The sequence below is a fragment of the Coffea arabica genome, chromosome 6c, assembly GCF_036785885.1.
Source record: "Coffea arabica cultivar ET-39 chromosome 6c, Coffea Arabica ET-39 HiFi, whole genome shotgun sequence".
NCBI classification, from domain to species: Eukaryota; Viridiplantae; Streptophyta; class Magnoliopsida; order Gentianales; family Rubiaceae; genus Coffea; species Coffea arabica.
The window spans coordinates 38,530,986-38,603,074 of NC_092320.1; positions in this window are offsets into that span (position 1 = coordinate 38,530,986).

A 72,089-nucleotide genomic window follows, 5' to 3' on the forward strand; every position below is an offset into this window, starting at 1 on the left:
TGGAGTCTACGGACCATGAGTACTTTGGTTGACGGAGTGTCAACAGGCGTTCAAGTTCGGGGAATTGAACTGGCTTTGGAGCCACCCGTATCCTACCATTGTGATGTTGCTTTTCGGTTATTGATATGAATTATCCTGATTTACTTGTTTAATTATGTGAGTTTACATTTTCCCCCTGATTACTCACTAAGCATATAGTTTACCCCATTCTATTTGTTTTCCTTAGCAGGGGGCCGACGCGGGGATCGCTCGGGAAGGTGTTTAGTGTTTTGATTATAGATGAGTTGAACTTGTACTTGTATAAGTTGACGAGTAAGATGTATATAGTTATCTTGATGGTTGTTGTTAACACCTTTTCTAGGGTTTACTTTCTGGTACTCGTGGTATGTATGACTTGATGAACTAGTTTATGCAACTTTTGAAACTGTAATAGAGTTAATAGAGCTTTCTTTTGGCGTGGAATCTATTTTCCCATTTTAAGTATTGAGTCCCGGCGAGAGTTGGGCAGGCGACCCGCCGAACCCTGGGGAACGCCCTAGGGGGAGGTGGGGCCGTCACAGCCATGGAAGGGCTTATGCACATGAGTCTAGCGACACCAACTCAGACAACAACTATGAGCATAAGCAAAGTAGGTCCAGGCGTGATGTTAGGCCTTCAAATGACCACATTCCGGGCAAAAAAAAAAAGAAAATTCCGCCCTTCCAAGGACGATCAGACCCCGATGCCTACTTAGAGTGGGAGAAATGGATTGAACTTGTCTTCGACTGCAATACTTACTCGGAGGAGCAAAAGGTCAAGTTGGCCGTGGTCGAATTCACCGACTACGCCGTTGTGTGGTGGGATCAACTCTCCACTAGTCGAAGGAGGAGTCGTGAACCTACCATACAAACTTGGACGGAGCTAAGATGACTAATGAGGAAGCGTTTCGTACCAAGTCACTACTACCGTGACTTGTAACAAAAGCTTCAAACCCTCAACCAAGGAGCACGAAGTGTCGAGGACTATCACAAGGAAATGGAAATACTTATGCTACGGGCAGCCATCATGGAGGATCGAGAAGCAACAATGGCACGCTTCTTGAACGGACTAAGGCCCGAAATCGCTGACCAAGTGGAGTTACACCACTATGTGGAACTTGGGGACTTGGTGGAAAAGGCCATCAAGATTGAAAGGAGGATTAAGATGAGGGGTTCGACTCGGAGTTACTCCAACTTTTCACCCTCTTATCCCCGAACTACATCACCAAAGAAAGAGGATAAAGGGCCGAGTAATTCCACCTCTTCAAGATCGAGGCCCGATATGACTAAGTGAGAGTCTAAGGCAACACCAAAGACTACTTCAAATGCCAAGGTCGAGGGCATATTGCTAACCAATGTCCGAACCAACGCACTATGATCATCTTACCCAATGGTGAGTTTTTCACCGATGATGAAGATGAGAAGGAGGAGTTGCCATCCCTTGAGGAAGAAGAGGAAGAAAACGAAGCATTGCCCGTCGATGAACGAGTTGGACTCGTTGTCAGACGAGCCTTAGCAACCCAAGTGAAAGCCGCCGACCATGCACAAAGGGAGAACATTTTCTACACCCATTGCTATATCAAAGGCAAGGTATGTAGTTTGATCATAGATGGAGGTAGTTGTGCTAACGTTGCTAGTGCCTTGATGGTGGAGAAACTAGCACTACCCACTCTACGACATCCAACACCTTATCATTTGCAATGGTTGAACGATAGTGGGGATGTTCGTGTGACCAAGCAAGTCCAAGTACCTTTTCGAATTGGAAAGTATGAGGACGTGGTGTTATGCGACGTGGTCCCTATGCAAGCATGTCACATACTATTAGGGAGACCATGGCAGTTCGACAAGGGAGTTACATTCGATGGCATTACCAATAAATACTCCTTCAAGTAAGGCGAGAAGAGGATTGTGCTTGTGCCACTCACTCCTATCCAAGTTCGTGAAGATCAAGAAAGCTTGATCAAGGAGAGTGAGCTTGAGAATGAGAAGCAAAAAATAGAAAAAATCGAGAGCTCAACAGAAAATAATAAGGCCGAGAAAATTGAGAGGAAAAAGACATATGGTGAGCCGGCCAAAATTGAAAAGAGAGAGAAGAGGCAAAATCTATTGATAAAAGCCAATGTAGTAAGAAAAGCTTTAAGTGTTAATACACCCATCTTTGTACTTTTGTGCAAAAAGGTGTTGGTTATTACAAGTGATCTTACTAATACTCTACCATCTATAGTATTGTCTCTCTTTTACAAGATTATGAGGATGTCTTCCCCGATGAGATTCCAAATGGACTACCACCAATAAGGGGAATTGAGCATCAAATTGACTTGGTTCCAGGTGCCCCACTTCCTAACAAACCGGCCTACAAAATGGGACCAGATGAGACAAATGAGCTCCAACACCAAATCGAAGAGCTTCTAACAAAGGGATGGGCACGAGAAAGCTTGAGCCCATGTGCGGTTCCCGTCATCTTGGTGCCTAAAAAGGATGGAAGTTGGCGAATGTGCACTGACTGTATGGCCGTTAATGCAATAATGGTAAAATATCGTCACCCTATTCCTAGACTTGATGATATGTTAGATGAGCTATATGGTGCTGTGATTTTCACTAAAATTGATCTAAAAAGTGGTTATCATCAAATTAGGATGAAAGAGGGGGATGAATGGAAAACGGCCTTTAAAACCAAACATGGCTTGTACGAGTGGTTAGTTATGCCATTTGGACTAACTAATGCATCTAGTACGTTCATGAGGTTGATGAACCATGTACTTCGTCCATTCCTTGGAAAATTTGTGGTTGTGTATTTTGACGACATTTTGATTTATAGTAGGAGCTTAGATGAACATGTTGAACATGTGAAGCTTGTTCTTGATGTACTTCGAAGGGAAAAGCTCTATGCTAACCTTAAGAAGTGCTCCTTTTGTACTGATCAACTTGTCTTCCTAGGCTTTGTTGTGAGTAAACAGAGAAGCAAAGTGGATGAGGAGAAGGTTAAAGCAATTCGAGAATGGCCTACTGTGACAGCCCCACCTTCCCCTAAGGTGAACCAAAGAGGTTAGCGGACTGCCTGCCCAGCTCTCGCCAGGACTAACGGTGCAGTATAAAGCGATCTATCACGTTCTGAAACTTATAATGCGCGCAACAAGGCAAAAGGGCAAAATAACCCAACATAAAAGAAATGAAATCCAGAGTCGGCCATGAATAGTAACCGACCCGTCCGAAACCCAACCAAACATCGAAATACATATACAACATAACATTAACCATTTACAAGCCACAATGGCCTTTAAAAGTGATACAAAAGTCACTACATATATGGGTTGCCAAAACAAAAGTGAAAACGGCCCTAATGATACATTTAGGGCCCCATTTTATATACAATACAAAAGAGGCATTCATCTAGTTCATTCGGCAACCATTTAACAAAATTCATTCCAAAAGAGTCATATTCCTGTAAGGAAAACAAAAGAAACGGGGTGAGCTAAGTGCCCAGTGAGAATACAACCACCATAGCAACTAAGATCACCTAAGCATAACCGTTCAGTTCAAGTATGCAAATAAGAAGTAAATCAAATCAGTGAAAGGATACAGACGGCTCTCAAGAGCCCATTTCCTCGCTTATATTCTTGATCCAACCTCATTGACCCTCCGTCAATGTTAAAAGTACCAAACCGTAGACCTCACTTTACTTCCATTCCTTCCACCCAACATACCCCAACCGGGCCCGCACTCCAATCAGTAACTTTTGGTAATACTCGAGTATACCGGAACCAAAGGTCTCATTACCACAAGATTCCACAGTACAGTCCCCGAGGCATGTCAATTTTCACGACCAAGCCCTCGCCGGCTCGATTCAATTGACTACCTACGGGGTTGAGCTCGGTAATGCAGTAAGGCCGTTGGATATTCGTCCAAACGACACCAAATCAATTGTCCATGAGTGGAATTCAATATTTCATATAGCAAGTGCAGTATTTCAGTATAACGGTAAACAGTCAAGAATGGAATCACAAGGGGTGAGGGCGGTCAAGTACACCCTCACCTTGATCAATTTCAATAACCAAATAAGCCTTCAAGGCATCACATTCACACATAACAAAGCCACATTGTAACAATTTAAGTTAGTATACTCACCAATCACGTAGGTGATATTTCATGCACCAACGTTAAAAAGGTCGCCGTGAACCCTCGTCACGTCCTAGAATACGTAAACAAAGACCATGAGACTCGATAACGAGTCATAAAGCAATACCAATCACAACGCCAATAGGGTTTCATATGCATTTTAAGCATAAAAGCAAACCAGAAAATCAGGAAATGTAACTCATTTGTTCCAACAACAAAAAATAGTTTTGACCTCCTAATGCGGTAATGGCACAAAATGCGCTACGCTTATCGGATTAGGGTGTAAGATCCACCATTTCGAAGCTAAGAACCAGGGCTACAACAATGTAGAAGGCCACTCAGTCCAAATCCTAGCACAACTAGGTCAAAAATGCAGAATACCAAACCAGAACCATAATTGCAGGTTCACAAATCACACAATGCTGTAATTGGTCTAACTCAGTCTATACAGGTCCAAATGCCGAAATTCCAAAGGCATATGATAGCTAAGACATCCAGCTACATTTTATCAGAAGACACTAACATCAAAATCCACACCAATTCCAGTCAAAACAGTCAATTACAAGTGCAGTTTTCACATTCTGAGCAACCCAGATCAGCAATAGTAAAATTGACATATCTCACTCTACACTAGTCCAAATGACCTGAAATTTTACAGGCACCTCAAACACATCAATACCTACAACTTTCATGTTTTAAGTAAAGTCCAATTCAGCCTCTAACCCTATGATCCAAAACCGGACAGAAAAGGGGGTTGAAAAACCCTAACTTTTCTCATTTCACTCCAAACCCAAAATTGGTTGCATTTATCACTAATTCACACCTACTAGAGTCTTTATAGACTATTGCCAATCATCAAAGATAGCCACAACATCACATTCATATTAAACCAGAAAATTCCTAAAAAAAAAATAAAAACTTCACCAAATCAACTCAAACCAAGAAATAAATCACATAATCCACCACTTTGGCTCCCATTAGGCACAATTTAAACATCATTAAGTATAGGAGGAAGTTCATATTCCACTTACCAAGTAAACAAGAGAGACGGAGTTGTAGGACACCTTAGATCTCCAAGAAAACTTCACTAATCAACTTACTAGCACCTAATGGAAGGATAATATGGAGTAGAAACTAATTTAGGTAAGTGGTTTGGATGATTTGTGCTAGTTGGGAGCTTGAAAATTGAAGAAATCCTCTTCCTTCTTGAGCTTAAGAGAGCCGGCCATTGAGGAGTAAAAATGAGTGAATTTTGAGCAATTTTTAAGATATTTAACCTTTTGGTCAAAAAAATCAAAAATTGGAATAGTAACTCTTAAATCCTATCCAATGATACCATGACACTTGGCACCTCATTAATGCATTCCTATCCTTTCTTTTCTCTCTCACATCAATCATTTCACACGCTCTACTTATCTCTTAACACCCGATAAATTTTACACAGTATCCGGAATTTAACCTAATTGGCCGAATTTTGCCGAACTTTTCGCACTAGTGGGTCCCACGTCCATAATATATTCTTAATTTTCTAAAAACTCTCCAATACTAGAAAAATTATTTAAAAACTATAATTATTCATAAAATCCACCAAAAAATATTCCTAAACCAGAAAATGCAGAAAACATGCAATTAAGGGGAAATAAACCCTAGGAAAAATATTAGGGAAATACGGGTTCTCACACTCTCTCCCCCTTAAAAGAATTTCGTCCTCGAAATTTCTCACCTTAATTCCCAAAAAGGTTTGGATACTTCTTTCGCATTTCCTCTTCCACTTCCCAGGTAGCTTCCTCTACCCCATGGTTTCTCCATAGCACTTTCACTAGCGGAATCCGCTTGTTTCTGAGCTCTTTGACTTTCCGATCGAGCACTTGGACCGGTTTCTCTTCATAGGCAAGCGATTCGTCCACTTCAATTTCCTCCGGTTGTAAGACATGGGATGGTTCAGGATGATACTTCTTTAGCATTGAGACGTGAAACACATCGTGGATTCGAGAGAGACTGGATGGCAGTTCCAATCGATACGCGACCGCTCCAACCCTCTGAAGAATCTTGTAGGGTCCGACGTACTGCGGTTGAAGCTTCTTTCCTTTACCCGCTGTAAGACTTTGTAAGGGTGTGATCTTGAGAAATACGTAGTCTCCAACTTCAAACTCCAAGTCTTTTCTTCGATTATCAGCGTAGCTCTTTTGTCGGCTTTGAGCTGTTTGGATTCGTTGCCGTATCAACTTGACCTTCTCGTGAGCCTCTTCCATCCATGGAATAGTTGCCGGGTCCAGTGCTTTCTTTTCGCCAACTTCGTCCCAGTAAATCGGTGACCGGCACTTGCGTCCGTAGAGAGCTTCGTACGGAGCCATTTGAATCGACGAATGGAAGCTGTTGTTGTACGCAAACTCTACCAAGGTCATGTGCTGACCCCAGTTGCCTCCAAAGTCCAGAATGCACGTTCGTAGCATGTCCTCGAGAGTTTGAATCGTCCGTTCTGACTGGCCATCCGTCTGAGGATGATAGGTCGTGCTCAAATTGAGTTTAGTCCCCAGGGTTTCTTGAAACTTCTGCCAAAATCGAGATACAAACCGTGGATCTCGGTCAGAGACAATGCTCACAGGCACGCCGTGTAGTCTTACTATCTCATCCATGTACAGTCGGGCCAACTTGTCCATTGAATACTTCATGTTCACCGGCAAGAAATGGGCCGACTTGGTTAATCGATCCACGATCACCCAAACGGCATCGTGTCCTCTTTGCGTCCTCGGTAAACCGGAAACGAAGTCCATTGTGATGTTTTCCCACTTCCACTCTGGTATCTCCAAGGGTTGTAACAAACCTGATGGTTTTTGATGCTCTGCTTTCACCTGTTGGCAAATGAGACATTTCTGCACGTACTGAGCGATTTCCTTCTTCATATTGTCCCACCAATAAGTTCCTTTCAGGTCTTGATACATCTTGCTGCTACCCGGATGGATTGTATACTTGGACCGATGGGCTTCCTCAAAAATCTCTGCTTTCAACGGCTCATCCTTTGGTACCACTATTCGGTTTCGATACTTCAAAATACCCTCAGGACTCAAATTGAAGTCCGTAGTTTCTCTCTTTTCCACTTTCTCTCTCCACTTCCGTACCATCAAATCTTCGCCTTGTACCTCTTTAATACGTTCCAGTAGAGTAGAGGTTAGCCTAACATTGCCAAATATCACCTTATGACTCCCAAGACAGGGTCTCCACTCGCACACGGATTCTAATAAATCCCACTCCTTAATCACTAGCCCTGCTACTTGCACCTTACGACTCAAGGCATCTGCTACCACATTTGCCTTTCCCGGATGGTAATTGATTGTGCAGTCGTAATCTTCCAGGAATTCCATCCATCGCCGTTGTCTCATGTTCAGTTCCTTCTGGGAGAAAAGGTACCTAAGACTTTTATGGTCCGAGTACACTTCGAAAGTCACCCCATATAGGTATTGCCTCCACTTTTTCAGTGCAAAGACAACTGCGGCTAATTCCAGATCGTGAGTCGGGTAGTTCTGCTCGTGAAGCTTCAATTTCCTAGAGGCGAAAGAAATCACATTCCGGTTCTACATCAATACGCACCCCAGGCCTTCTCGCGACGCGTCGGCATACACCGCAAACCCGTCCACCCCATTTGGCAAAACTAGCACTGGAGCCATGGTCAATCTTCTCTTTAATTCCTGAAAACTTGTTTCGCATCGGCCGTTCTAGATAAATTGGCCATGCTTCTTCGTCAGGTCAGTTAGAGGTCCAGCTAATTTGGAGAAATCTTTAATGAACCTTCGGTAGTACCCAGCTAGCCCTAGAAAACTGCGAATTTCCGTGGGGTTTTCTGGCCTCTTCCAATTGGTCACGGCCTCTACCTTCGCCGGATCCACTGAAATGCCTTCGTGGGAGATCACGTGGCCTAGGAACGCTACTTTCTCCAACCAGAATTCGCACTTACTAAACTTGGCGTACAACTTATGTTCCCTTAATGTCTGCAACACCACTCTCAAATGCTCCTCATGCTCCTCGCGTGTCTTAGAGTAGACCAAAATGTCGTCAATGAACACAACGACAAATCGGTCTAGATAGGGTTTGAAAACCCTATGCATTAGGTCCATGAAGGCGGCGGGAGCATTGGTCAGTCCAAAGGGCATAACGGCGAACTCGTAATGCCCGTATCTTGAGTTAAAAGCAGTTTTCGGAATGTCCTCCTTCCTAATTAACAACTGGTAGTATCCTTGTCGAAGGTTCAACTTCGAAAAGACCACTGCTCCTTGCAGCTGGTCGAATAACTCGTCGATGTGGGGCAGTGGATACTTATTCTTGATCGTAACATTGTTCAGCCCCCGGTAGTCAATACACATCCTCAAAGTTCCGTCCTTTTTCTTCACAAATAGGACAGGAGCCCCCCAAGGAGACCCACTCTCGTGAATGAATCCCCGCTCCAAAAGATCTTGCAATTGCAACTTAAGCTCCTTAAGTTCTGCAGGCGCCATTCGGTAAGGGGTCTTTGAGATAGGTGAGGTTCCAGGTAATAGATCTATTCGGAATTCTATCTCCCTTTCCGGAGGTAAGGCTACTAACTCATCAGGAAAACATCCGGAAATTCCCTCACTATGGCCACGTCTTCCACTTTTAACTTATCCGTAGGGGTGTTAATTAAAAAGGCCAAAAAACCTTGCGCCCCTCTACTTATCAGTTTCCTAGCTCGGATGCTCGAAATTAGAGCGGATGAGGCTAACCTACCCCTTATATCCAACCTTAAGGTTGCCTCGCCAGGAATGCGAAATTCTACTATTTTTGTTTTACAATCCAGTTGAGCGTTATATTTGGCTAGCCAGTCCATACCCAGAATCACGTGAACCCCTTAATGGACAAGCTAATCAGGTCTCCTAAAAATCTCTTTTCACCTACCCATACATCGCAATCCCTATATACCATACTAGTTACCAAACGTTGATTTCCCGTAGGTGTACTAACTTCTAGGTCATATGGTAAACTAGCAGGTTTTATATCGATGCCACACATGAAATCAGGGTTAACAAACGAATGAGTGGCACCAGGATCAATTAAAACTTTGTCAAAGTGGTGGAAAATAGGGATCGTACCTTCTACGACCTCAGAAGATTCTGGAACCTGATGGGGCTCTAAGGAATACACCCTAGCCGGCACCTTAGGTTTGGACCCATCTCCCTTCGCTGGTCCAGTATTGGCCCTCGACGATGGTTGGCTCCCCTTTCCATCTTGTTTCAGGACCGGACAAGTAGCTAATTGATGGTCCGCACTTCCACACCGTAGACATTTACCCTGTTTCCTCTAGCAATTATCCTCGGTGTGGTTTGCTTTCCCACAGTGCCCACAGCGACCGCGAGGTGCCGAAGCCGAGCCACTCTGAACATTGCCCCTTTGTCCTCGTCCAGCTTGACCACCCCTGAATGGAGTCCCTCTGCCTGAGCCAGATTGTCGACCATCACCCGTACCTCGTCCAAATTTAGAGGGAGTGCTCTTTTCACCCTGTCCAGAAGTACTCCCAGGAAAGCCACGCTTCTTAGCCTGGAAGTTTCGGACCTGCATCCGTGCACTTTCAACTCGTTGGGCCTTTTCCATTGCCTTGCTAAACGTAGTGATTTGAGCCGCCGCGAGGTCTTTCTGGATCTCAACGTTCAAACCCTGAATAAAGCGCCGAACCCGTCGTTGCTCAGTCATGATTAACTCCGGCGCAAACTTGGACAGGCGGGTGAATTGACTCTCATATTCCGCCACTGTCTGAGTTCCTTGGCGAAGCCTAATAAACTCGTCTTCCTTCCTCTCCTGGACTAGAAGAGGGAAAAACTTTGCATTAAACTCTCGGATGAAGTTCACCCAAGTCCTCGGCGTCTGCTCCCGTTCCCACTTCTACCTAATTACATTCCACCAGGAACGGGCAGCCCCCTCAAGTTGAAACACGGCAAAAGTCACCTGCCGTTCGTCTAGGTAGTGTAGAGCTGCAAATATATCAACCATCTTCTCAAGCCATTTCTTAGCAACGTCAGGGTCGGGTCCCCCAACAAACTTCGGCGGGGAAAACTTTTGAAAACGTTCGAGAGCTCTATCCTTGCTCTTGATATGGTTACCGGGGTTTCCGGGATTAGGGTTTGGGTTCTGGCCCTGTTGTTGCACTACTTGTGCGAGTAGGTTTGTCATTTGCTGCATAGCAGCGGCTATTTGCACACTCGGGTCTATCTGTGATTCAGGATTGGGTCCAGTAGAGGTTTCCCCCGTTTCCCTAACCGGTGCGGGTTGTCTAATACTGCGCCCGCATCCCCGACCACTCCGTGTACCTTCCATGAGTTTCACTCGGTCTAGGCAAAAGTACTAAACCAAAGCAGTACAAGGCATGTAAGTAACATGCAAAACTTTCACAATAACACATATTTATACATTTCAAACATGATCACAAGCACATATATACAAACAACACACATATATACAATCAGTCAAGTCAAGTACGGCCAAGGCACGTACGAACATAAACGATCCTCCCGAGGATAGGCCTATCAAAAGAGATTTACACGTAGCTAACCCTACATCCAAAACGGTTAGCTAAGGCTCTATCCCTATCCCTATGTACATACAAAACCACCAACTATCCAAAAGAGGCCTAATAGTCATGGCCTAGTCAGTCGCTGGGGTCTGGGACCCAGGCGACGGGGTAGACTCCTCCCCAGCCTCGGCCCCAGCACACGAGGCCTCATCGCTAGACTCCTCGAGCCCGTCGTCGCACAGATTAAGGATCGCCTCAGCACGACCCTTGACTTTGCGAGCTCGCTTAACCTCGCGCTCGCGTGCATCCCTCAGTTGGTCGCATAGATCATCAACTCTGTCCTCGACCTCGTGCACGTCATACTCTAGCTCCTTGATGCGTGCAGCCTGCTTCTCGTTGGTTGCCTTAACCTGAGTCACCTCAGCTTCCAGCTCAGCAACCCCAGCTTCCAACTTAGCGTTATCCTTAGCAAGCTCCTCACGCTCCTTTGCCACAGCCAAAACTAAGGCGTTCGGGTAAGCATAAGTATCACGGCACTCACACCGTCGAAGGCGGTTGGCCGGGCTCCAACGTACCACGGCCCCCTTCTGCCTGATCTGATATGGAATCACGGGGAGTGCTCTGGGAGGTCTCACTCCCGAAGGACTAGCACTAGGTTCACCACTCGCATCCATCCTATAGCAAAGGAAGAAATAACATGAATACACTTAATAGGCATAAACAATAGAATCCTCAAGTCAAGCATTCCTATAACACCCAGGCTAATTCAAACCTAGACTCTGATACCACCTGTGACAGCCCCACCTTCCCCTAAGGCGAATCAAAGAGGTTAGCGGACTGCCTGCCCAGCTCTCGCCAGGACTAACGGTGCAGTATAAAGCGATCTATCACGTTCTGAAACTTATAATGCGCGCAACAAGGCAAAAGGGCAAAATAACCCAACATAAAAGAAATGAAATCCAGAGTCGGCCATGAATAGTAACCGACCCGTCCGAAACCCAACCAAACATCGAAATACATATACAACATAACATTAACCATTTACAAGCCACAATGGCCTTTAAAAGTGATACAAAAGTCACTACATATATGGGTTGCCAAAACAAAAGTGAAAACGGCCCTAATGATACATTTAGGGCCCCATTTTATATACAATACAAAAGAGGCATTCATCTAGTTCATTCGGCAACCATTTAACAAAATTCATTCCAAAAGAGTCATATTCCTGTAAGGAAAACAAAAGAAACGGGGTGAGCTAAGTGCCCAGTGAGAATACAACCACCATAGCAACTAAGATCACCTAAGCATAACCGTTCAGTTCAAGTATGCAAATAAGAAGTAAATCAAATCAGTGAAAGGATACGGACGGCTCTCAAGAGCCCATTTCCTCGCTTATATTTTTGATCCAACCTCATTGACCCTCCGTCAATGTTAAAAGTACCAAACCGTAGACCTCACTTTACTTGCATTCCTTCCACCCAACATACCCCAACCGGGCCCGCACTCCAATCAGTAACTTTTGGTAATACTCGAGTATACCGGAACCAAAGGTCTCATTACCACAAGATTCCACAGTACAGTCCCCGAGGCATGTCAATTTTCACGACCAAGCCCTCGCCGGCTCGATTCAATTGACTACCTACGGGGTTGAGCTCGGTAATGCAGTAAGGCCGTTGGATATTCGTCCAAACGACACCAAATCAATTGTCCATGAGTGGAATTCAATATTTCATATAGCAAGTGCAGTATTTCAGTATAACGGTAAACAGTCAAGAATGGAATCACAAGGGGTGAGGGCGGTCAAGTACACCCTCACCTTGATCAATTTCAATAACCAAATAAGCCTTCAAGGCATCACATTCACACATAACAAAGCCACATTGTAACAATTTAAGTGAGTAGTATACTCACCAATCACGTAGGTGATATTTCATGCACCAACGTTAAAAAGGTCGCCGTGAACCCTCGTCACGTCCTAGAACACGTAAACAAAGACCATGAGACTCGATAACGAGTCATAAAGCAATACCAATCACAACCCCAATAGGGTTTCATATGCATTTTAAGCATAAAAGCAAACCAGAAAATCAGGAAATGTAACTCATTTGTTCCAACAACAAAAAACAGTTTTGACCTCCTAATGCGGTAATGGCACAAAATGCGCTACGCTTATCGGATTAGGGTGTAAGACCCACCGTTTCGAAGATAAGAACCAGGGGTACAACAATGTGGAAGGCCACTCAGTCCAAATCCTAGCACAACTAGGTCAAAAATGCAGAATACCAAACCAGAACCGTAATTGCAGGTTCACAAATCACACAATGCTGTAATTGGTCTAACTCAGTCTATACAGGTCCAAATGCCGAAATTCCAAAGGTATATGATAGCTAAGACATCCAGCTACATTTCATCAGAAGACACTAACATCAAAATCCACACCAATTCCAGTCAAAACAGTCAATTACAAGTGCAGTTTTCACATTCTGAGCAACCCAGATCACGCAAAACAGGGAATTTTTCTGGTTTAATATGAAATGAATGTTGTGGCCTTGTATGATGAATGGTAATGGTTGATAATGACTCTATGAGGTGTATTGGATAGGCAAATGCAATCAATTTTGGATTTGGTTGGAAATTTGAAAAGTTAGGGTTCTTAAAATCCCAATTCTGTCCGGTTTTAGATCACTGGGTTAGAGGCCGAATTAGGCTTTGCTCAAAACATGAAAGTTGTAGGTATTGATGTGTTTGAGGTGCCTGTAAAATTTCAGGGTATTTGGATGAATGTAGAATGAGTTATGACGAAATTACTGTAGCTGTTCTGCTTTGGATAGAATGCGAAAACTGCGATAGTAATTGGCTATTTTGACTGGAATTGGTTTGGATTTTGGAGTTGGTGTCTTCTGATGAAATGTATCTGGATGACTTAGCTAACTTATGCCTTTGGAATGTCGGCATTTGGACTTGTATGGACTGAGATATACCGATTACAGATTTCTGTGTTTTACAAACCTGTTTTGGTAATTCTGGTATAGTATTTGGCATTTTCGACCTAGTTAAGCTAGGAACTGGATTGAGTGACCTTCTACATTGTTGTAGCCCTGTTTCATAGCTTCGAAACGGTGGGTCTTACACCCCCAACCGATAACCGTAGAGAATTTTACACCATTACCGCATAATAAGGGCAAAACAGTTTTCTATTTGGGGCCAAGACTAAGGCCATTTTCTAATTTCTGGTTTGCTATTATGCACATTTATGCATATGAAACCCTATTGGGGTTGTGTTTAGCATTGCTATATGACTCGTTTTCGAGTCTCATTGCATTTTTTGCATGATTCTAGGGCGTGACGGTAGCTCACGACGTCTTGGTGACCACGGTGTATGAAACACCACTTTCTCACTTGGTGAGTATACCACTCACTAAATTGTTACTATGTGGCTTTGTTAAATGTTATGTGATGCCTTGATGGCTTACTTGCATATTGGAATTGATTAAGGTGAGGGTGTACTTGACCGCCCTAACCTCTTTTGATATTGTCATTGATTGGCTACCGTTTTATTGCATTACTGAACTTGATATATTGGTTGGTGAATTCCATTTCATGGAAACTGAATTGATGTCGTTTGGACGATGTCCAACGGCCTTACTGCATTACTGAGCTCAACCCCGTTTGGTAGTCAATTGGATCGAGCCGGCGAGGGCTTGGTCGTGAAGATTGAATTGCCACGGGGACTGTACTGGGGAACCTTGTGGTAATGAGACCCTTGGTTCCGGTAAACTCGAGTATTACCAAAACTACTGAAATGAAGTGCGGGCCCGGTTGGGGTATGTTAGGTGGAAGGATTGGAAGTAAAGGGTGGTCTACGGTTTGGTACTTTTAACATTGACGGAGAGTCAATGAGGTTGGATCAAGATTGCAAGCGTGGAAATGGGCTCTTGAGAGCCGACCGTATCCTTTTACCATTTTGCTTCATTGCTTATTTGTGCACTTTAAATGAAAGTTCATTCTTATATGACTTTGATTGCTTATTGGGTGGTATACCACTGGGCTTTAGCTCATTCCGTGTTATTTGTTTTCCTTACAGGGTGATAATTACTTTTGAGAATGGATTGGATAGTCAATTGCCGAATTGAGCATGTAAATGTCTTTTGTATTGCTCTTGAAGTGAAACCCTAATGTATAACGGGTTCATTTCCTTTTGATAGGCAAATCGAATGTGTACTTCCTTAGTGAATCGTTTTGGCTTGCCGTTGTGGCTTGTAAATGGCTAATGTTATGTTGTATATGTTTTCGATGCTTGGTTGGGTTTCGGACGGGTCGGTTACTATTCATGGCCGACTCTGGAGTTCGTTTCTTTTATTTTGGGATATTTTGCCCTTTTGCCTTGTTGCGCGCGTTATAAGTTTCAAACGTGATAGATCGCTTTATACTGCACCGTTAGTCCTGGCGAGAGCTGGGCAGGCAGTCCGCTAACCTCTTTGGTTCGCCTTAGGGGAAGGTGGGGCTGTCACATCCTCACTATTGAGACAATAAGTAAATTGAGGCCAAAATTTGATTTTTAGAAGGTCATAGACTAATGCATCTCAATAATTTTGAAATAACCAATGGCCGGACAATTCAATCGATCCATTTTGTCGATTCATTCACTTGAGGACAATATAATCGATTTTGAATAAATCATCAATTTCATTAAATTCATTTGACCAGTTTACCCTTTTTTAGGGCGATCCGGTCAATTTTGAATAAATTCTCGATTTCATTCAACTCATTTGACCAATTTCTTTTTTAGGATGATTCAGTCAATTTTAAGTAAATTGTCAAATTTCCATTCAATTTGTTTGACCAGTTTACCTTTTTTAGGGCGATCCGGTCAATTTTGAATAAAATTCTCAATTTCATTCAGTTTCATTTGATCAAGTTCCTTTTTTAGGATGATCCGGTCAATTTTGAGTAAGTTATTAAATTTCACTCAATTCATTTGACCCGTTTCCCTTTTTAAGGTAATCCAGTCGATTTTAAATAAATGGCCAATTTCATTCAACCCATTTGACTAATTAGGGTTTCAAGGTCGAATTTCTAATTGGGAAACCTAGTCGATTTTGAGAAAACTAACCATTGTATCCAACTATTTGATCAGTTGGGGTTTTGACTCATGCTTCACTGAGATAATTTGACAACGAATTTCAATCTCTTCGATGGGAGGTTCGTCAAGGTCAAACCCGTGCATTTTGTAAATCAAAGGTGATCAATCTATTCGGACGTTGTCCTCATTTTGACAAATCTCTCGTCACTCCAATTGACCAAATTCTTTCAAAATTATTTTTCACTCAATGAGTTGATCAGATCCATCAGTATGGTATAGTGCCTACGTCAGAGGATTGCATCCTCATTCTAGGCCTACCCTTGGCACAAAAAGGGTTCCCCCATAGGACATGCATCCGAATTTTCTGGATATCTACTAACTCTTGCCTTTTCTTTATTTTCTTTGGAATAACTAAGCGAGGGTTGAATCTAAAGGCAATCTTTCAAAAAATTCTCAGGTAATATTTAAACATAGCTTCTCGTCGAAGCCCCATCATAACGCGATCCCGTAGTCAAGCCCAGAGGAGTCGTGTAAACATGAGTTCACAACCGGAACAATCAGATAGGTCTGCTACTACCGCTCAATCCGAGACAGCGAGTTTGGGGGTTCAGTTGACTGAAATGCTTACTAAGTTCGGTGAGATGGCTACCGAGATGGCAACCCAAAGGAAGTTGATTGATAAGCTAATTAGCAGCGGAGTTCAACCTGAACCTGTACCTGACAGGCAGCCTGAGCCAGAGCCATTTGTCACCCCTCCGACTCAGACCACCGTTACTCCACCTTTCCTTATTCCACCCGAAGGAACTTTCACTTATCTATACACTTACCCTCCTAATCCTTCATTTTTTCCTACTCACATACAAGGCCCACAACCCCAAGCTACTTCAAACATACCACCAGAGCTACATACTTTTTATCACACTGCTGCTGAGCCATTCCTACGCGACCATATTGTTCAAACCAAGCCAGAAATGGGGGAATCTTCCTCTCCCGTTGATATAAAGCTGCTCAAACGCCTTGACCGTTTTGATGAGTTTATGAGGAGGAGTCAGGGTTTGAACAAACAAGGAGTGCTGGACTATGATGAGCTTTGTCTCTTTCCAAATGTGCAATTGCCTGAGGGGTTCAAAACTCCGAAGTTTAATAAATACGATGGCACGGGCAATCCCAAGACACACCTCCGATTGTTCGCCAACAAGTTGGGTAGGCCAACAGATGATGAAAATCTGCCTTTGAGGCTATTCCCAGAAAGTCTGGAGGGGGATGCACTCGACTGGTATTCCAAGCTGAAACCCGAAGAAGCAAAGACCTGGTTGGACCTGTCCAATGCGTTTGTAAGGCAATACGAGTATAATTGCGAGCTGGCTCCAACACGAACCACGTTGGAAGGGATAAAGAGGAAGCCATCTGAAGATCACAAGACTTATGCCAAAAGGTGGAGGAAGATAGCTGCAAAAGTCGAGCCACCAATGACTGAGGATGAAATCATACGAACTTTCATTAAGGCACATGATCCGCCGTACTTTGAAGAAATTTTTCGCATGACTGGATGTTCGTTTGCCGCTATTGTCAATAAGCTTGAAGAATATGATGATTTCATGAAGGCTGGAAAGATTGTTAATGTGTCTACCCTCAAATCGCAGTTGGATGCTTTGCAAAGCCAAGGTAGTAATGGGAAGAAGCAACAATCCAAAAAGCAAGAGGGGGAAACTGCTTTTATCTGGGATCGAAACCCTATCTCAAAGCCCAGACCTCGACAATACTATACCTACTCAAACCCTTACCCTTACTATTCAAACCCTCATCCTGTTTATCACACCAATACCACTCATCCTCGGCCTCGCCCTAATTACACCAGTCCGCCTACAGTCCCTTTCCAAATATCTCAACTCAACTTCCAACAAGTTGGACCCCGACCTCTCTACAATCAACAATTTCCCCGACCAAACAGACCCATCTACAACTACCCCCAACATACTGAAACCCACGATCAAAATCGTTCTCGAACATTCACCAATTTCGGCCGGCCTTTGGACCGATTATATGAACAATTAAAAGCCGCCGGTAAAATCGGCGAAATTCCCCCTCCAGCTTACCCTCATGGTATCTCTGGCGGATATAACCCACAGTATACTTGTGCCTATCATTCGGGAGCACCTGGCCACCCAACTACTGATTGTAGAGCACTTAAACAGAAAGTCCAAGAAATGATCGAGGCGGGGGAAATATTGATAGAAGAAGTGCAGAACAAGGACTGAACATAAGTACAAACCCCTTTCCCGAACACAAAGACGCCTTTGAGGCATCCACCTCCAAAGACGAAATTTGAAAGTCCTGAAGGAGTTTTGCACAATTGGGATGGCCGAGTATCTTCCCTCTCGAAGGGAATTTTGTTAAATCTAGGGGTTGTTTTTTTACTAAAGTTCTCGAAAACGTTTTCTTGCATATGTGAATAGCTTAATGAAAGCGTCTTTTTGCAATTAAGTTTTGTCTAGTTTTCGCTTCGATTTGGAGTTTCATGTAATGCACAATTTGTTTTATTTGTTTATTTGATTATTGTTCTGAATTTTTTAATTCTTTAAGATGGCCAAAGATGAAATTATTTGATCCTTTGAATATCACTATTCTGGAATCTGATGTAGCCCTTCATTGAAAACCCCTTCATTAAAAATCCTTTCGTTGAAAATCCCTTCCTTGGGAAAGCCTTCATTGAGAAAGCCATTGAAAACCCCTCCATTAAAAATCCCTTCATTGAGAAATCTCTTCTTTGAGAGACCCCTTCATGGAGAAAGCCTTCATCGAAAAAGCCTTCATTGAGAAATTCCTTTTCCTGCCAGGTTGGAAGCCGATTGGTTAAAGCAGCAGCATCAACGATTGATTCTGATTGATGAAAAGCAGTTGAATGCTATGTGCCATGGCCAATGTTACCAAAACGCATGGCCTGTGTTCATAACAAAAAGGGATGGATGGACGAACATCCCCTCAACCTATCAACTCGGACATGTTCTTTATTTGATTATGCAAATTTCTTTTAGGAAATCATGCAAGGGGCGAGGCAAAAAGTCAGGCCATTTTCCTTTCCAATCAAAACATTTCATCCCTAGTCATCCCCTTTGAGCTATCAGAACAATAATTTTCGTTTGGCAGCCCCTGAGGATTGCAAACCCTACACTGGGGCAGATTCATTTTAAAAAGAGATGATCAGAAAGAAAAGGCAAACCCCAGACTGGGGCAAATTTATGTTGAAAGAGAGATGAAAAAAAAAAGAGAACCCCACATTGGGGCAAATTTAGTTTTTGAAGAAAAATGTAAAAGTAAAAAAATGCAATGAAAAGCACAAAGAGAAGAATTCAATCAAACTGGGGCAAATTCTCAGTTTTGTTCAAAATTTGGAGATGATCTCAAAATGATGCAATTTCAGGTTATTTCACACCTCTCATCAAATTTGCTTTCAAGCCTCAACTTTTCTTGAAAACACCCCACCTGACCCCATTACAAAAGCCCAAAGTCCTGGCTTTCGTCACTTGTTGTATTTCTGTTGGGAAGTTTGCTAATCAACTGCCAAGTGATGTCCATGGTGCCTTCGCTTAAGTCTATAAGGGAAGCGCATTTTACTGATCTCAGCATTTTTTCAACTTACACTCCTGATGCGATTATGGTTGAGCTCTTCCATTGCTTCCTTAGGTGAAAACCCGAAAGGGCACCTCAAAAGAAAGAAAAAAAAACAAAGCAAAAGAAAAGAGAAAAACAAAACAAAAACAAAAAGGGTGGGGGCAACCTTGGTGAAAACCCGAAAGGGCGCCAAGGTAAGGTTTTTGCAGTAAGCGAGCACGAGGAGGAAGGGCTGGCGACCTGGTTCATGTGGATTTCTCCTCATTTTTGTCATACTTCTGCCAATACTGAATCCCAGAACAAGGATACCCAGAGATTCGAATATGACATCCGTTGGCCAAAGCTGTGTCATTTTGTAAAACATTCTTTTGCAAATACATTCTTAGGAAACTCATTTTTTTCAAATTACTTGCATTCATGGCATTTTTATAGAATTTAAGCACAAATGGTTAGGTGTGCATTCTTGTGCATATTCATTTTTACATGACATGTGAATTTTCTTGCATACCTCATTCTTTATCATTGAATCGTGGTGAATGACAATCCCCGTGGTTTATTGCAAAAAGTATGCTTGGATTCAGTCATCTTTTGGGAACAGTTGAAATTCAGCCAAGCCAGCTACACAGACTTCACAATATAGCAAAGCACATACCTGGTCAGTTTGAAAATCGGAAAAGCCTCAGGGTGAGAAATCCAACTCAATCGGCTGCCGCAGTAAAAGTTGATAAAGGCGTCGAAAGACTCATGTCTGCACGACTCTCAAAGGCAAACGGATCAAGTAGTGGTGGCAATTTCTTTGTTTTTTCTCTTTTGCAGGAAAATTGCATGCACAGATAAAAGTAATCACACCTCACACCGGAATCGGTGTCGGGAAGAGTCCTCCGGTGAACAAAGGCAGATTTGAAAGTGTTGCAAGCAAATTTGATCAAAAGGTGCAACAACATGGCGATACAGAATCAACTATGGGCTCAATTTGCAAAAATTCATCACACTGGGGGCAAAATTAATTTTTTGGAAAGATTCTCAAAAGTCAAAAAGAAAAGCAAAAAGAAAAGAAAAATCATCAATCAAAATAAAAAATCAAATCAAGTTTTATCACGGCAGGCTCGGGTTTAATCCCACTGTCCAATTGTCAAAGCATTTCATTTTTCAGCTACTGGAGTGTGGGTTTGTCCCGCCAGTAAGCATTTCATTTTTCATCACTACTGGAGCGTGGGTTAGTGTGACGCCCCACATCTCCCTAAGGCGGACCAAAGGGTATCCGCGGACGCCTGTCCAGCTCTCGCCAGGACTCAAGCCATTCCATTCAATTTAAAACCGAATTAAGCACTTCAATGAGAGCAACATGAATACAATAATGCGGAAGCGTTCAAGCTTAAGAAGTCACTTAATGTATATCCAGTACATCGGGTAAACATGAAACGACTTAAATTCAAAGTACACATCAGGGCCCAAACTTTTCAAGTTTACAATTTCCAAAAGTACAACCCAAACCAGGGCCTAGTCAAAATATATAACAAGAGTCTTAACAAAATTACAACGGATGGTTTCTCCATAATTCTCCAAGAGTCGGTCCTGTTAAGGAAAACAAAACTATAGGGTGAGCTAAACGCTCGTGAGGCCAAGAACACACATGCAAGCACGTAATCAAATAACAATCCCAACTTTAATAAATAAAGCCATGTCTTTTCAATAATCAATTTATCAAACAGGAAAAAGTAATCAGAAACAATTCAAGGATATAGTAGCTCTCAGGAGCTAAGTTCCACTCGATCTGCCGTTGTCATTCGTATACTTTCCCGCATTGACCCTCCTGTCAACCGGGTCGGTATTTCCATTTCCGTAGATCACCACTTACTTCCCTCCGTCCACCGTACACCCCAAGGGCCCACAAGTCTATTTTTAGGGCGATACTCGACGAGTATGCCAAGCAAGACCTCTTATTAGGTCGAGCTTATAATCTCATGGCTCGCCCAAGTTCCCGACCAAGCCCATTGCCGGCTCGAGTCTAAGGACGGCCTATGAGTTTGGGCGTCCCCCATTCATTGGAAGGTCGAGGAGGTTCACTCCAACGACACAAGCATTCATGACATAACATTGCATTTCATTCATTCATTCAATACATTTCATTCATTCATTTGGAAGTAGAACGAGTGCGATAAAGTACGCACCCGCCCTTATTTTTAAAACTTTCAACAAATACCACAAATAAGCAAGTATCAAAGATTCACACACTTGACACTCACCGAGCAATTCAATAAGAATTATTTTCTGGGAGTTCAAGTGTCCGCGGTGAGATCCTCTTGAAGGTCTCCTTGCGCTCCTGACAATTTAATAGTGGATAATCACACAATTAACCCACTTATCAAGAAAGATTGTACACTAGTACAATCTAAGAATTATTTTGCAAAAAGGAACCTCAATTACACGTAAATCGAGGTTCAACTTGCCTTTTATTAGGTATAATATTATTTGAGTTTTTATCATGAAATTCGTAAGCAAAACGTTTAAGAACATCAAAAGAATAAAGAGTTTTTTGAAAAACTCTATTTCTTTGAAATTGGAAAATTTTCCAGTTTTATGATGAATCTTTGAAAAATCATAACTCGCTCGGTATAAGTCGAGAATTGGAAAACTTTATACCGTTAGAAACCTCTTAGAGAGTACTATAAGTTCCTAGAAGACACTTTTCCATGAATCGAAGTGAAAAGTGGTCAAAATTGAGCTTGAAGATGCTGGGTTGGTTCACAAGGCAGAATGAAGTTGGATTTTGGCCAACTTTGAAAATTCGGCACGATTCGCACGTTGCAAACCGGCCTCTGAAATTTGCAGCTCAATTAGTGTTGCAAGTGAAGTTTATAACAAAATAAGCGGATCAAGAATCGGAGTTTCGAGTACCGAGATACGGTAGCCCGAAGTTGGGGAAATTCAAGACTGGATGAGAATTTTCCAGATTTGAACCTCTAACTTTAGTAATTCAATTGGGTATCGAAACGAACTTGAATCGGCACCAAAATTGGCAGCGTTTCAATACTATATGGAAGGTATCTCTCTATCGAATTTCGGGGAAAAATACCTTCGGCAAGGTAGTTAATGAGCCAACCAAAGTTCAAGAAAAATCCTAAGGCAATCTGCCTTGGACTTTCATTTTCCAAATTTTCCAATCGTTTAACCAAGAAAGTTATCCAACCATGGTTCGTTTGTGAAATAAGGGTCTAAGATATACCCATGATACCTTTGGTAAGTGTTTAATATCAAAAACATCAACTAACAAGTTCACTCCAAGATTTTGTTCCAAACCAGTCCAAACATTAGGGTTTTCCAAAACAGAGCAGTCCCCTTGTTTCAGTCACAACTCAGTCAATATAGCTCAAAATTGAGCATGGCTTATGCCGTTGGAAAATGCATTCATAGAGTTAAAATATCACAGAAGAAATCATTTCCAAATTCGGCACCCATCTGGTTCAAATTCGGGCATCAAGTTGCTGCCTGAACACTTCATTCCGGATGAACAGAGTGACAGGACAGCGAACTTAAAACATTTGGTTCGACTTGGTCACAAAGAATCAGAACGTGCATTATATACGAAATTAAAGCTAGGAATGTCTAGTTTCAAACGCCACTAACGGCACATGATTTCGACATCCGAGGACAGAGTTATAGCCAAAATACTACTGCTGGTCAGAGACATACGCGAATCAGTTTCCAGATTTGCTGGTTTCGAAAAAAAATTCATTTGCCCATTCAAACCTCATTATTTTTCAATGAAATTTTTCACACATCTAATACATCCTACAAACATCCAATTCAAGCAATTAAACCATTAAAAATTGGCCTGGAAATGGCCGAATATAGCAGGGGCAAAATCGGAAGTTTTAGCCTCTTACACCCAATGAAGTTTCCACTAATTACCCATCACTAATGCATCATTATAATCACTAAACCAACAATATAATCACCATTAATCATCACATCAGCAACAACAACCCAAGTGTGGGAATTCCAAGAGCCCACAACCACATTTTTACACCATAATCAAGTAACTAAGTGCATGCATGAGCTTAATCTTTTCATATAATCTCCAAAAGATAAGAATCCAAGGGTTGATCATTACCTACTCCTTTGGTTTGCAAGGTCAGAATTTTCGGCCCTCTTGAAGCTCCAAGAAACCGTGAGAGCTCCCCTCTTCCTTAGCTAGATATAATCTCCAAGGGGTTTGCTAAGTGGTCTCCAAGTTTGGTGTGATTTGGATGAATTTTGGTGCATGAATTGAAGATGAAAAATGAAGACAATGGAGAGCTCTTCTCCTTTCTTGTTGCTCGGCCAAGTGAAGTGAGGAGAGAGAGAGTGCTGATGCAATTGGCTTCCAAAGGAAGATTCTTTGTGTGGTGCAAAATGCATCTCAAAGTCAACTTGAAATAGTGCAATTTAGGGTGCGTTTGGACTCGATTTTTCTCGCGCGTTTGGTTCACTAGTGCACTAAACCTCCAAGGCATATATATTCATGTAAATATTACTCACTCTTAATTGTCCCGAAATAAGGGTCTAAAGTCCCTCAAATGAAGTCGCGCGTGTGAAAACGCGTACCGTCAATTTTACCGCTATAACGCGAAACTTTCGAAAAATTCTTATAACGATTGCACTACTAACTATCACTTGAATATTTATTCATAAGATTACCTATTTTAGGACCATAGTACAAGTCTCCAATATTCCAAGCTTATCGTGCTACTACGCGGATAAAATCTCCAAGTACTATTCACTATTTTTACTAAACGCGCTCTAGGAAATTAATTTTCGAAACGAATCATTTTAAAAATATAACGAAGATATACTACCACTTATATAGGTCTAACAGGACTAGAAAATATTCCTTGGAAATAAAATCCAATTAAATAATTTGTTAAGCCATAAATTAGGCATAAAATAATAGTTTTTGCGAGTCCTCACATCCTCTCCCCCTTAAGAAAATTTCGTCCTCGAAATTTACCTTGGTTGATGAACAAGTCTGGATACTTCTCCCTGATTGTCTCTTCAACTTCCCATGTTGCTTCCTCTACTCCATGGTTCTTCCATAAAACTTTCACTAGTGGTATCTGCTTGTTCCTCAATTCCTTCACCTTTCGATCCAGAAGTTTTACCGGTCTCTCCTCATAGGTCAGGGTTTCATCAATCTCAATATTCTCCGGTTGTAAAACATGAGAGGGGTCTGGATGATACTTCTTAAGCATGGACACATGAAACACGTTATGGATACGAGATAAACTCGGTGGTAATTCCAGCTTATAGGCTACATTCCCAACTCGCTGAATAATCTTATAAGGCCCTACAAACCTTGGTTGTAGTTTCTTCCCTTTTCCGGACATCAAACTTGCTTTTAAAGGCGTAATCTTGAGAAATACCATATCTCCAACCGTGAACTCCAAATCCTTCCTCCGATTGTCGGCATAACTCTTTTGTCTACTCTGAGCGGTTTGAATTCTTTGCCGTACCAATTTCACCTTTTCATTAGCCTCCTCAATCCAAGATACAGTAGTCGTGTCTAAGATTTTCCGTTCACCTACTTCATCCCAACAAATTGGGGATCTACACTTCCGACCATAAAGTGCCTCATACGGAGCCATTTGAATAGAAGAGTGGAAACTATTGTTATAGGCAAATTCCACTAAAGTCAGGAACTTACTCCAATTCTCTCCAAAATCCAGTACACAAGTCCTCAACATGTCCTCAAGAGTTTGAATTGTTCTTTCAGATTGTCCATCAGTCTGGGGATGATAGGTGGTACTAAAGTTCAACTTAGTCCCCAACACTTCTTGCATCTTTTGCCAAAACCTCGAAACAAATCTTGGATCTCTATCCGACACAATACTCACAGGTATACCATGTAGTCTGATGATCTCATCCAAGTATAATCTGGCCAACTTCTCCAATGGATATTTCATATTAATCGGCAGAAAATGAGCCGATTTTGTCAATCTATCTACTATCACCCAAATGGCATCGTGGCCTCTCTGTGTCCTTGGTAAGCCTGATACAAAATCCATGGTAATATTTTCCCATTTCCACTCAGGTATTTCTAGAGGTTGCAAAAGCCCAGATGGTTTCTGATGTTCGGCTTTAACCTGTTGACAAACCAAGCATGTCTGAACAAATTGGGCAATTTCCTTCTTCATATTTTTCCACCAATATAGACTCTTCAAGTCTTGGTACATTTTATTCCCTCCTGGGTGTACTGTAAACTTTGATCGGTGTACCTCTTCCAAAATTTCTTTTCTAGGCTCTTCATCCTTTGGCATAACCACCCGATTTCGAAATCTCACTATTCCATCTGATCCCAAAGTGAAATCGGTCTGGTCTCCCATCTTGACTTTCTCCACCAACTTTTGCATTTCAGGGTCCTTTTCCTGAGATTCCTTAATATGTCCCAATAAAGTGGAGGTTATCACAATATTCCCCAAAATCACTTTCCTTGGTTCTAATCGAGGATTCCAATAGCTAACTTCCTCCAACAATCGAAATTCCTTAACCATCAATCCAGCCATTTGTACCTGACGGCTCAAAGCATCGGCCACTACATTGGCCTTCCCAGGGTGGTACTTAATAGTGCAGTCATAATCTTCCAGAAATTCCACCCATCTACGTTGCCTTAAATTCAGCTCCTTCTGAGAAAATAAGTACTTAAGGCTTTTGTGATCTGTAAAAACCTCAAACGTCACTCCGTATAAATAGTGTCTCCATTTCTTCAAAGCAAAGACCACAGCCGCTAACTCCAAATCATGGGTCGGATAATTTCCTTCATGCGGCTTCAATTTTCTAGAGGCATAAGCTATCACTTTATCATTTTGCATCAAAACACATCCCAAACCTTCCTTAGATGCATCTGTATAAACCACAAAACTATCATGTCCATTTGGTAGAGCTAAAACAGGCGCTCTAGTCAACCGTCTTTTCAACTCCTGAAAACTTCCTTCACACTTAGAACTCCAAATGAACTTTCCATTTTTCTTGGTCAACTCAGTCATAGGTCCAGCGATTTTCGAAAAATCCTGGATGAATCTCCGGTAATACCCTGCCAATCCTATAAAACTCCGAACTTCCGTTGGGTTTTCCGGTCGTTTCCATTTCGAAACAGCTTCCACTTTAGCTGGATCCACTTTAATCCCATCCTTAGAAATTATATGCCCTAGGAAAGTCACTTCCTTCAGCCAGAATTCACACTTGCTAAACTTAGCATATAGCTGATGTTCCCTCAAGATTTGTAAAACGATCCTCAAATGTTTCTCATGATCTTTCACATTCTTAGAATACACCAAAATGTCATCAATGAAGATCACCACAAATTGATCCAAGTAAGGCTTAAAAACCCTATGCATTAAATCCATGAAAGCGGCAGGTGCATTGGTTAACCCAAAAGGCATCACTGCAAACTCGAAGTGCCCATACCTTGAGTTAAAAGCAGTCTTAGGTATATCCTTCTCCAAAATCCTCAATTGATAGTAACCTTGCCTTAGATCCAACTTTGAAAACACTACCGCCCCTTGCAGTTGGTCAAACAGTTCATCAATGTGGGGCAGTGGGTATTTATTCTTAATCGTAACATCATTTAAGCCTCGATAATCTATACATAACCTCAAACTCCCATCCTTCTTCTTTACAAACAAAACTGGGGCTCCCCACGGAGAATCACTCTCCCGTATAAAACCTCGTTCCAACAAATCCTGTAATTGTAATTTCAACTCCTTCAATTCAGCTGGGGCCATCCTGTATGGTGTCCTTGATATAGGCGCTGTTCCCGGAGCTAAATCAATTTTAAAAGCTATTTCCCGTTCCGGGGGTAGAGACTCCAATTCTTCAGGGAAAACATCCGAAAATTCTTTTACTACCAGTGTGTCCTCCAGATTCACCTTATCGTTAGGGGTATTAATAAGAAAAGCCAAATACCCTTGAGCTCCTTTACTTAACAACTTTCTAGCCCGAATTCCCGAAATAAGTGCAGACGAGGCTAACTTACCCCTCACATCCAATTTCAAGGTCGCTTCCCCTGGAATACACAATTCTACAATTTTCGTCCTACAATTCAGTTGGGCATTATAACGGGCTAACCAATCCATCCCTAGGATCACATCATATCCTTTAATCGCTAAGCCTATCAAATCGGCCAGCAATTTTCTTTCCCTCACGCAAATTTCACTATTCTTATATACCCTATTAGCAATTAGACTTTTGTCCCCAGTGGGTGTTTTAACCTCCAAGTCATATGGTAACTTAATTGGCTTCAAGTCTATTCCACTCTTGAAATCAGGGTTTACAAAAGAGTGCGTTGCACCCGGATCAATTAAAACCCTAGCTAGGCGGTGAAAGATTGGAATTGTACCTTCGACCACTTCGGTCGCCTCTGGAACTTGTGGATAGTCCAATGCGTAGACCCTAACCGGTACTTTCGGTCGACTCCCTCCGGCACTGGTCTGCTTAGACGTCGATTTTTCAGGCCTCTGCAGGCTTCCCCCTGCCTTCGACGATTTTGGACAATTTGCGATCTGATGCTCAGTGCTCCCACACAGCAAGCATTTTCCCAGCTTTCTCCAGCAATCGTTCTCAGAGTGGTTGGGTTTACCACAATACCCACAAGTAACTTGAGGGGTCACAGTCGATCCAACAGATGGTGTTCCCCTAGCTTGAGTCGTCCCGCTACGACCTCCCCTCGATATAGCTCCCCTAGAAGCTCCAGTAGTTCTCGTTCCTCCTTCTCCTCTTCCCTTTTTAGAAGGGTGTACGAACTTACTGGTCTGCCCAGTAGTGCGACTAGGGAAATTCCTTTTTCTATTGTGGAAATCCCTCACTTGAGATCTTGCGTTCTCAACCCTTTGCGCTTTCTCTAAAGCCTCAGTAAAAGTAGAGATTTGGGCTGCAGCCAGGCCCTCCTGAAGTTCCACATTAAGTCCCTGTATGAACCTTCTAATCCTTCTCCGTTCATCGGCTACTAACTCAGGAGCGTATTTGGAAAGTTTGGTGAACTTCCCTTCATACTCTGCTACCGTAAGGGTTCCTTGTTTCAACTTAATAAATTCGTCCTCCCTTTTCTCTTGGATCAAGGGCGGAAGAAACTTTTCATTAAACTTGTGACGGCCCCACCTCCCCCTAAGGCGGACCAGAGGGTTCGGCGGGCCGCCTGCCCGGCTCTCGCCGGGACTCAGTCGTTCACTAAAATCCTCAAATATATTACAATATAACTCTCAAAATTACATCAAATTCTCCAATAATTACATATCACAAATGCAGCGGAAACTAATTCCAATCGTGGGATGTATACTTACATCCGTTTCAATTCCAAATATTGATACAAGCCCAACTCGTACATAAAATAAATCCAAATTTAAACTGTCCACGATATAAGCCATCCAGTCACGTGAATAAGCACTCCAAGCTTTTCTTCGCCTTGAGCCATGTGGGGGGGGGGAAATAAAACATTTTTGGGGTGAGCTAGAAGCTCAGCGAGTAACCATTAAAATCAGTAATCAATTCAGTTTCACAGTCGTTCATTTCAGTGATGTCATGATTTCAAGATCAAAGGTACATTTATTGCTCTCGTGAGCCAGCGAAATCGTTGTACTTAAACACCCAACGCTCCAAACAAACATGAAACAGTAAACAGTCAGTGGGGAAGCCATTTGCTCCAGATGAACAGTACACAGAGGTGGAGATGTTGGTGTTCAGCACACGAATTCCAAGCACTCATTTAAGCCAAAACATGTCATGGGCCACATGCAAGCACTCATGATATGCAATCAAGTAATTAGTGCAATAAACGGTTCATAAGTAATTTTGGAAACAGTTTAGGGTCACTCACATCCACGGCTCAGAAACCATCCATCATATAACATTGCCTTGCTCAAATCCAAGCCTTAGATCACAAACCCAATGCAAACAAGTCCCTGATTTTATGGAGTAGAAACTAATTTATGCAATTGTTTTGGTTAATTTGAGCTAATTGGGAGCTTGAAAATTGAAGAAGCTTTCTTCCTTCTTGAGCTAAGAGGGCCGGCCATCCAAGGTAAGAAAATGGTGATTTTTTGTGAAATTTTTAGATATTTAACCAATTTTGGTCAAAAGTCAAAAAAAATGAATAGTAACTCTTAAGTCAAATCAAATGAAATGGTGACACTTGTCACTCTCATAAATGCAATCCTATCCTTTCTTTTCTCTCTCATATCAATCATTTCACACACTCTACTTATCTCTTAACACCCGATAAATTTTACACAGTATCCGAAACTTAACCTTATTGGCCGAATTTTTCCGAACTTTTCGCACTAGTGGGTCCCACGTCCATTATACACTCTTAATTTTTCAAAAACTCTCCAATACTAGAAAAACCATCTAAAAACTATAATTACTCATAAAAATTCCTCAGGAAAATTTCCTAAGCCAGGAAATGCAGAAAACATGCTATTAAAGGAAATAAAACCCTCGGAAAAGATTAGGGTTTTTACGGGTTCTCAAACTCTTTTTTTTTTTCGGGGCATCACAAAACTCCCTTGTGAAATTCTCCCAAGTCCAAGGGGTTCGAGCTCTTTCCCATTTTCCTTTTATCAAATCCCACCAAGCACGGGCTACTCCCTCAAATTGAAAAGCAGCAAAGTTCACTCGCCTATCCTCAGTATAGTCTAGAGCGGCGAATATGTTGGTCATCCTTTCTAACCAATTCTCCGCTACTTCGGGGTCAGGTTCACCCATAAACTTAGGCGGGTTAAACTTTAGGAATCTTTCCAGGGCTCTATCCTCTCCTCTATCCTGGCCCCCAGGTTGGTTAAATGGTCCAGGACCCTGTCTCTCCGCTAGACGTTCTAGGATATCAGTCATCCTATTGATGGCAGTAGCCACTTGGTTACCCTCAACGTTTTCCTGTCCCTGGGTCGGTCCAGTTGCCGAACCCTGGTCATCCCCCTGAGGTTGGGCCTGTCTAGACGCTCGCCCACGACCTCGACCACTTCTTAGTCCTTCCATTAGTCTAAAGGTGCCTAGTGCAAGGAAATAAATTAATTTAACCAGCAAACAAGAAATATATCGAAATTAGAACTAACCAAGAAAGCATTAAAATTAACAATAATTTACATTCATAAGCATGTCAAGTTCGTACAATTAGCAAGTTAGGGACAATTCACAAAATATAGCACACAGGTGCTCAAAAGTATACTTTTAGTCACAGAAGACTAAAGTAAGAACAAGTGCCCAAAAGTAGGCCACACAAGCATGCAAAATACAATGGCCTCGGCACTCGCGTCACCCTAACTAGTCCTAACTGTACCAATCAAAAGTCAAAAGGGGGTCAACGACCAAGATCCTAGTCCATAGCAGGGCTATCAGGAGGAACCTCCTCCTCGGGATCCTCCTCGGGATCCTCCTCCTCATCATCAGGAATCACTGCAGTAGCGTCCTCAACCAGACTAGTAGCATCAACCAGCATCTCGAAAGCCCGAGTACGGACATCTCGTGCTAACCTAATAAGTCGAGCCCTAGTATCCCGAAGCTCCTCATTAACCACTGCAGATGTGGCTACCTCACCCTCTAGCACCTCCTCAAGCTCAGCAATCTGCTCACCCTGAGCGCCCACCATCTGCCTAAGCTCATCTACCTCAGCCTGTAGATCTCGGTTGGCATCCACCAACTGACGACGCTCGTCGTCCAAAGCAAACACTAGATGGTTCGGGTAGGCGAAGGTCAACCTACACGAACATCGAGGGTATCTGTCATAGGGTGAGTAGCGTACACGAGCTCCTCCTGCTATAGATCGGTAGTAGATAGTCCTAAGGGGCTCGTAATGACCATTCGCATGGCCATTCCCGTTAGCTGTCGGGGCTCCGTTTCCATCAGCCATCCCTGCAAAATAATAACAATAATAATATCTTTCGGGTTAGAAACTTAAATCACTACCTAATTCCAATATCCTGCAATGCATGCCTAACTTAATCGTTGGTTCATCCCAATCGTCACTTGAGGTAGGACTAACTTAGTTGCTCGTTCGCCTCAAGTATCACTTAGGGTAGGATTAAGTTACCCCATATCGAGTCTTAAAGGTAGAGTATCTAATATGTCTCCCATATAGACCTCAAACCTAGGGCTCTGATACCAACTGTGACGCCCCACATCTCCCTAAGGCGGACCAAAGGGTATCCGCGGACGCCTGCCCAGCTCTCGCCAGGACTCAAGCCATTCCATTCAATTTAAAACCGAATTAAGCACTTCAATGAGAGCAACATGAATACAATAATGCGGAAGCGTTCAAGCTTAAGAAGTCACTTAATGTATATCCAGTACATCGGGTAAACATGAAACGACTTAAATTCAAAGTACACATCAGGGCCCAAACTTTTCAAGTTTACAATTTCCAAAAGTACAACCCAAACCAGGGCCTAGTCAAAATATATAACAAGAGTCTTAACAAAATTACAACGGATGGTTTCTCCATAATTCTCCAAGAGTCGGTCCTGTTAAGGAAAACAAAACTATAGGGTGAGCTAAACGCTCGTGAGGCCAAGAACACACATGCAAGCACGTAATCAAATAACAATCCCAACTTTAATAAATAAAGCCATGTCTTTTCAATAATCAATTTATCAAACAGGAAAAAGTAATCAGAAACAATTCAAGGATATAGTAGCTCTCAGGAGCTAAGTTCCACTCGATCTGCCGTTGTCATTCGTATACTTTCCCGCATTGACCCTCCTGTCAACCGGGTCGGTATTTCCATTTCCGTAGATCACCACTTACTTCCCTCCGTCCACCGTACACCCCAAGGGCCCACAAGTCTATTTTTAGGGCGATACTCGACGAGTATGCCAAGCAAGACCTCTTATTAGGTCGAGCTTATAATCTCATGGCTCGCCCAAGTTCCCGACCAAGCCCATTGCCGGCTCGAGTCTAAGGACGGCCTATGAGTTTGGGCGTCCCCCATTCATTGGAAGGTCGAGGAGGTTCACTCCAACGACACAAGCATTCATGACATAACATTGCATTTCATTCATTCATTCAATACATTTCATTCATTCATTTGGAAGTAGAACGAGTGCGATAAAGTACGCACCCGCCCTTATTTTTAAAACTTTCAACAAATACCACAAATAAGCAAGTATCAAAGATTCACACACTTGACACTCACCGAGCAATTCAATAAGAATTATTTTCTGGGAGTTCAAGTGTCCGCGGTGAGATCCTCTTGAAGGTCTCCTTGCGCGCCTGGCAATTTAATAGTGGATAATCACACAATTAACCCACTTATCAAGAAAGATTGTACACTAGTACAATCTAAGAATTATTTTGCAAAAAGGAACCTCAATTACACGTAAATCGAGGTTCAACTTGCCTTTTATTAGGTATAATATTATTTGAGTTTTTATCATGAAATTCGTAAGCAAAACGTTTAAGAACATCAAAAGAATAAAGAGTTTTTTGAAAAACTCTATTTCTTTGAAATTGGAAAATTTTCCAGTTTTATGATGAATCTTTGAAAAATCATAACTCGCTCGGTATAAGTCGAGAATTGGAAAACTTTATACCGTTAGAAACCTCTTAGAGAGTACTATAAGTTCCTAGAAGACACTTTTCCATGAATCGAAGTGAAAAGTGGTCAAAATTGAGCTTGAAGATGCTGGGTTGGTTCACAAGGCAGAATGAAGTTGGATTTTGGCCAACTTTGAAAATTCGGCACGATTCGCACATTGCAAAACCGGCCTCTGAAATTTGCAGCTCAATTAGTGTTGCAAGTGAAGTTTATAACAAAATAAGCGGATCAAGAATCGGAGTTTCGAGTACCGAGATACGGTAGCCCGAAGTTGGGGAAATTCAAGACTGGATGAGAATTTTCCAGATTTGAACCTCTAACTTTAGTAATTCAATTGGGTATCGAAACGAACTTGAATCGGCACCAAAATTGGCATCGTTTCAATACTATATGGAAGGTATCTCTCTATCGAATTTCGGGGAAAAATACCTTCGGCAAGGTAGTTAATGAGCCAACCAAAGTTCAAGAAAAATCCTAAGGCAATCTGCCTTGGACTTTCATTTTCCAAATTTTCCAATCGTTTAACCAAGAAAGTTATCCAACCATGGTTCGTTTGTGAAATAAGGGTCTAAGATATACCCATGATACCTTTGGTAAGTGTTTAATATCAAAAACATCAACTAACAAGTTCACTCCAAGATTTTGTTCCAAACCAGTCCAAACATTAGGGTTTTCCAAAACAGAGCAGTCCCCTTGTTTCAGTCACAACTCAGTCAATATAGCTCGAAATTGAGCATGGCTTACGCCGTTGGAAAATGCATTCATAGAGTTAAAATATCACAGAATAAATCATTTCCAAATTCGGCACCCATCTGGTTCAAATTCGGGCATCAAGTTGCTGCCTGAACACTTCATTCCGGATGAACAGAGTGACAGGACAGCGAACTTAAAACATTTGGTTCGACTTGGTCACAAAGAATCAGAAAGTGCATTATATACCAAATTAAAGCTAGGAATGTCTAGTTTCAAACGCCACCGACGGCACATGATTTCGACATCCGAGGACAGAGTTATAGCCAAAATACTACTGCTGGTCAGAGACATACGCGAATCAGTTTCCAGATTTGCTGGTTTCGAAAAAAAATTCATTTGCCCATTCAAACCTCATTATTTTTCAATGAAATTTTTCACACATCTAATACATCCTACAAACATCCAATTCAAGCAATTAAACCATTAAAAATTGGCCTGGAAATGGCCGAATATAGCAGGGGCAAAATCGGAAGTTTTAGCCTCTTACACCCAATGAAGTTTCCACTAATGCATCATTATAATCACTAAACCAACAATATAATCACCATTAATCATCACATCAGCAACAACAACCCAAGTGTGGGAATTCCAAGAGCCCACAACCACATTTTTACACCATAATCAAGTAACTAAGTGCATGCATGAGCTTAATCTTGTCATATAATATCCAAAAGATAAGAATCCAAGGGTTGATCATTACCTACTCCTTTGGTTTGCAAGGTCAGAATTTTCGGCCCTCTTGAAGCTCCAAGAAACCGTGAGAGCTCCCCTCTTCCTTAGCTAGATATAATCTCCAAGGGGTTTGCTAAGTGGTCTCCAAGTTTGGTGTGATTTGGATGAATTTTGGTGCATGAATTGAAGATGAAAAATGAAGACAATGGAGAGCTCTTCTCCTTTCTTGTTGCTCGGCCAAGTGAAGTGAGGAGAGAGAGAGTGCTGATGCAATTGGCTTCCAAAGGAAGATTCTTTGTGTGGTGCAAAATGCATCTCAAAGTCAACTTGAAATAGTGCAATTTAGGGTGCGTTTGGACTCGATTTTTCTCGCGCGTTTGGTTCACTAGTGCACTAAACCTCCAAGGCATATATATTCATGTAAATATTACTCACTCTTAATTGTCCCGAAATAAGGGTCTAAAGTCCCTCAAATGAAGTCGCGCGTGTGAAAACGCGTACCGTCAATTTTACCGCTATAACGCGAAACTTTCGAAAAATTCTTATAACGATTGCACTACTAACTATCACTTGAATATTTATTCATAAGATTACCTATTTTAGGACCATAGTACAAGTCTCCAATATTCCAAGCTTATCGTGCTACTACGCGGATAAAATCTCCAAGTACTATTCACTATTTTTACTAAACGCGCTCTAGGAAATTAATTTTCGAAACGAATCATTTTAAAAATATAACGAAGATATACTACCACTTATATAGGTCTAACAGGACTAGAAAATATTCCTTGGAAATAAAATCCAATTAAATAATTTGTTAAGCCATAAATTAGGCATAAAATAATAGTTTTTGCGAGTCCTCACAGTTAGTCCCGCCAGTAAGCGTTTCATTTTATATCACGTTGGAGCTGGGTTTTATCCTGCCAACCTCGGCAGAACTGGGTTCTATCCCGCTGACCGCTTATATCACGTTAGAGCTGGGTTTTATCTCGCCAACCTCGGCAGAACTGGGTTCTATCCCGCTGACCGCTTATATCACGTTGGAGTTGGGTTTTATCCCGCCAACCTCGGCAGAATTGGGTTCTATCCCGTTGACCGCTTATATCATGTTGGAGCTGGGTTTTATCCTGCCAACCTCGGTAGAGCTGGGTTCTATCCCACTGACCAATTCATCACACTGGGGCAAGTTTTTGGATAATTTTCCAAACAAGTCTTATATAGTTTTTCTGTTTGCATTTTCATTTTCATTGCCGCTAAACATGGGTCAGTCCCACTAGCATGCGTTCATTTGCCACTGAGCACTTCATTTACATTTCTGTCTGGGTCTATCCCATTTACATTTCCTGTTCGGGTCAGTCCCGTTTTTAAATTCCTGTTCGGGTCAGTCCCGTTTTAAATTTCTGTTCGGGTCAGTCCCGTTTTAAATTTCTGTTCAGGTCAGTGTGAGGCCCCAGTTCGTTCGTAAGCTGATATGAGGGTTATTCGTTAATCGGTGGGGTGGAATTCGGGTTTTAAGGCTAAGGAGAAAAACCCTAACCTCGGTTAAGGTTGAAAACCCTAGTTTATTTTATTAGAAAGTTTAAGTGGGGTTTTTTTTTATCGCCCGCCTTTTCTACATTTTTTCTTTATTAGAATTTTCCCCAGATAATTCTTATGAGTAAATATAGGTTTTAGATGATTTTTCTAGTATCGGTTAGTTTTTGAGAAATTAAGGATATATAACGGACGTGGGACCCGCTAGTGCGAAAAGTTCGGAAAAATTCGGCCAATTAGGTTAAGTTCCGGACACTGGGTGAAATTTATCGGGTGTTAAGAGATAAGTAGAGGTTGTGATGTGATTGATGTGAGAGAGAAAAAGGATAGAGATGCTTTAAATGGAGTGACAAGTGTCACTATCTCATTGGTTGGACTTGTTGGACAACTATTCACCTTTTTGACTTTTTACCATTTAGTTAAAATATCTCAAAAACTTACCAAAAATTCACTCTTTCCTCCTCCCTCTTGGTCGGCCATCTTGAGCAAAGAAGAAAGAAAACTCTTCCAATTTCTAGCTTCTATCTAGCTCAAATCTTCCAAAACAATCACATAAACTTGTTTCTACTCCATAAAATCTCTTCATTAGGTGTTATTTGGTAGTTTGGTGAAGTGTTTGGAGAAGCTAAGGTGTCAAACAACTTTCTCTCTCTTGTTTTACTAGGTGAGTAGTGAATGAACCTTCTCCTTCATCTAATGAAGCTTAATTGATGCCTAGTGATAGTTAAAGTGATGAATTTTGTGGTTATTTCTTGCTTTTGGATGAATTGATGAAGTTTTCAATTTATTGGTGATTTTTCTGATTTAATATGATCATGATGGTGTGGCTATCTATGATGATTGGAAATGATGTTTAATAACTCTAGTAGGTGTAAATGATTGATAATTGCAAGCAATTCTTGGTTTGGAAGAAAATTTGGAAGACTAGGGTTTCATATCCCTCATTTCTGTCCGGTTTTGTATCTCATGGTTAGAGGCCGAATTGGCCTTGGCTTAAAACATGAAAGTTGTAGGTATTGATGTGTTTGAGGTTCCTGTAAAATTTCAGGTCAATCAGAGTAGTGTAGAATGAGAAAAGTCGAAATTACTATTGCTGTTCTGGATTCATCCGAATGTAAGAACTGCGTCTGAAATTGGTTGTTTGGGCTGGAATTTCTTTGGAATTGGATGTTGATGTCTTCTGATGAAATGTAGCCCCTTAAGTTCTAAATATTCCTGTAAAATTTCATGTCAAACGGAGTAGTGTATTCTGAGTTATAGATAGCACACTCAGGCCTGTTTTAGACATTAGTTTGTGTACGTTTTGAATTTCAGCTTCTGACCGTGGGTTTTCCGTTTTGATCCCGTACGATCTGGGTGTCAACTCCTTCATAAGAAATGTATATCTTGGTCTCAGCTTCGAAACAGTATAAAGTGCGTCGAAATCCGAGTTCCGTAGCTTCCGTTATGACCAAAACAAGATTGATCATCAGAACTGCCTTGTATCTGGACAGTTCTGACGGGTACTTTGGCACTCAATTTTCGTTCTGTTCTGAGTGGATTCAGGTCTTGGCCAAAACATCAAAGTTTTAGTCTTATGTCTCAGCTTTCTAATGCCTTTGGAATTTCCTGATTTGGACTTGTGAGCTAGAAGTTATGGTCCAGTAAACAGACCCTGTCTGGCATTCAAAGTGCAAACTTCTGGTACCGTTTTCCATGATTTCGACTTGTGTTGATTCGGATCTAGTTTAAGGTGTCTTCATGAGAATTGTAGGCCTTCCTCATAGCTTCGAAACGGTGTCTCGCTCACCTTGATCCGATATTCCTAGCCTAACTTTTGATCAAAACGGTTTGAAATGGCCGATTTGGCCGTTTCCGTTTGCCGTTCCGCACGAGCGCGTGTGCCGATTTTTGCCGTTTTGCTTGTTTTGGATCTGTTAGTAGCCGTTTGTGATATAATGTGATAAAATCTTCTATTTCAGACAGTGGTGAGCTAGGCGGACCGGTGGGGCCCACGCGCGAAGCGATTTTGCTTTAGTACTACTTTTGGTATTTTGAGTAAGTATTCAGGCCGCTCTTGTGTGTTCGTTGCTTATGTGTTTCGATTTGTATGAAAAGGGTACCTAGGCGAGGGTGTACTTTATCGCACTCGACCTAGACCCTAATTTGCGCACACATCTGTACATAGCTTGTGTATATAAGCAATTTTGGAACTAAAACCCTTGAGCTTGTGGCTCAGGGTAACTTTTGAATAATTTTGTGCAATTTGTGAGTTTGGGGCTCATCTCAATACCTCGATGGACTATTCGAGCCGGTTAGGGCTTGGTCGAAGTCAATCCAACTTGAATTGAGGTCACCAAGTTTGTGAATCCGGTTCACCGAGTTGTGAACCAAGTTTGTGACCCGAGCTTGTGACTCAAGCTCAAGTTTGTGATTTCGTTCGCCCGGGCAAGTTTGTGAGGTGACTGGCCAGTGAGGGTGATAAGGTGTCCGGTGGGTGTACAAGTGAAGTTCTACGGACCTTATTTATGGTCGACGGAGTGTCGACAGGAGATCACGCATGGCAAATGACTTGGCTTTGGAGCCATATGTATCCTTATCATGTGATGTTATTTTTCTGCTTTTGCTTTACTCCTAATGTGTAAATGTGGTTACGTGAAATTTACGTTTTTACCCCTGTTTACTTACTAAGCTTCTAGCTTACCCCGTTTCCTTTGTTTTCCTTAGCAGGGGACGACGCGGGGAACTTTGGGACTCTGCCGTTAGTATAGTTAGGTGTCGTTTGTAATAGTTGGACAGTTAGGATGTTTGTTTTTGTTTTGGTGGTTTGTATAAGGACCCTCCTTAGGGTCTACCTTCTACTGGTTGTTGTTATAGTATATTAGAGAGATTTGACTTGATGCTTTTGAAGATGTAAATAGAACTTTTGGTGGTTGTATATATTATACACAGTTCTCTTTTGGTTTAATATCGTTTTATTAGTTTTGTGTTTCGAGTCCTGGCGCGAGTTAGGCAGGCGTCCCGCCGATACCCTAGGGTTCGCCCTTGGAAGAAGCGGGGGCGTCACAGTCAGTCCCGTTTTAAATTTCTGTTCGGGCCAGTCCCGTTTTAAATTTCATGTTCGGGTCAGTCCCGTTTTAAATTTCTGTTCGGGTTAGTCCCGTTTTAAATTTTTGTTCGGGCCAGTCCCGTTTTAATTTCTTGTTCGGGTCAGTCCCGTTTTAAATTTCATGTTCGGGTCAGTCCCGTTTTAAATTTCATGTTCGGGTCAGTCCCGTTTTAAAATTCCTGTTTGGGCCAGTCCCGTTTTTATTTCTTGTTCGGGTCAGTCCCGTTTTAAATTTCATGTTCGGGTCAGTCCCGTTTTAAAATTCCTGTTCGGGCCAGTCCCGTTTTAGAATTCCTGTTCGTTGGAATCATTTTGGAGCCAAATAACACAGGTAAGTTGTAACAGCCCCACTTTCCCCTAAGGCGGACCAAAGGGGTTAGCGGACTGCCTGCCCAGCTCTCGCCAGGACTACGGATTAGTTCACGTCGATCTAATACGTTCCGGAACTTACCGACGCGCGCAACCAAGTCAAAATCACAAATAAAAAAATGACGAAAATCGAAGCCGATGATGAACAGTACCGGCCACGTCAGAATCCAGATACTAGGCCGAGAGTAGCCAAAATTTTTCTTTTGCCGTTTGAAAGACGAGTTGATCCGAAATTCAACCAAATATCAACCAAACATACACACATTGAAATGTAACATTTTCAAGCCAAAGCGGCATATCAAAAACCATTCATTACGAATATACATGTTCGGTTTGCCAATCAAAAGAAAGTGAACCCAATACACATTAGGGTTTCATTCAAAGAGCTATTCAAAAGATACATTTACATGAGCTCAACTTGCTAGTACAACCTTTCCAAAAGTGATCATTTTCCTGTAAGGAAAACAAATGGAACGGAATGAGCTTAAGCCCAGTGAGTTACTACCACATAAGCAACAAAGATCACATAAGCATAATCTTTCATTTCAAGTACACAATTAAGAAGTAAAACAAGTCGGTAAAAGGATACGGACGGCTCTCAAGAGCCCATTTCCACGCTTACATTCTTGATCCAATCTCATTGACTCTCCATCAACGTTTATGAGTACCAACCGTAGACCTCACTTCACTCCATTCCTTCCACCAAACATACCCCAACCGGGCCCGCACTCCAATCAGTCATTTTGGTAATACTCGAGTATACCGGAACCAAGAGTCTCATTACTACAAGATTCTCCAGTACAGTCCCCGTGGCACGTCAATATTCACGACCAAGCCCTCGCCGGCTCGATCCAATTGACTACCTACGGGGTTGAGCTCAGTAATACAGTAAGGCCGTTGGACATTCGTCCAAACGACACCAAATCAGTTTTCCATGAATGGAATTCAATATCTCATATAGCAAGTGCAGTATTTCAGTAAAACGGTAAACAGTCATGAATGGAATCACAAGGGGGTGAGGGCGGTCAAGTACACCCTCACCTCTATCATTTTCAATAGCCATATTAGCCATCAAGGCATCAAATTCACATATACCAAAGCCACATTGTAACATTTAAGTGAGTAGTATACTCACCAATCAATTAAGTGCTATTTCATGCACTTCCGTCAGGAGAATGTCGTGAACCACCGTCACGCCCTAGAACACGTAAGCAAGTACAATGAGACTCGATAACGAGTCATAAAGCAATGCCAATCACAACCCCAATAGGGTTTTGCAAACATATACAAGCATTATAGCAAACCAGAAAATCAGGAAATGTAACTCATTTGACCCAACAACAAAAACAGTTTTGGCCTCCTAATGCGGTAATGGCACAAAATGCGTTACGCTTATCGGACGAGGGTGTAAAACCCACCATCTCGAAGCTAAAATACAGGGCTACAACAATGTAGAAGGCCACTCAGTCCAAATCCTAGCACAACTAGGTCAAAAATGCAGAATACCAAACCAGAACCGTAATTGCAGGTTTACAAATCACACTATGCTGTAATTCGTACAACTCAGTCTATACAAGTCCAAATGCATTGATTCCAAAGGAATATGGTAGCTAAGACATCCAGCTACATTTCATCAGAAGACACCAACATCCAAATCCAAAGCAATTCCAGTCAAAATAGCCAAATACAAGTGCAGTTCTGCCATCCTGATCAACCCAGAACAGCAACAGTAAAATCGACATATCTCACTTCACACTACTCCAAATGACTTGAAATTTTACAGGCACCTCAAACTCATCAATACCTACAACTTTCATGTTTTGACCGAAAGCCAATTCGGCCTCTAACCCTATGATCCAAAACCGGACAGAAAAGGGGATTTTGAAACCCTAACTTTTCACATTTCAATCCAAACCCAAAATTGGTTGCATTTATCAATAATTCACACCTACTAGAGCCATAACCCCTCATTATCAACCATCATAAACCACCACAACACCATGATCACATTAAACCAGAAAATTCCTCAAAAAAAAAAAACTTCACCAATTCATCACAAACCAAGAAATAAATCACATAATCCATCACTTTAGCTTCCACTAGGCACAAATTAAGCATCAATAGATGTAGGGGAAAGTTTATACACCACTTACCTAGTAAACAAGAGAGGGAGAGGTATAGGACACCTTAGCTTCTTCAAGAACTTCACCAAACTAACCACTAACACCAAATGGTAAGATTGTATGGAGTAGAAACTAGTTTAAACACTTGGTTTGGTTGATTTGAGCTAGTTGGAAGCTTGAAATATTGAAGAGTTTTCTTCCTTCTTGCAAGAGAGAGAGCCGGCCACAATGGTAAGAGAAAATGGTGATTTTTGGTTAAATTTAAGATATTTAACCAATTTGGTCAAAAGTCAAAAAAATGGAATAGTAAATCTTAAGTCAAAACCAATGAAATGGTGACACTTGGCACTACCATTAATGCATTCCTATCCCTTCTTTTTCCTCTCACATCAATCATTTCACATACTCTACTTATCTCTTAACACCCGATAAATTTTACACAGTATCCGAAACTTAACCTTATTGGCCGAATTTTTCCGAACTTTTCGCACTAGTGGGTCCCACGTCCATTATATATTCTTAATTTTCCAAAAACTCTCCAAGGCTAGAAAAATCATCTAAAAACTATAATTACTCATAAAAATTCCTCAGGAAAATTTCCTAAGCCAGGAAATGCAGAAAACATGCTATTAAAGGAAATAAAACCCTCGGAAAAGATTAGGGTTTTTACGGGTTCTCACATAAGTATTTGGTGTCTACTTCTTTGTCTCAAGTTTTTCCAAAACTCAGACAAAGAGGGGCAAACTGTAGACACCAAAATTTTGGTTTTTAATTTTATTTATTTATTTAGAGTTATTTGTTTCAATTTTAGGTTTATTTTAGTTGATTCCTGTTACGTGTCTCTTATTTTAATTAGTTTACGAACATTTATTTTATCTACTAGTTCAAAAAAAAAAAAAAAGGTATCCGCGGCATGCAAGCTGCGTATTAACGCAGCTTGCAAAGGACAGTCACGCATGCCATTGGAGGGCTGGATTATAAGGTAGAGCAAGCCTTTCATCCTCACCATTGGGGTGAGGATTTAGGAGATGGGGGGCTCATATAAAAAGGAAAAGAAAGCAGTAGCCGACAGGGAGAAAATAGAGAGGGTTGACGGCTGCAGATCGGCTGAAAGAAAAAAACGAAAACAGAAACCAAGGAGGGCTGAGAGAGATAGAGATTTAGAGTTAGCGGCTAAAAAACAGAGGGGAGGAAGAGAGAAAACTGAGAGAGTTGAGCCGAGAGCAAAGGGAAGAGGGAAGAGTGAATCAATGAACAAAAACTAGACAAAGGGAAAATGTCAGAGGATGGTTTCTGGTGGCGGCTGTGGATGGATAAAAGAGCAAAAGAAAGAGGCTGAGTAAGAGACGGATTTCAGACCGAAAGCTCAGAACTTCATAGCCCTTTGTCGAGGCTTGCAATTCGAATTTGGCGAATCCCATTCATCCAGGCATGCCCACAGTGATACGACTCCAAAGGCAGCAAAGAGGCAATCCTAAACCTTTCTCTTGTGGGTTTCTTCTAAAACTGGAATGTGGTTTTCCTGTTTGTGGGCATGGCCGGCATCTCGATTTTCAGAATGCATTGCTTTCGGTTGGTCATGGCTTGGTGGATTGATTACAACCGCAATAGCTGGGTTTTTAATATGTATGATTGGAAATCTAGGAATCAAAAGCTGTTAGTCTTAGTGTTTTATTCCTTCCGTGAATTTGAATGAGTGTGACTCATGGGTTGCAAGTTGTGAGAACCCGTAAAACCCTAATATTTTTCCTAGGGTTTATTTCCCCTTAATTGCATGTTTTCTGCATTTTCTGGCTTAGAAATATTTTCTTAGTGGTTTTTAAGAGCAATTATAGTTTTTAGATGATTTTTTCTAGCATTGGTGAATTTTTAGAAAATTAAGAATATATATTGGATGTGGGACCCACTAGTGCGGAAAGTTCGGAAAAATGCGGCCAATAAGGTTAAGTTTCGGATACTGTGAAAAATTTATCGGGTGTTAAGAGATAAGTAGTGTGTGTGAAGTGATTTATGTGAGAGAGAAAAGAAAGATAAGAATGCATTTAATGAGGTGACAAGTGTCACCTTCTCATTGGTTGGACTTTAAGAAACACTATTCACATTCTTGACTTTTTTGACCAAAGGATTAAATATCAAAAAAATTCACAAAAATTACCATTTTCTTCTCCTCCATGGCCGGTTCTCCTTGAGCAAAGAAGGAAGGAAATTCTTCAACTTTCAAGCTTCCATATGCTTCAATCTTCTACAAACAAAAGCTTAGATAAGTTTTACTCCATAAAATCTTTCCTTTTAGTGATAGTAAGTGTATTAGTGAAGTTTGTTTGAAGGTCTAAGGTGGCCAACCTCTCTACATCTCTTGTTACTTGGTAAGTGATGCTTGAACACCCTACTACACCTAATGATGGTTATATTATGCTTAGAAGTGGCTTGAGGGTTGGAATATGTGATTTATTTCTTGATTGGAAGTGTTTTGGTGAAGTTTTCCATTTTATGATGAATTTTCTGGTTTTATATGAATGGGATGTTGTGGCCTTGTATAATGAATGGTAATGGTTTAAAATGACTCTAGTAGGTGTGAATTGTGGTTAAATGCAATCAATTTTGGACTTGGATGGAAAAATGGAAAGTTAGGGTTCATAAACCCCTAATTCTGTCCGGTTTTAGATCATAGGGTTAGAGGCCGAATTGGACTTTGCTCAAAACATAAAGGTTGTAGGTATTGATGTTTTTAAGGTGTCTGTAAAATTTCAGGGCATTTGGATTAGTGTAGAGTGAGTTATGACGAAATTACTGTAGCTGTTCTGCTTTGGCCAGAATGCGAAAACTGAGTTTGTATTTGGCTATTTTGACTGGAATTGGTTTGGATTTTGAAGTTGGTATCTTCTGATGAAATGTAGCTGAATGTCTTAGCTAACATATGCCTTTGGAATTTCGGCATTTGGACTTGTATAGACTGAGTTATAGTAATTACAGTTTTGTGTGATTTGCAAACCTGTTTTGGGAATTCTGGTATAGTATTTTGCATATTTGACCTAGTTGCGTTAGGAACTGGATTGAGTGACCTTCTACATTGTTGTAGCCCTGTCTCTTAGCTTCGAAACGGTGGGTCTTCCACCCTAATCCAATAATCGTAGTGCCTTTAGTGCCATTTCCGCAAAATGTTGTCACGCATTGTTTTATCTGAAAATGTTTTTAGCTTGTTTTTTGTAGTTCTTGTTGTATTTATATGACTTTAAGCCTAGTGAATGGCTTTTGGACATGAGATTATTCTATATGACATGTTGGGACTGATTTGAGAAAAATAATGAAGCCATTATTGGCTGGAAAATAGGTAAACACAAGGGATATGCCGTCCATTTATTTTCTTGGAAATTGAATGAGTTAAAGTGGTTTTTGGAAATGTATTTTGTATCAAATTGAACATTTTTCCTTGGAAGTGTCTTCGGGTCCTTGAATAAGGGTTCGAAGGCTAAGTTTCGGTTCGAATTTGTATATTGTCATTTGGCAAATAAGGTAACCGTTTTATCTTTTGAAAACATGATACCTCTTCCGTTTCAAACTTCAAAGGTTCCTTAAGCCTTTCCAACCTATAGAGGTATGAGTTCGGGTTTTATCGGCCATAAGTGCATTGTTTCTAAGCAAGGTTTTAAGTGTGGAAGTTAAAGTATTTTGCCTTCCTTACACTTTGAAAGTCTTTTATTCGTTTACTCGCGAGTAGTCGAGTATTTCTTGATTGCATCTAAATCATGTTAGATGGATTGTAATGTGGTCTTTGTGTCTTTTAGGTTTCATTGGTGATTGAGAAGTGGGCGTTATTTTACGTGTATAGGTGAGTGTTCCTTGTTTGATTTGTTTCCTGATTATATGGCTTGTTTGAATGATTGATAGCATGTTAAACGCTTTCAATGATTGCTAAAATGATTTTGAGGCGAGTGTGTACTTTACCGCACTTAGCCTAAATGATTGTGAAATTTTAATGATTGAGCGATTGAAATGTTAATTGTGCATGAATGTAAGCCTTCGGGCTGAACTGGCCATTGCCCCTTGTTACCGGTCGTCTCGAGCCAGAAGCGGACTCGGTCGGGCGACAAGGAACTTGGGTGAACGTTTCGGTATACTCGAGTATTACCCTGTAGGTTGGTGGAGACTGGCCAAAAGCCAGGGACGGGGAGAATGAATGAATGAATGAGTGAATGAATGGACGAGGGGTTTTACTCATGCAAAATGCATTTTTCAAATGATTGAAGGTAGGGGAAAGAAAGGAGAATGAATGAATGAACGATTGAACGAATGGCTCCTTGTGAGCACGTATCCTTTTCATGAATGTGGTTACCGCTTTATTTGTACTTGTATCTTGAATTGTTGTTAAATGTATTGAATGCATTGATTCTCTTGTTGACTATGTGTACGGAACCTCACTGAGCTTTCCAGCTCATTCCTTTAGTTTTTTTTGTTTTCCTTAGCAGGGGAAGACGTGCAAGGATGGAAGCTACGTATAGTCTAGCCGAACTAGTACTTTTGGCTCTTTTGTTATGGTTCTCACCCCAATGTTTGGTGGGCTGGTTGTATGGAGAACGGAGAACCTTTGTACCTAGTTGTATTGCTTTTGGGATGGATATGTATATAAGTTTACGTTTAAGTTTGAAATTATTGATATTTCGTTTGTTTTATGGACTTTATTGTCTTCTCCTATAGCGACTGACTGAGTCCCGGCGAGAGCTGGGCAGGCGGTCCGCCGATACCCTGGGGTACGCCCTAGGGAGAAGTGGGGCCGTTACACAAGTTCTGTTCTTGGTATCTTATTTGTTTTCATGATTTGGGTTTGCTTGAACTTTGGAGTTTATTTGCTACTTATGAGTTACATCTCGCCTCTCTATAGCTTTGGGTCAGTATTGAGTAATGGGTTAAGGATTAAAATGGTTCTCTTTGCAAGAGTTTTTCAAAAACCAGAATTTCAAAAGAAGCTTGAGTTGTTGCAGTCTCCATGTTTTTTCTCTTGCGTTTCGTCATAGTCTTATGGCTCAATATTAAAGCTGTGTTTAGAGCCTTTTTGTTGGGACATCAGTTTGAATTTCTGTATGCTCCATTGGAAGCTTATAAATGTGTCTCGTGTGTGCTGAAATGGTAGGGAGGAGGTTGCAGAGGTCCTCTTTCGATTTGTGAAGTCACAGAAAGTTTCTAGCTTTGCATGTTCTTTACGCTTAAATCCAAAGGTGCTATGTTGCAAAGTATGGAATGTTTGATGATCTTGATGCCTGGGTTTAAATTATGTTTGGCTGAGTTTTGTGCATGAAATCTGCTGCAATAAACTTGCAAGCTCTCTGCTTGTTGCGGCAGTGCACGCGGACAGCTTGTGTGCGTTTGTTTTACTGAATTTTCTGGAAGTATAAACATCAAGGTTCTAGGATAAAAGTGGGAAGAAAGCTTTGTTATCTTGTTGCTTTGATTCCAGTTTTTGGTTCGGTTAACTTTGTTAAGGGATGTTTGAATGAAAGGAAGATTGCATTCGTTGTGAAAAGCTTTCAGCAGAAATGTTTGTTGCAGCAATGTTTTGAAAGCTTGGCATGAAGTTGTTTGAGTTGTTCAGATTTGCATCTACGAGTTTCATGATGCAAAGTGAGAGAATTGCGTGATGGTTTGCTTGGATTTAATTGTGTTTGAAAGCTGATTTTGGTGAAGTGCTGATTGCAGAAGCCTTGTCTAAATAAAATTGCAGAAGCTTAAACTTTTACGTATGCATGCATGAAGATCTTCCAAAATTTGCATTTCAACCTCACATGTTTATCTTCGTTCTACAAAGGCCCAATTATATTGTAATTTCTTGCAATTAAGTCCTACCTCATTTGCATTTGAGTCCCACAACTTGATTTTTTAGTTGGGCACTAATCACTATTTTGTGGATTGCAATATGAACTCTGGGCATTTATCCTTGGGATTTTAAGGGCTTGATTAATGTAAATAATGATTTATTTGATTCTAATGGCATTTCCTTTAAGCAATTTTTGACATTTGAGACTAGTTGAATTCTATTAGTGTCATGATTTACATTTATGTTTTATTTACTATTCATTTGAGATGCCTTGACCCTTCATATTTCTTGTTTTCCTTTCCAATTAGGCCCCATTTTTGGCAAACATAGGTTGTTTAAGTTATTTAAATGCTTCAACGTCTATGTGTTTATTTGCGATTACTTGAATATTTCTTGGCTCTTGGGTCTTTGGCGTTCCTAATTTGTTTCAATTAGACTTGAATGTTGGTTAAGGATTTCTTTTGGGTCCTTAGTAGATGCTATGTATTTGGGAGTTGGATGGGTCGTTCCGTTTCCTTGGTCTTCATGTATTATTTGTTTTCATTTAAGTCGAAATTAGGGAAGGTTTGTTGGTTTGTTAGTGCCTTTTGAAGTTTCTAAAGTGATTTGAGTTTCCTTTTTTGCCTCTTATTCTACCTATCTTTAAAGTGGTGCATTAACCCTTTGCTTTGGATGGTTTTAGCCCAAGTTATTCTTTTCTTTGGTCACTATAGCCCAAGTTAAGTCTTGTCCACTTTATTAGCACCACAAAAGGGGGGAGGTATAATTTCTTTTATCCTTTTTTGTCTCTCCTATGTGATCCAACGTGCTAAGTGAGAATTGCATGTCTAATTTACTTTTCTTGCTTTTCTTTAGTTCCTTTATTTACTCTTACTTTCATTAAGTTATTCTTTTAATGGGGTATGTGTACACCTCTTGGCTTGTAATAGATAGGGCTTGGGGAGCATTTGATGAAGACCTACTGAAGACGTGTGCCTAGCTAGCAAATGTAATAGGTTCATTAGTTTGGTTGCATGCCTATGTGTTATGTGTTACTTGCTTTATTAGGTTCTTGCATCTAGTCGAGCATGCTAAGTGTTATGTGCTATGTGTTTATGAGTGATTATGCCTACTTGCTTTCTATAGTCGTAAATGAATGTGATGGATGAATGTACGTCACCACACTAGTCCAATCTAGTTGTGACTCATTATTCCGTTAGGAATTCATAGAAAGGGCTAGTCCAACGCTAGACCCTTAGGGATTTCCTTCTCGATAGTACATTTTTGCATGTTTCACTACATTTCATGCATTTTTCTTAGTTTTTATCATTTGGCATGCTCCTCCAACCTTTTCCCTTCATTTAGGCTTTGGCATCTCATGCTAGTCGTAGTGTACATTTGCTTGAGAATCCCCTTTCGATAAGGGAAACGAGCGAGTTTGGCTACAAAATAGCCTTAGCACGCTAGTTCTTCCTTCTAATCCAAGGGAAAATCAAAGTCGTAAAGTTAGGAGTCCCGTGCCCGACCTGATGCATTCCCTTAGGGTCATACACTTGCATTCTTTTATATCACCTCCTCACTCTTTTAGCCACATTTTCTCACTACTTAGATTTTTCTCAATCCATTTTCGTACCACCTTTTTCCTATCCCTCATTTATTTTTCTACCTCATAAATGGCACTCAAATTGCACTTATACGTATCTAATATTCTATTTTCATTCATTTGCACACACAAACACCTTTATTTTCTCACACTCGCACACTTACACTTGAGTCCTCACTTGCATTAATCACGACTTCTATGAGAGCTTTCCTTATTGGCCACCACAATTCATGTGGTTGGGACCAAAAAGCCTCATAAGAAACATTTTAGATTTAGGATTGCATTTTTTTTCCTTTTCGCATCCATTAGTCATATCCAACATGCGATACATACTTTGGGTAGAATAATTAGGAAAAGTGGGGCTAAGTCACGCAACTAGCTTTGGCTAGGGTGAGGGAGTGCCTTAGGCTTTGCCTTTGCCTTCTACCTTATCAAATGTGACCCCCGATCCCTTTCTTTGGTTACGTAGACTAAAAAATTCTTTAAAAAGGGTTTGTTTACTTTTTCGTTCAAAAACAAAAAATCATTTTTGGGTGACTTGGTACACCCTAACTCTATACCAAGTGGCGACTCCATTTTTATCCCAAAAACCCTTTTTGAACTTTATTTGGCCAAACCGTCGCATTTCACAATCCCACGGCCTTTTATTTCGTCACTTTCACACACATTCACATTTCACACACTACACCACACACCATTATCAAAAAGTGGGGCGCGACAGTGAAAGACTTGAGAAACAAGCAGATTCCTTTGGTAAAGGTTCTATGGAAGCATCACGAAGTGGAAAAAGCAACCTGGGAGCTAGAAAAAGACATGCAAGAGAAATATCCCGACCTATTCACGACGAAAGGTATGAATTTTGATGTCGAAATTCTTTTAAGGGGAAGAGAGTGTGAGGACTCGCAAATTCCTTATATTTTTCTCAAAAATTCCCTTTTATTTGAAAATTATTTGGCAATTATTATTCCATACTATCGTACGGCTCAATCACTCTAGAAAAGTGCCAATGGTCCTAGGAAATTAGGGTTTTCCTATTCGTTTTCAATTCGAAGTGAAATAGGGTTTCTTGTGTATCCGTACTGTAATTATCCGGTATGGAGCGAGGATCAAATTTGGTGCTTAAGGGTGACTTTTAGGTGAGAAATAATATGTGATTAGAAGCAATGATCTAAAGTTAGTGAATAGGAAGTAAAAACCCTAGTATGGGTGATTTATGAAAAAACGGTGCGAACCGACAGGTACCGTGCACTACCGATTGAACGCACCACTTGACCACCACTTTCTTACCATACAAGCTCATTAATATTTGAGCAAAATATCCTTTCATTTTCCAGCTAGCTTTGACTGAATTTTAGGACTAAAAATGCAAGAAAGAAAAAAAGAAATTTTGGTTGGTATTAGTGGTGACAAGTGTCACTCAACCATGGCTGCTTAAACAAGCCAAAAGTCCAACCTTCTTATCCTTCATTTTGCTCCATTTCCCTCCATTTTTCTGCTGCTTGGCCGAGACAAGAGAGGAGAGAAAGAGAGCAAGAAACAAGCTTCCTTCTTCTTGAGTTGAGCCATCCAAGTGAGGAATTAAAATTCTAAACCGATTAAAGCATGACTTGTGAGCTTGAGAAGCTAGGGCAACCAAGAATTCCAAGAGGAGGTGAAGTATTACTCTTGCAAGCTTCATTTGTTGAGGTATAAGGCTAAACCCTGGCTTTGGTTCTTTTATTTTGGTTTATGTTGTATAATTCATGTTTTGGTTGGATTAGTAGTGATACAAGTTGTTATGATGATTTAAAGGTGATATATGTGACTTAGGGTTTGAGGTATGTGCTGTCTATACTTGCTATATGGATGATATATGTTGTATCTAAGCTTATATAAGTGGTTGTAGTGATGATTGGAGCAAGAAATCAAGAAAGGTTGCGTTGAAAACGAAAAATTCCAGATTTCTGGAAAATTTTAGCCCACTCTGTCCGGTTTTATTGCATCATATTAGATGCTGAATTAGGCTTGGTACAAAACATGAAAGTTGTATAGAATGATATTTTATAGGTGCCTACAAAATTTCAGCTCAATCGGAGCAACGTAGCCTATGAAAAGGCCAAAATACCCTCACTGCCCTAGGTTAAATTCCAGTGTTCCACGTAGACAGTTCAGTCTATTTAGCTGTGTTTATTCACTATAATCCGTGCAGATTTAGTCATTTTCCAAAACATGAAAGTTTTAGTACTTTGTTTATATTTTTAACTCCACCAAGAACACCTTAAACGGACCTTGGTAGACTGAGATCTGGCCATTTGAAGACAGTACAGTTAAATAGCCAATTAGTTGGAATTAGGTTATGTGAATTGGGAATTTGACTAGGTTACACTGGAAATTAGACTAAGTGCTCTTCACGAAAACTATAGGCCTTCGTCTTAGCTTCGAAATGGTATAAGTTACACCTCAATCCGATAAGCGTAACCTCTGATGTACCCGTTCCGCAAAAACCCGTCAAAACTGTCTTTTGTAAACTTCGTTTCCGCACTCGTTATTAGCTTGATTTCTTGTTCTTGTATTGTCTTAAGCCTATTGAATGGCTATTGAAATGAAATTGTGTTATGGGTAACCTTGGGTTGGATTGAGTAAAAGAATGAAGCCTAAATGGCTGAAAATAGGAAAATACAAAGGGCATGCTGCCCAAATTTACGCTCAAGGACTATAGAAATACACTTGCGACTTGGGTAAAGCTAATATGACTATCACTTGAGCCACCTAGGACTTTGGCCACCTTGATTATCGAGGGTTATACGTTAAAACCTAGTCGAACTTGTACCATTGAGGAAAAGACATAATAACCCATGTAAACCCGTTTTCCTTGCACTTTCGACTCAAATGTTATTTCCAAGTATATTTGCTACAAAATCTTCCTGTTGAAAAGCGAGCAAGTGTTTCACGAATATCTTCCAAATGAACTTTAATTATTTGATTCTTACTGAATGAAACGTTTAAGTTTCGAATCTTGGTCATGTTTCAAAGTTCTCAAACTGAATTTTATCACAGATCTGGACTCCAAACCTGGAGTATAACTGAATGTGAATACTTGAAGCACTATATTTTGGTGAGTGCTTCCAAATATCCGATTGCACTTAATGCATGTGTTTCCTAATTGACCCACATGATTACATGATGAATGAATGATAGGGCAATGGTATACTTTACCGCACGTACCCTAATATGACTTGTTCTTGTTTATTGATTACACTTGATTCGCTATACATGTACATGAGTTATATCTTGCCTGGAATTCCAGAAACCCTGTGGCTAGTTAATCGAGTCGAGCCGGCAAGGGCCTGGTCGATTAGATAACGAACCCTGGGTAACAAGTAATGTCGAGTGGAGTGTATCTCCTCGGCAAAACGGTATACTCGAGTATTACCACCCGTGTTTCGTGTGGCGTGCGGGCCCGGGGAAGGGGGTTGATCGGTGAACGGAGACTGGCGTGTAGTGGGGTTTTATTTGAACTAGTTATTACTTGAAAGTTGACGGAGTGTCAACTACCAATCGATCAAGCTGGAACGGAGCCAAGACCTGAATTACTGTATCCTTACATGTGAATGTGAACTTGCTATTGTTGGACTAGCTGAAGTGCTATTTCTCTGATTTGACTTGTTTGCTCGCTATTTCACTATTACTTTGCTATCATTTGGTTTGTTGGCCAATTTGATATTTGGACTTCACTGAGCTTTAGCTCACTCCGTTAGTTTTGTTTTCCTTACAGGGGTACGAGCGAGGCGTGAGACGTGTAAAGACTAACGTAGTCTAGTTGTTGACTTTTGACTTGTACTCGCGCTATTCCTCGAATAGAATGTTTTGTATTTGGATTGTATACGCTTTGAACTAGTTTAGGGATATTGAGACTTTGTACCTTGATTTCTATCAATGTAAATTATAAGCTTGAATTGTGGATGTTATTTATGGTTCATGGATGTATGCACGTGATTCGAGTGAGAGCGAGTGAGTCCTGGCAAGAGCTGGGCAGGCGATCCGCCGAACCCTTTGGTACGCCTTAGGGGGAGGTGGGGTCGTCACAAAATTCCAACCTTCTTATCATCTATTTGGCTTCATTTTCACTTCATTTTTCTGCTGGCTGGCCGAGACAAGAGAGGAGAAAGAGAGAGCAAGAAACAACCTTCCTTCATCTTGAGTTTGAGCCATCCAAGTGAGGAAACAAAATTCTAAACCGATTAATTTGTGAGTTGTGACTTTGGGAAGCTAGGGGAACCAAAAATTTCAAGAGGAGGTGAAGTATTACTCTTGCAAGCTTCTTTTGTTGAGGTATAAGGTCTAACCATGGCTTTGGTCCTTTTATTTTTGCTTAAGCTGTTATATAACTCATATTTTGGTTGGATTAGTAGTTATCCAAGTTGTTGGGATGAATTTGAGGTGATGAATGTAAGTTAGGGTTTGATGATTTTCTGCCTAAACTTGTTGTATGGATAATATATATTGTATCTAAGCTTAAATAAGAGGTTGCGGTGATGATTGGAGCAAGAAATGAAGAAAGTTTCCATTAAAAAAGAAAAATTCCAGATTTCTGGAAAATTGGACTTTGGTTCTGTCCGGTTCCAGTTCGTGATGTTAGAGGCCAAATTAGGCTTAGCACAAAACATAAAAGTTGTACATAATGATATTTTATAGTTTTCTACAAAATTTTAGCCCAATCGGAGCAACGTATCCTGTGAAACGACCAAAATACCCTCACCGCTCTAGGATGCATCCAGTGATCCATTTTAGACAGTTCATCTAATTGACCGTGTCTATTCACTATGATCCGTGCTGATTTAGCCATTTTCAAAAACATGAAAGTTTTAGTAATCTGTCTTAGCTTTTTAACGCCTCTAATAAAGCCTTAAACGGACTTTGGTACCCTGAGATATGGCCATTTAAAGGTAGTACAGTTAATTAGCCGACTAGTTGGAATTTAGTTCTGTGAACTGGGGATTTGACTGGGTTACACTGGAAATTTGATTAAGTGATCTTCATGAGAATTGTAGCCCTGTGTCTTAGCTTAGAAATGACACAAATTACATTCCAATCCGATAAGCGTAGCCTCAATTGTGTCCGTTACGCAAAACCCTATCAAATCTGTCTTTTACTAAAGCTCATTTCCACACTTGTTGTTGGCTTGATTTTGTCCTTGTATTGTCTTGAGCCTATTGAGCGGCTATTGAAATGAGATTGTTGTGTATGTAACTTTGGGTTTGTTTGAGGAAAATATTGAAGCCATAAATGGCTGGAAAATGGGTAAACACAAGGGGCATGCCGCCAAATTTTCACGAGAAAGATAAACTAGCTTTTGGAGTTCTAGTTCTGTATCTTGCAAATTTAACTTGAATACACTAAAAACTGGGTCGAGTTGTCTTCATGGAAGTTGTAACCTTTTGTTTAAGTTTCGAGACACTACCTAGCACATTTTGATCTGATAACCACAACTCCAGTTATGGGCAAAATCATTTCCACGAACGCGCAAGTGCATTTCTCAACCGTTTTTGCCATTTTGGACCGTTTAGGTCTACTTTTGTTATTTTGTTACCAATCCAGCCGTTTCAGCCGATTTCGACATTCCTTTTGGCCTTAACGTCATTTTTGACCTTTTTTTATTATTTTTGACCATTTTCGAGCGTATTCGATCGTTTAAGTTATAAACTGCTATTGTATGGCCGTTTCACTTATGTGTGTATATAATCTGTCAATACAGATTGTGAGGCTTTTGACGGTGACGGTCAAGCTCAGTGAATTGTATCGTTTTCGTGCCAAGCTTTATCAAGTGAGTAATTGGGTTGTTTATTGATGTGGAACTGTTGAAATACCTTGTAAATTGTGAGAACCCGTAAAAACCCTAATATTTTCTTAGGGTTTATTTCCCCTTAATTGCATGTTTTCTGCATTTTCTGGCTTAGAAATATTTTCTTAGTGGATTTTATGAGCAATTATAGTTTTTAGATGATTTTTCTAGCATTGGAGAAATTTTAGAAAATTAAGAGTAAATAGTGGACGTGGGACCCACTAGTGCGAAAAGTTCGGAAAATTCGGCCAATAAGGTTAAGTTTCGGATACTGTTTAAAATTTATCGGATGTTAAGAGATAAGTAGTGTGTGTGAAGTGATTGATGTGAGAGAGAAAGGAATGATAAGAATGCATTTAATAGAGTGCCACATGTCATCTCCTCATTGGATGCCTTTTAAGAAACACTATTCACCTTTTGACATTTTTTTGACTTTTGACCACTTAAGTTAATATCTCCAAAAATTCACAAAAAATCACCATTGTCGCGCCCCATTTTTTTGGAAAAATAAAATGATTGTTTTTGTGATTTTATTGGTTTGGAAAAAGTGAATTTTTTTTGATAAAAATAAAAATGGGTCTAAATGGGACTTTTGAAAATGCGACGATTTGACCCAAGAAAAATAGTTCAAAAAGGGTTTTTTTTTATATGAAAAATGGAGTCGCCACTTGGTATAGAGTTAGGGTGTACCAAGTCACCCAAAAAGTGAATTTTTTAAGGAAAAAAGTAAGAAACCCTTTTGAACGACTCCTAGTCCACGCAAACAAAGAAAAAGGTTCGGGAGTCACATTTGACGAAGGGGAAGGCAAGGATAAAAATCCAAGGCACCCCTTCGACCTAGCCAAGGCTAGTTGCGTGATTTAACCCTTATTTTCCTAATTTTTTCTACCCAAAGTATGTATTTGCAATTTGGACAAAGACTAATGAATGAGAAATGCAATCCTAAATTCTACGATGTCTCTCGTGAGGTTTTTGGTCCCAAACCACATGAATTGTGGCGGCCAATAAAGGGAAACCTCATAGAGGTCGATTGATGCAAATGGTGACTCAAGTGCAAGTGTGCAAGTGTATGAAAAGATTCATGTATGAAATGGTGTAAAAAACAAAGTGTTTGTGTGCGAATGTGTAAAGAAAGTGCATGTGTGAATTTGTATGAAAATCAAAGTGTTTGTGTGTGCAAATGAATGAAGATAGAGTAGTACATATATAAGTGAAACTTGAATTTCATTTGTGAAGTAAAGTATGTGAGGACTCGCAAAATTTACTTATTTAATCTCCTATTTCTAGCTTATTTAATTATTTATTTGGTCTTTTATTCCGAATATTATTTTCTAAGCTCTTGAGACCTAATTATATGGAAATATAGTTTCATTATATTTTTAAAATGACTTGTTTCAAAAATTAATTTCCGAAAGCCCGATAAGTGAAATAGTGCACGTGCATTTGGAACGATAGCCGATTTGAGAGTACAATAGGTTTGAAATATTGGAGACATGTACAATGGACCTAAATTAGGCATTTTAATGTTTAAATACTCAAGTGATAGTTATTAGTACTATCGTTATAAGAATTTCTCGGAAGTTTCGCGTTATCGCGCTTAAATTGGAGATACGCGTTTTCACACGCGCGATTTCTATTGAGGAACTTTAGACCCTTATTTGAGGACAATTAAGAGTGAATAATATTTATATGAATATAAGTGCCTTAGAGGTTTAGTGCACTAGTGAAACAAACGCAAGAGGAATTGAGCCGAATCGCGCCAAACGCACCCTAATGTGAGTTGACTAATGGGTGATTTGTGGCCACAAGTTATTGTCTTCTCTTGGAAGCTTAGAAATCTGACCACACTCTCTCTCTTGCTCCCTCATTTGGCCGGCTAACAAAGGAGAAAAACAACTCAAATTCCATCCAAATTGCTTCACCAAATCTTCTCCATTTCACTTCAAATTTCAACCACTCTTAGCTAATTACTTGGAGATTACATCAAGCTCAGAAAGAGGGCTGCTATCCACGGTTTTCTTGAGCATCTAGGGGGCCGAAATTCTGTCCTAGTTCATCAAGAGAGGTAATGGACGATCAACTCCTTGAATCTTAGCTTACGGAAGCTCTATTACACGTATAAACTCTTGCATGCATGTGGGTGGTCTTGTTTATAGTGGATTTGTGTTGAGTGGGCTCTATGAACTCCCACTCTTGGGTTGTTGCTGATTTGATGTTGGATGATGAAATTAATGGTGGTTTAGTGCTTATATTAGTAGATTAATGTTGTATTGTTGGTAGAAAATCAAAGGAGGTGCTTGGAGCAAAAGTGACCGTTTTACCCCTGCCTTGTCCGACCATTTTCGTGCCAGATTTTGAGATTCTAATGAATTGATTATGTTGTTTATCTATTATTGTAAGTGTGTACAAAATTTCATTGAAAAATAACATGATTTGGTTGGTCAAATGAGTTGATTTCCAAAGTTAGCAAAACTGGAAAATGAATCCCGTATTGCCCAGGCAGTCATTTTGTAACGGCCATAACTCTTTGTTCCGATGTCGAAATCAAGTGCCGTTTGCGGCATTGGAAACTAGACATTCCTAGCTTTCCATCGGTACCAATTTTACATTCTGGTTCCACTTGAGTGAGCCACACCATTCGATTGAATATCACTATCCTGTTTCGTTTCTCTCCAGGAGACAGGACAGGACTTGTATCTTGATGCTAAAAAACGAGCTGTTTGTGGATAGAATTTCAAAATGGTTTCTTCTGATAAAATTCAGCTTTATAAGAGAGCTTTCCAACGCCATCAACCACGTCCAATTCCAAGTTGAATGGAGTGAGTTGTGGCCAAAGTTTGAAACTGCTACAGTGATAGAATTTTCCACTTGGACAGATTTGTAACTAACAATGATTTGGGACTTGTTGTTTTGGAAACTTTGATGTCCGACATCTACCAAACTTTAGATTAGATGTTCCTTGGACTTTGTTTCACAAATAAACCAGATTTGGGTTGGTTGCTTTGGACAAAATGTTTAAAAAGGAAAGAAGAGCTAGAAGACAGTTTTACCTTGGGAAATTTCCTGAACTTTGATGGTTTAGTTAACTACCTTCCCGTGTGAATTTTCAAATGAAATTTGATAGAAGAGTAATCCTCATATGGAGGTTTAATTGTACAAAATTTGGTAATATTCTAAGACCATTTTGATATGCAAATGATGTCACAAAATCCGCTCATCGAATCTGGAAAACTTTTGTTTTCTCTTAGCCAAATGGCCAAATCTGATTTGGAGAGTTTTATTTATAGAATTTGGATGTCAATGGTCTTTAAATTGCTCAGTGGATGTTTATGAACTCTTGGTTTCAATAATGGAGTGATTTGAAACTGATTTCATGGTACAAAAAGTTTGTAAACGAAAGAAAAGTGAGAAGGTAGTTTAGCCTTGAAACTCTTCATAAACTTTGGTTGTTTTAATGACTACCTTACCGTGAGAGTTTTTGTACGAAACTTAGTAGAAATGTTTTTCACACATGGAAGATTTAGTGTACCAAGTTTGATGTATTTCTAATGCCAACTTGATGACCAAATGATATTTCAAATCTAGTTTTAAACCTGGAAAATAGCCCAACAGTCTTAACTTTTTCAGCAACTTGGAGGTACTATATCTTGGTGCTCGAAACTCCGTTTCTCGTTCCGCTTGTTTTGTTATACTCTTGGATTGCAACACTAATTGATTTCCAAATTTCAAAGGTCAGTTCAAAACAAGTGAATTTTGCCGAATTTCTAAAGTTGGCCAAAAACCAACTTAAATCTGTCTTGGTAATTCAAGTTACCGATTTTGAGCCTAAATTTGAATGTCTTCCACTGGGAATCATTGAAAAGTGTCTTCTAAGAACTTTTAGTACTTTGAAAGAGGATTCCAACAGTACCAAGTTTTCCAATTTTGGACTTGTGGAGAGTGAAATATGATTTTTCAAATATTGCTTGTTAAATCTGGAATTTTCTAACTTAAAGGAAACTAAGGGTTTCAAACCCTCCATTTTCCTTCAATATCATTTGATCGTTTTACATTTGATTTCAGAGATGGAAATCAGATTTGTCTTGTATTTTAAAACCCACTTTTGAACCTCGAGTTACACGAACTCTTAGACTCGTCTCTGCGTTAATTTCTTAGATTGTACTAGTGTACAATTTTCCTCGATAATTAGAATGATTTTGAGTGGTAGTTGATTATTGTTTGCTCAGGCACTCGAGGGAATCTCCCAGAGGAACTCGGAGCGGACACCTAAGACGCTTGTTTAAGAACTACTCGCTTGTTTTGACTAGGTGAGTGTTCCATATAGGAATACGTAATTGGAATAAGTCTATGACATGCTTAACCCCTGGTCATTAGGTGTTAAGTGCTATATGTTAAGTATTTACCACACTCATGCATATTTGAATAGTGTATACTTGAATTACTCGACATGAAACACCTGAAGTATGTATATTTGAACTATTCGATATGAAACCCTTGAAGAGCATATTTACGTGACTACTTGAACTATTCGATATGAAATGCTTAAAGAGCATACTTATGTGATTACTTGAAATACTAGATATGAAATGTTTGGAGAGCATATTTACTTGATGTGTTTAAATGATTAATTATGCTATGACAGCATAAGTCGGTTGGAGTGAATCTCCTCGACTCTTACGTGGTGAAAGTGAAAAACGGCCAATGGCGGCCTATTGAAATGACATATGTCTACCAATTAACCGTAATTACCACCGTTAACCGTTTACCGTTTACCGTTAACCGTGTTTACTTACCGTTTTCTAATCTATTTGGTTACTTGCTTACTTGGTTATCTGCTTACGTGATCACCAACTTACTTGGTTACTTGACCACCTGATTACTTGATTATCATGAATCACATGTTATATGAAGTTGTCCATCATTATTAGGCGAGTGTGTACTTTACCTCACTCGACCTACTCAAATGATGAATTTTACCTTTTGTCGAATTACTTGGTTACCTGTGCATGTTGTAAGCTATAAGCTGAACTTGGGCCCCGCCTCGGTTACTGACCTACTCGAGCCAGGACTGGGCTCGGTCGGGTAGGTTGGAACCCTGGACAACCGTTTCGGTATACTCGAGTATTACCACTGGAGGGATAAGGCGATGGCCAGACCGTACCGTGGGGATCAGAAGTCATAAGGTGCAGATGACCGACAGAGTTCCACTGGAACACCGTATCCTACCGTATATGTTTACCTTGTATCATGATAATTGTTTCATGCTAAAATGTCAACATGAAATCCTGAACTATGCCTGTGATATGCTCCATACCTGTTACCTGACCAATGTACTTATATTATGATACCTGTCTCATGATAAATGTCTCAAATTACTCGTACAATGATTATCACCTCATGATAACACGCCATTGTGTAACATTGAACCATGCATATGATATGCCCAACTTACTTGATTTATTTGAACTGTTAGAGTGTATTGGAACCTCACTGGCCTGTGTAGCTCATCCCACGTTGTGGTTTTCTTTTACAGGGTTCGAGACCAAGAGTGCTCGTGAGTAGTACTAGATTGTTTTCTTTTGAAAACTTTAAGTTATATTATAACGGATGGCTATCGTACCCTTTTCCGTTGGGTTGTATTTAAGCTTGGAAGCTGTATAATTGTAAGTGTGAGATATTTGGAGTACTTTAATTATGTATTGAAGTTACTTAAAGTATTTCGAGCTTTTGAATGATGGATTGTAGTGAGTCCTGGCGAGAGCTGGGCAGGCGTCCCGCGGATACCCTTTGGTTCGCCTTAGGGAGAAGTGGGGGCGTTACAATTGGTATCAGAGCTTAGGCTTCAGATTTTGTAGTGTATCCTAGGCTTAAATGTTTAGGATGCCGGACTGTGGGACTATTCTGAAAGTTAAATGATTGCTTGTAGCGATGAAATTTTGAGCCACTTCACGTGGTCTCTACAAAGGAGCAAGATAGGGCCAAGTGGTGTTTGGTCCTTACTATGTGATTAAGTAAAGACTTAAGTGCCCTTCTAGAAATGTAAGTTGTGAATCATGAATGTTATAGGTTGTAAAACCTTTATCTTGATAATTGGAGGGAATTTGATATGTATGTTGGGTAGGAATCTCGAATGTGGTGATTTACTCTTGGGACCGGCCGGCTCGAGATGTGAATTATCCTATTTTGGATTCTTGAACCCGAGTACTTGGGAGTGGAAAGCAACCATAGGGACTTTATATCTCCATTTGTGGGGAATAAGAATGAATCGATATTTCATGTGAATGGTTACAGGAAACCAATAATTGTTTGGTTAAGATGGTACAATAATTAAGAGTGGAAGATGGAAAATATCGTAACCCAAAAGATCCTTGTGTTGGGATTGAAATCGAGCATGTTAGGGAACGAGAATCGTCTAGTTCCAATTAATCTAGTGAATCTCTACTGGTGATCTTTCATAGTGAGACGATGGGAGTAGAACTTAAGAGTTTGCGCCTTGGAGATGAATGTACTTGTGATAATCACTTGTTTATTTTTGTTATTGACTTTGACTTGGCATGAACTTTACTTGGCCATAATTTGTGTTATGATTTAATGAACTCTAGTTTGTGTTTACTTGCATAGTGATAATGTTATTTGTGAAAGTGTCTTCATCCTCTTTAAATGTTGCTACTGGTATATGAGTGTAGTTCAATTTTAACTAAGTGTGAGGGTTATGCATGTGCGTATAGATTAGTTGTGGACATGGAAACTAGAGGACAACGAAAGGGACGTCAACCTAGACAACCCCGAAATGAAAGAGTAGCTAATGGGTCCGATATCGATCAAAACGTTGAGCTAAGTGCTGGGAGAGGAAATGACCAGATAGGACAAGTTTTAACTCGCATGACGGATATCCTAGAGCTCTTGGTAGCTCAACAAGGTCAAGGTGTTGGACAAGGAAACCAACGTGGAAACCAAGAGATAGGGGAGGATCGAGCTTTAGAGCGGTTTCAGAAATTCTCTCCGCCCAAGTTTGCTGGAGGGCCTGATCCAGAGGTGGCTGAGAATTGGTTAGAGAATATAAGAAATATATTCGATGCCTTGGATTACACAGAGGAGAGACAAGTCACATTTGCTGTATTTCAACTTGAAGGAGCAGCCCGAGCATGGTGGAATGTTATAAGAAATAAGTGGGAAAGAGATCAAACTCCGAGAATTTGGATAAACTTCGTGCGTGAATTTAATGAGAAATTTCTTCCTCCACTTGTCCAAGAAAAGAGAGAAGATGATTTTATAAAGCTTCGTCAAGGAACTTTAAGCGTAGCTGAGTATGAAACACGCTTTACGAAGTTATCTACATATGCCCCAGAATTGGTGGCTACTGAACGGAAGAGAATAAGACGGTTTATCCAAGGATTAGATTTGGAAATCCAAGATGCCCTTGCCGCAGCACAGGTTGAAACATTTAGTGACGCTCTTGAAAAAGCGCAAAGGGTAGAAAGCACAAAATCTCAACTGAGAGCTTTTCAAAAAAGGAAAAGAGATACATCTGACAGTACACTAGGAAAAAATGGACCACCATCCAAAGTTAGAAAAGAAGTGGATGAAGTAGGACTGTTACTTCCTGCACCACTCATGATAAAGGAACCAAAAGGAACTATGTCACGAGGGACTTCAGTAGGACAAACACGATCAAAGAAAACCTCGCAAGCAAGTCAGGTCACAACACCTCGTCCGACTTGTGGATATTGTGGAAGGACGAATCACACTGAAGAAAACTGTTGGCTAAAGGGACGAAAGTGTATGGGATGTGGGAGTACCAATCATAAAGTTCATGACTGTCCAAGGAGGTATCCACGAGAAACTACTGCTCAACAAGGAAATGGAACTGTTCCTCGACAAGTCAATGGAAGGAGAAACCGACCAATGGCATCTGAAAGAACGCATGACATGAACACACCACACGGTTCAGAGTTGTCTGAGATTACAGAAGGTATGAATTTCGAGGACGAAATTCTTTTAAGAAGGGGAGGTTGTGAGGACTCGCAAAATTTACTTATTTAATCTCCTATTTCTAGCTTATTTAATTATTTATTTGGTCTTTTACTCCGAATATTATTTTCTAAGCTCTTGAGACCTAATTATATGGAAATATAGTTTCATTATATTTTTAAAATGACTTGTTTCAAAAATTAATTTCCGAAAGCCCGATAAGTGAAATAGTGCACGTGCATTTGGAACGATAGCCGATTTGAGAGTACAATAGGTTTGAAATATTGGAGACATGTACAATGGACCTAAATTAGGCATTTTAATGTTTAAATACTCAAGTGATAGTTATTAGTACTATCGTTATAAGAATTTCTCGGAAGTTTCGCGTTATCGCGCTTAAATTGGAGATACGCGTTTTCACACGCGCGATTTCAATTGAGGAACTTTAGACCCTTATTTGAGGACAATTAAGAGTGAATAATATTTATATGAATATAAGTGCCTTAGAGGTTTAGTGCACTAGTGAAACAAACGCAAGAGGAATTGAGCCGAATCGCGCCAAACGCACCCTAATGTGAGTTGACTAATGGGTGATTTGTGGCCACAAGTTATTGTCTTCTCTTGGAAGCTTAGAAATCTGACCACACTCTCTCTCTTGCTCCCTCATTTGGCCGGCTAACAAAGGAGAAAAACAACTCAAATTCCATCCAAATTTCTTCACCAAATCTTCTCCATTTCACTTCAAATTTCAACCACTCTTAGCTAATTACTTGGAGATTACATCAAGCTAAGAAAGAGGGCTGCTATCCACGGTTTTCTTGAGCATCTAGGGGGCCGAAATTCTGTCCTAGTTCATCAAGAGAGGTAATGGACGATCAACTCCTTGAATCTTAGCTTACGGAAGCTCTATTACACGTATAAACTCTTGCATGCATGTGGGTGGTCTTGTTTATAGTGGATTTGTGTTGAGTGGGCTCTATGAACTCCCACTCTTGAGTTGTTGCTGATTTGATGTTGGATGATGAAATTAATGGTGGTTTAGTGCTTATATTAGTAGATTAATGTTGTATTGTTGGTAGAAAATCAAAGGAGGTGCTTGGAGCAAAAGTGACCGTTTTACCCCTGCCTTGTCCGACCATTTTCGTGCCAGATTTTGAGATTCTAATGAATTGATTATGTTGTTTATCTATTATTGTAAGTGTGTACAAAATTTCATTGAAAAATAACATGATTTGGTTGGTCAAATGAGTTGATTTCCAAAGTTAGCAAAACTGGAAAATGAATCCCGTATTGCCCAGGCAGTCATTTTGTAACGGCCATAACTCTTTGTTCCGATGTCGAAATCAAGTGCCGTTTGCGGCATTGGAAACTAGACATTCCTAGCTTTCCATCGGTACCAATTTTACATTCTGGTTCCACTTGAGTGAGCCACACCATTCGATTGAATATCACTGTCCTGTTTCGTTTCTCTCCAGGAGACAGGACAGGACTTGTATCTTGATGCTAAAAAACGAGCTGTTTGTGGATAGAATTTCAAAATGGTTTCTTCTGATAAAATTCAGCTTTATAAGAGAGCTTTCCAACGCCATCAACCACGTCCAATTCCAAGTTGAATGGAGTGAGTTGTGGCCAAAGTTTGAAACTGCTACAGTGATAGAATTTTCCACTTGGACAGATTTGTAACTAACAATGATTTGGGACTTGTTGTTTTGGAAACTTTGATGTCCGACATCTACCAAACTTTAGATTAGATGTTCCTTGGACTTTGTTTCACAAATAAACCAGATTTGGGTTGGTTGCTTTGGACAAAATGTTTAAAAAGGAAAGAAGAGCTAGAAGACAGTTTTACCTTGGGAAATTTCCTGAACTTTGATGGTTTAGTTAACTACCTTCCCGTGTGAATTTTCAAATGAAATTTGATAGAAGAGTAATCCTCATATGGAGGTTTAATTGTACAAAATTTGGTAATATTCTAAGACCATTTTGATATGCAAATGATGTCACAAAATTCGCTCATCGAATCTGGAAAACTTTTGTTTTCTCTTAGCCAAATGGCCAAATCTGATTTGGAGAGTTTTATTTCTAGAATTTGGATGTCAATGGTCTTTAAATTGCTCAGTGGATGTTTATGAACTCTTGGTTTCAATAATGGAGAGATTTGAAACTGATTTCATGGTACAAAAAGTTTGTAAACGAAAGAAAAGTGAGAAGGTAGTTTAGCCTTGAAACTCTTCATAAACTTTGGTTGTTTTAATGACTACCTTACCGTGAGAGTTTTTGTACGAAACTTAGTAGAAATGTTTTTCACACATGGAAGATTTAGTGTACCAAGTTTGATGTATTTCTAATGCCAACTTGATGACCAAATGATATTTCAAATCTAGTTTTAAACCTGGAAAATAGCCCAACAGTCTTAACTTTTTCAGCAACTTGGAGGTACTATATCTTGGTGCTCGAAACTCCGTTTCTCGTTCCGCTTGTTTTGTTATACTCTTGGCTTGCAACACTAATTGATTTCCAAATTTCAAAGGTCAGTTCAAAACAAGTGAATTTTGCCGAATTTCTAAAGTTGGCCAAAAACCAACTTAAATCTGTCTTGGTAATTCAAGTTACCGATTTTGAGCCTAAATTTGAATGCCTTCCACTGGGAATCATTGAAAAGTGTCTTCTAAGAACTTTTAGTACTTTGAAAGAGGATTCCAACAGTACCAAGGTTTCCAATTTTGGACTTGTGGAGAGTGAAATATGATTTTTCAAATATTGCTTGTTAAATCTGGAATTTTCTAACTTAAAGGAAACTAAGGGTTTCAAACCCTCCATTTTCCTTCAATATCATTTGATCATTTTACATTTGATTTCAGAGATGGAAATCAGATTTGTCTTGTATTTTAAAATCCACTTTTGAACCTCGAGTTACACGAACTCTTAGACTCGTCTCTGCGTTAATTTCTTAGATTGTACTAGTGTACAATTTTCCTCGATAATTAGAATGATTTTGAGTGGTAGTTGATTATTGTTTGCTCAGGCACTCGAGGGAATCTCCCAGAGGAACTCGGAGCGGACACCTAAGACGCTTGTTTAAGAACTACTCGCTTGTTTTGACTAGGTGAGTGTTCCATATAGGAATACGTAATTGGAATAAGTCTATGACATGCTTAACCCCTGGTCATTAGGTGTTAAGTGCTATATGTTAAGTATTTACCACACTCATGCATATTTGAATAGTGTATACTTGAATTACTCGACATGAAACACCTGAAGTATGTATATTTGAACTATTCGATATGAAACCCTTGAAGAGCATATTTACGTGACTACTTGAACTATTCGATATGAAATGCTTAAAGAGCATACTTATGTGATTACTTGAAATACTAGATATGAAATGTTTGGAGAGCATATTTACATGATGTGTTTAAATGATTAATTATGCTATGACAGCATAAGTCGGTTGGAGTGAATCTCCTCGACTCTTACGTGGTGAAAGTGAAAAACGGCCAATGGCGGCCTATTGAAATGACATATGTCTACCAATTAACCGTAATTACCACCGTTAACCGTTTACCGTTTACCATTAACCGTGTTTACTTACCGTTTTCTAATCTATTTGGTTACTTGCTTACTTGGTTATCTGCTTACGTGATCACCAACTTACTTGGTTACTTGACCACCTGATTACTTGATTATCATGAATCACATGTTATATGAAGCTGTCCATCATTATTAGGCGAGTGTGTACTTTACCTCACTCGACCTACTCAAATGATGAATTTTACCTTTTGTCGAATTACTTGGTTACCTGTGCATGTTGTAAGCTATAAGCTGAACTTGGGCCCCGCCTCGGTTACTGACCTACTCGAGCCAAGACTGGGCTCGGTCGGGTAGGTTGGAACCCTGGACAACCGTTTCGGTATACTCGAGTATTACCACTGGAGGGATAAGGCGATGGCCAAACCGTACCGTGGGGATCAGAAGTCATAAGGTGCAGATGACCGACAGAGTTCCACTGGAACACCGTATCCTACCGTATATGTTTACCTTGTATCATGATAATTGTTTCATGCTAAAATGTCAACATGAAATCCTGAACTATGCCTGTGATATGCTCCATACCTGTTACCTGACCAATGTACTTATATTATGATACCTGTCTCATGATAAATGTCTCAAATTACTCGTACAATGATTATCACCTCATGATAACACGCATTGTGTAACATTGAACCATGCATATGATATGCCCAACTTACTTGATTTATTTGAACTGTTAGAGTGTATTGGAACCTCACTGGGCTGTGTAGCTCATCCCACGTTGTGGTTTTCTTTTACAGGGTTCGAGACCAAGAGTGCTCGTGAGTAGTACTAGATTGTTTTCTTTTGAAAACTTTAAGTTATATTATAACGGATGGCTATCGTACCCTTTTCCGTTGGGTTGTATTTAAGCTTGGAAGCTGCATAATTGTAAGTGTGAGATATTTGGAGTACTTTAATTATGTATTGAAGTTACTTAAAGTATTTCGAGCTTTTGAATGATGGATTGTAGTGAGTCCTGGCGAGAGCTGGGCAGGCGTCCCGCGGATACCCTTTGGTTCGCCTTAGGGAGAAGTGGGGGCGTTACAAAGTAAATAAATGATAAAGATGTAGTGAAAAATATGGATTGCGAAATATAAGAAAAATGTGATTAAAAGAGTATGGAAGTGATGAAAGTATGACCCTAGGGGAATGCAACAAGTCGGGTACGGGGGTTGACTTCTAACTTTTCGACTTCGATTTTCCCTTGGATTAGAAGGCGAAACTAGCGTGCTAAGGCTATCGAGTAGCCACACTCGCTCGTTTCCCTTATCGGAGGGGGACACTCAAGCAAAATGAACCCTATAGCTAGTATGGGATGCAAAACCTAAAATGAGAGGAAAAGGGGTTTGAGGATCATGCCAAATGATAAAACTAAGGAAAATGCGTGATATGTGGTGAACAAGCAAATGATGTACTATCGAGGGAAAATCCCTAAGGGTCTAGCGTTGGACTAGCCCATTCTATGAATTCCGACTAGCGTTGGACTAGTGGAAACGATAAAAGAAGCCACAACTAGCGTTGGACTAGTGTGGTGACGTACATTCATCCATTCCATTCATCCACACTATGGAAAGCAAGTGGACATACTAAATACTCATAAACACGTAGCACGTAACATTTAGCATGCTCGACTAGATGCAAGGACCTAATAAAGCGATTAAACACTTAACACGTAGGCATGCAACCAACTAGTGAACCTATTACATTCACTAACTAAAACAAAAAGGGGAAGGGGAAAATGGACCAAATTGCTCGCCACAGCCCTATCTATTACAAGCCAAGAGGTGTACACATACCCCATTTAAAAGAATAATTTAATAAAAGCAAGACTGAATGAAATAATGGAACTAAAGAATGGTAATGAGAGCAAATTAGGCATGCGATTCACACTTAGCACATTGGATCACATAGGAGAGACAAAAGGGATAAAAGAGATTATATCGCCCCCTTGGAATGGTGTCCAAATGAAAGAAAAATGGCTTCAAAACAATAAAAAGGTCAAAGTACCACTTTATTTAAGGAAAATTAAGAGAAATGTGACAAACTAAGCTCACTTAATCATAAAACCCCTAAAGTCATGACTTAAGCGAAATTGAGACAAAGCATAGTAATTGATTGAAACAAACAAGCAATGAAATTGTAAAAGTTAAAACTACCAAGGACCAAATTGATAAAAATTATTCAATTGATTGGGTAATAGTGGAACAAGGGGAGACTTGGGGGCCAAAGTGCAATTATTGAAAGTTGTTTTGCATGCAAAATCATGCAAAAAGCTACGAAAAACCAGTTTTCTGCAACAGAAGCTATTCGGCAGCTTAATAAGCTTGCTTCTGCAATTCTAAGCTTCACAAAACGGCTTTCGAACACAATCAAATCCAGACCAAATTATCACACAATCCTTTCACTTTTGCATCATAAAACTTACAGATTTGAACACACAACAAATCAGGCAAAAGGGCGTACAAGCATCGAAATACCAGTCTGAAATGGGCCCTGCTACAACTCTCTACCATTGCTGTGTTCATGCTAATGCAATCTTTCCATCCAAACCAAGTTAATATTTCAACCCAACCAAAACCACACTTTTATTACAAAATTAGAACAGAAAAAACTGGATTGGTGGCTGTCAAGAATGCAAGAAATAACAGCAAAAGCAGGAAACAAAATGCAGCCAGAATTTTCATAATAGTAAAACAAAGGTGCGGCCAACTGTTATGTCATGCATTTCTTGCTTTTAGCATGGTAGTAAACATATGTGATAGCTCACCATCTGATATACAAATGGACCCAAAGGAGCAAACATACTAAACAGAAACTCAGCTACCAAAGAAGGAAAACCAGTTTCATCAACATGGGGGAACAAAGGAAAACGTTATGATCTGCTGCAACTTGGCCATTTTTTTTTTTTTTTTGCGAGTTCAAAACTTGTAGCAACCCAGAAAAATGGCCAAAGATACAAACAATGCCCTTAGTGATGACGCAAACAAGGTAGGGAAACCCAGCTCTTGAGCCATTACAGGGCAAAAAAAATGACTTGAATGTCTACTAAACCTGGAACCAATCATCGCAATCGCAAAACACAACTTCAGACCCAATAGAGTATGAAACAACAAAAGTGAGACTCGAACCAAAGAACAATCAGGAACATCATGTATCGCAACCCTTTCAAATCCATATCTGTAACACTTTAATACAAACACTAAAACCATAAAAATCCCATCTCTGGGCCTATCCGGAAACCACAGAAAAAGAAACCACAGATTGACATCCATTTCATTTTTGTATGAAGGAGAGGAAGCACGAAAGCCAACAAGTTTTAGTTCATAAGATACACAAGTTCTAAACATAGCCGCTGGAATCATAACCCATCCACCAGATTTGGCCCGGCATATGATCATTAAGATCTAGGATTTCTAACTCACAAACGAAGGACAAGATTTGGTAATTTAAAAGAAGAAAAACACAAACTTACAGTAACGACGCTTTCTTTCGGTGAAAGTGATGACAATCAGGAGAGTTAGCAACTCCAATGGATCCTTTGCTGATTCTTCTTCCTTGGTCAAGCCGTAATCCTCGGTTTCTCTCCCGTTTTTCTCAGTTCGTTTCTTCCTTTTGCTACCGTCTTCAGCTGCCAACAGTTCCTTCCTCTAATCTCTCTCGGTCGTTCTTCCTATCTTTCTCACTTTGTCCGACAGATATTCTCTCCCCTCTCTCTAATCTCTCAACCGTCAAAAACCTCTCCTTTTCCTTGATCAAAACCCAGCTCTCTATTTCTTTTTCCAGTTTTTTCCTCAGTCGACATACTCCCTCTTTTTTCCGTCACCTCCCTCTTCTGATTTTTTCCTTTGCCGTTTTTTCCCCCTCTCTTGCGGCTGCTCTCTTCCCTTTTTTTTTTTTTTGCCGTTCCCCCGATCTGTTTTTTCTCCAGCCCACCGACTCTCTCTCTGTTAGCTCAAAAACCTAGCCCCCCTCCTTCTAGATTCATCCCCCCTCCAGGTGTCCTAGACACCTGGCCTCTTCAGCTGAAAATTCCCCCCAGGACCTCCCGCAACTTCCATTTGCAAGCTGCGGCAAAAACGCAGCTTTTGGCTTTTTTTTTTTTTTTTATAAATAATCTAACAAAAATGATAATAATAATAATAATAATAATAATAAAATTAAGAAGAAAAAACAACAAATTAATTAACATTGGCTAAAAAACTAAACTAAAATGATAAACAACAAAAATTGCAATTTTCCATTTTTCATTTTCCTCATTTTTTCACTTTTTTCATTTTTCATTTTCATTCTCATTTTTTCATTTTTTCCAAGAAAACATTGAATTTAAATTAAAACATATATATATATATATATTTTTTTTTTAAATGCTTTTCTTTTCATTTCGAGAAATTCTATGCTAAAACTTAAAAATAATAAAACTATAAACTAAAAACTAAAAATCGAATAAAACTAACACGACAAAATAAAAAACTAAAAATAAATAGTAAATGAAATTACACCAAAAATTTGGTGTCTACAGTTTGCCCCTCTTTGTCTGAGTTTTGAAAAAACTTGAGACAAAGAAGTAGACACCAAATACTTACCTGTGTTATTAGGCTGCAAAAGATTCCAACGAACAGGAATTATAACACGGGACTGACCCGAACATGAAAAATAAAACGGGACTGACCTGAACCAGAATTGAAAACGGGACTGACCCGAACAGAATTTAAAACGGGACTGACCCGAACATGAATTTAAACGGGACTGACCCGAGCAGAATTTAAACGGGACTGACCCGAACAGGAATTTAAACGGGACTGACCCGAACAGGAATTTAAACGGGACTGACCCGAACAGAAATTTAAAACGGGACTGACCCGAATAGAATTTTAAAACGGGACTGACCCGAACAGAAATTTAAAACGGGACTGACCCGAACAGAATTTAAACGGATGAATTGAAGTGAAATGGAGTGTTGGTGGGATTGACCCATGTTAATTGATGATACAAGTGAAAGAAGTGAAATGAAGTGTTAACGGGACTGACTCATGTTTGTTAATAATGCAAATGAAAAGCTCGCTAGTGGGACTAACCCACGGTTAATGGCGAATGAAAAGAAATGCTCACTAGTGGGACTAACCCACGGTTAGTGGAGAAGAAAATGCTCACGGACGGGACAAACCCAGCTCCAATAGCAATGAGAATGAGATGCTTACTGACGGGACAAACCCAGTTCCCGCAGCAATAAAATGATTTTGATAATCGGACAGTGGGATAAAACCCGAGCCTGCCTAGGTCGGAGGGATAAAACCCAACGAAAATAAAAGCGCAACGAAAATAAAAGCGGTCAGTGGGATAAAACCCGAGCCTGCCGAGGTCGGAGGGATAAAACCCGTGCCCTAACGAAAATAAAAGCGGTCAGTGGGATAAAACCCGAGCCTGCCGAGGTCGGAGGGATAAAACCCGTGCCAAACGAAAATAAAAGCGGTCAGTGGGATAAAACCCGAGCCTGCCGAGGCAGAGGGATAAAACCCGTGCCAAACGAAAATAAAAGCGGTCAGTGGGATAAAACCCGAGCCTGCCGAGGTCAGAGGGATAAAACCGGTGCCAAACGAAAATAAAAGCGGTCAGTGGGATATAACCCGAGCCTGCCGAGGTCGGAGGGATAAAACCCGTGCCCTAACGAAAATAAAAGCGGTCAGTGGGATAAAACCCGAGCCTGCCGAGGTCGGAGGGATAAAACCCGTGCCCTAACGAAAATAAAAGCGGTCAGTGGGATAAAACCCGAGCCTGCCGAGGTCAGAGGGATAAAACCCGTGCCAAACGAAAATAAAAGCGGTCAGTGGGATAAAACCCGAGCCTGCCGAGGTCGGACTTGATTTGATTTTTCGACTTTTCTGATGATGATTT